Source organism: Lepidothrix coronata, unplaced genomic scaffold (genome assembly GCF_001604755.1).
Source record: "Lepidothrix coronata isolate B3197 unplaced genomic scaffold, Lepidothrix_coronata-1.0 Scaffold83, whole genome shotgun sequence".
NCBI classification, from domain to species: Eukaryota; Metazoa; Chordata; class Aves; order Passeriformes; family Pipridae; genus Lepidothrix; species Lepidothrix coronata.
In genome coordinates this window covers 2,993,444-3,065,532 of record NW_016690263.1, presented here as the reverse complement: position 1 = coordinate 3,065,532, position 72,089 = coordinate 2,993,444, and positions in this window count along the sequence as shown.

Sequence of the window (72,089 nt, the reverse complement as noted above, 5' to 3'; positions counted from 1 at the left end):
AGATTTTACTATGTGCCTGAAATTTGAAAACGGTGAGTCACCACCCTTCACAGATTTTTATAGCATAATTGCTCAGTGGCAAGTGTATGGAAAGAGTTCAAAGAACAGTGTTGAAGTATTACAGATTCTCTCAATTAGCACACAAGAAAACAAAGAAAAAAATTTCAAGTTACTTATACTTCGTTATTTTAAGGGGAAAGTTCAGAATGAACTCATGAATAAGTAGTCAATTCATAGAATTTTCAGTCCTCAGAGGAGGATGCTCTAATTTTGATTATGCAAAATTCTTCTGATATTTTGTTAAAAATGTTTTTCTTTCCTGAGATTCATGATGTTAGACTATGAAGTAGATGTCATACCCATAGTTGTTTTCAGGTCACTGAATAACACTAAGTTTCCAACTGGTAGTTACATGGGTACCAATTTACACTGGAAACATAACTATTAATTCAACCTTCCCTTTCCCTGATGTGAGCAGATACTGCTCTTATCTATAGGTAAATATTCAGCAGTTTTCACATTTCACCCAGTTTTGACTGAGAATTGCTGTGTTCATCTGGAGAAAAAAAGTATGTTTTGGATTCATAAAGAACGAATTGTACTTATTTGGTGTATTGATTGTTATCAATTTTGTTATTATTCCTTAATTTATAGTTTATGGATATTTTTGTTCCAAATGCCCTCTTTGGAAATCTCAAATGTATTGTGTTTAAAGAAAACAAGAAGCAAATGAACAAAGGAATCAATGGGCATTTTTGCAGATACTCTGTATCTTACTTTTCAAGTAGTCAAATAAATAAAAGATTCACCAATACATAAAAGAGAGTAACACCTTATATTAGTATGTTCTTCAAATTCAATGTAGATTTACCAAACAGGGTTTAGAAACATTACAGTGTAATTATAGTGAGTGGCATGATCTTGCTCAAAAGAGACAGAGATTCTTTTATTTTATTTAGGGAAGGCACAATGAAATTATAACCACGTTACATCATCATAAGCATCCTTAAAAGGGTATTTGAGTATTTCTGGCTACAGATTTCTCCTGGGAAGAACCAAGTTGGATGTCTTTACCACAACAATTAGACATGACAAAATGCAGTAATGACAAACTATACTTCAAATTCATGGGTTATAATTAGTCAGTTGTGACTCATAAGACTAAACTGTATCTACAAAATACAAGTCAGTCATTTTAGATGTTTTAACACCCAATAGTATCTGCAGCCCTGAAGGAGATTTTCGAGTTTCTATACAGAAAACTTACAGAATCCAACAATTTGAATACAGAATAATCTAAGATAGTCTTCAAGGACTTAGACCTTGGTCTGCTTAGAATCTCAGAGGACTCAGCCTGGCCTCACTTCTTAGGTGTGAAAACGGTCCTTAAGCGTGATCATCTATTTAGCACATAACAACAGAACAAAACTTGCTAGTACTGTATTTTACCCATTATCCAGTGGTTAGGATGACAGCTTGAAAAATGAGGCAGATAATTTTAAAGTCTCTCATCTACTTCCTGTTTGTAGGAGAGATTTTAACACAGGACTTCTACTCCCTAAAAAAAATGCTGTAAACACTAAAGCTTCATTTAATTTCTCCTTCGAGTGTGTGAGCATTTCACACTACGTTCAGTATTTTTAAACAGAGGCAGCTGAGATGTTTTTCCTACAGAATTCAACATTATACAATGGAAGAAAGTTTCCAGTACAAGACAGAAAAGACAAATTCCTTCTTGAGATCATAGCAATAAAGGATGCTATCAATTTCCTCAAGGAAATTTCCAATGTTAAATGAATGATTACAAAGGCACTCTTCTCTTCATATTAACTTTGCACTCTGGGAGGCAGAACACAACTTCAAAGTGCAAGGACCATATACAAGCAAATTATTTGCTTGACATCCAAAGAAACTTCTTAGAACTAGAATGGGAATATAGATTGTGAGAAACATTTAATGATGATACTTGGAGATATTTAACAGCAAGAAATGCATGCATCACTAGAATTAGGCTCCAGATGACAGAGGCGAGTCTCTATTGACTTCACAGTGTCAAAGTCAGAAATCAAACTAGGAGACAAAATTAAATCCACAAGTCCTCCTCAGTCTCAGATAATTTAACAGAATTTAACACTTCCATTTTACACATAAAAATTTATTAAACTATGCAGTCACCTTACCACTTAAAAAAAGTTACTAGTTATTGGCAGAGAAATAAGAGAAAATAGGAAATACAGTCCTCTTTGTTTCTATTCTTTTCCATGTTCTTATTTCTAATCTAACCAAAGTATGATCTCCACTTTTTAAAGTGTCGATGAGAAAGTGTTTGTGTCATCTCTCTCTGAAGGATCCGTGCTTGCTTTTTCGTGGATTTTGAGTAGACAAAATAACTGAAGTCTTTTTATTACACATCCCCAAGTAAACTATTGATTTTGGAAAGACTATATAATTTTTGTCTCCTGTCATTGGTTTCTAGAGCTGGCTGAAGATTAACTTAATAAAATATAGATTTTTTTTTTAAAAAAAGTATAACAAATAATTGCAAAATCTGTCAAGAAATAAAATATTTAATAAGATCTGTAAGAAAGATTTGGGAATAAAAATATTGTCAGTTTTACAGATTCTTTAAAATTATAACAAGAAAGGATTAAGGTCCAGGAGAGGGGCAAACCAAAACAAAGCTTTACCTTTAACAAGTATTGTATGTGAAAGTGTTATCTGAGTAAAATTTTATGCCTCAGACTGCAGCATATTGTGTTTTCTGGGTGGTAGGCATATGCAAATCATGTCTTCCTAAAGAAGGATATGTAGTAGTAGCAGTAAATTTAAATTCAAGGTTTTGAGAACAAATTAATTTGAATTTGTTCTCAAATTGTTATTCATAAAACAATATGACAGGGTATAATTAAAACAGAATCTAGGTACTGTAGAAAAGCCACTGCTTTTTTCAAGGGGTTGGCTTATTTTTTTTCTTTTAACATTTTGCATTCAAGGAATAATGGATTCAAGAGAGTTATAAATAATGAACAATTAAATTTTGAGTGTAAGAAATGTGATATTAACAAAACAAAAGCTACTCATTATAAAGAAAACTGTTAAATGCCAAAATCCCAATAAGATTGCAATCATTGTACTGACTAGACTTATAGAACAGTTGTGCTAAGCTGTCTTTTTTTTCCTAGTAACTCTTGCTTTAGCCTAAGCTAAGTCTATAGCAAGTAGGACTATTCAGGGTCTAGTGACTTTTTTCCCAGATGGAACTGTATAATAATCCTTCCCATATTTACAGATAATAATTTTTCTAAAAATTTAATTTATTAGAATGTGTTCTTTGCCTCTATCTGTTAAAATTCAAATGTATTAAGGCCAATCAAGGCTTTTCTGATTAATTTTCTGGTACTAGCTTATGAAGGAAGAAAATATTATTAAAATCTGTGTTTTCTAGGACAAATAAACCCATTTTAACCAAACTTTCACTGCTAGCCAAATCTCTGACCTATCTGAATTTCCTAATTTTAAACAAAAGAATTGCATAATATAAATAGCTGACAACTAAGTAGTATTTGCTTTTTCTAATAGAATATTGTGAATACTGATTTGTATACAGTGCTCCAAATGGGAAAAAGAGTATCATAAACACAACTTCTCATTAGGTCACTCAACTTTAATTGGCAAAATAGAAAAACAAAACTTTCATTCAGATTTTTCTTTGTATACCTGGCTGAGGTAATTATCTACCTTAACCCACTTGCTGTATTTCCTTTAAAACTTTATCAGCACCTTCTGTTTAAAAAGCAACAAACCAAAAAAGCTAACCAAAACAAGACTCCACCAGAATCCTGTGTTCACATTGCCTTGTCTCATTTTCTCACATACAAACTTATATGTAAATAAACATCAAAGTCACTGCTATGCCACCAGCTTTTTCTCGAAGCTCACATGGATGATTTGCTTTCACCAGACACTGCTCCCTGATTCAGGGCACTGGGAGCTGTTGAGTGGGGGGCTGTCATGGGGGCTACAAGGGAGGGCATTGCCCAGCAACCCCCCACGCATGGAGCATGGTGGGCTGGAGATCTGCCAGGACAGCCAGGAGGCAATGCTTACCAGGCAAGCTTATAGCCATGACATGCCTCCAGTGTCAAGCCAGGATCAGATACCTTCAACAATAAGTAAGTTCAGACTAAGTCCAGGACAAGTCCATAGTAATGCCACAGACCTGGGATGAAGGCAGTCTGAGGGACTGGAAAAAGGTCAGGGCACACTTGCCCAGCACTGTTGCAGCTACAATACTGCTGCAGTACAGCTTTAGTTGGAAGGCCAGGTGTGAGAACTCACTTCAAAAAGAATTACACTCAGAATCTTGTTAATGGGCAAGGGAAACATCACACACACACACATACACATATGTGTAAGCAGAACCAAGCACTTATTATTAGTGTAATGGAAAACTTAATCTAATTCAAAGGTCATCACTACTGTAGATCTAATTTTATGAATGAAACAAGCATTATTAAGGAAAAAAAAAGAATAATAATGCAGTTAGAATACTTGTATACAAGTTTAATTTTATTTTTTTCTATTGATGTAACACAAACACTTAGTTTCTAAGCCTTTTCCTCATGTTGCACTCATCCTTTCACTAATCCTCTGGATCCTAAGGTTGGTGTTTTCATTCTGGTCGTGGTTGTATCATACATAATATTGTAACGTTAGATACTATTACCTTGCTATTGTTGTTACTCATAAACCAGTTTTGAGGATTTTCAGGTCTTTTTTTTGTTTTTTTTTAAATTGACCAATAGTGAGCAGTTTATAGTTGTGGGTTCTCCCACAGCATTATCATCCCATACCTCTTCTCCTCAATGCCCAATTCCATGTCTCCATTTTTCAAGTCTCTGTTCAGCAATCTTTAGGGTTAGTTGGATGGCTTTCACTTCTGCAAAGTGGCTTGACTCACCTTTTCCTTCAGCAGCCTCAAAAACTCGTTGTGTGGGACTCCACGCAGCAGCTTTCCACTCCAACCATTTTCTACCACATGGCAAGATCCATCAGTAAATAAACTCATTATATGGTGGTACTTCTTGGGCCCGAGTCACCTCTTCAGACAGTGCTCCAAAATCTCTGCCTTTTGGCCAGTCCATAAGCTCTTCCAGAATTCCTGGGAAATTGGGTTTTCCCATTCAGGCTCATTGTATGATCAAGGTGCTACCTACTGACTCCATGTAGCACTGATTGTGTGATGTGTTGAGGGGGTGTTCCCTCTGAACATCCAGTGCAGAACAGGCAATTGCGGTGCCAAGAGGAGACACGCTTCTGTCCCAGCAACTTCTAAGGTGGTTCAGACCCCCTCATAGGCTGCTAATATCTCTTTTTCAGTAGAGGGCTTCTGGTCATCAATAGCCCAGGCTCAAAAACCCTAATGTCAACCTTGGGTTTCTCCTGGTGTTGTGTGCCAGAGGCTCCAGGTGAGACCATGCTCCCCACCTGTCATGTAGAGGATATTTTGCATGCCTGATCCTGTCTAGCAGGGCCCCATCCCTGGTAGGCTCACTTATCAGCTGTGTCAGGAAGTTATCTTCCACACAATCCAGGAACCTCTTGGACTGCCTCCTCTCTACTGCGCTGAATTTCCAGCACATATCCAGCAGTTAAAGCATCCCACAACAACAAGGGCTAGAGATCATAAAACATCAGCCAGCCACTTACGGAGTACTTCAATTGTCTCTTCATCCTGGTTGGGTGGTCTATAACAGACTCCCACCGGAATGTCTGCTTTATTAGCCTTTCCCTGGATTTTACCCATAGTCACTCAACCTTATCATCACTGTCCTTGAGCTCTATACCATCAAAACATTCCCTAATGCATAGGGAATATTTTGTATTTGAGAAAATACTTTGGCTTTTAAAAATTAAAATTGCTGTGGATTCAGGCAAAAACGTGAATTTTGGAAGATGTTGATACAAAAAAGTATTTCCAAAATGAGGTAATACATATTTGAGGAATAGTTCATTCTACTTAGCATTGGTAGGTCTCACCCAGACTATTTTGGGATGCTGCATTTTCAGAATTCATCGTAATGAAGAAAGTCAGAAGGAGAAGAACAGAGGGGAAGATGTTTGGAAAACATGAGCAATAAGACAATCAAATGCAAATTTTAGTAAGAAAATATAAGGTTTGTAATAATTAAAAGTCTATGGTAGGCTTTAGTTGCTTAAACATTGATCCCTAGGTCCAATTAAAACAGCCCATGTGTCCTGCTTATCTTCCAGTAGCTGTCTCAAGAGGACACACACCTCATGTACATCCAGGGTCATATCTGTTAACTTTGTAAGAAAATCCTAGATGCTTTAGAGGGCCTGAAATTACACAGATGTCTGTAATTTGTATATCTGAATGTCTCTCTGGTTGTTCCAAAAATTACATGAAGAATGAAAAAAAATTTGAAGTAGTTTGCAACCAGATAGACTTCGAAGACAAAGATAGCAAAAATAAACCTATGAAAACAGCTTAAAGCCAATACTTCTGGAATTCCATTTAACAGAGGGGTTTTTTATTTGTTACATTGGGGTTTGGTTTTGGGGTTTTGTGTGATTTTTTTTTAATTATTTTTTCTTCCCCCTAAAGATGCCTTTAGGCAAGCATCTTTGAGTGGTCCAAATACTTTTTTAGTTGTCCAAGTACTCTTAATCTTGCCCAGAATAGAACAAATTCAGTGATATATTGCAGCTTTTCTATTCATTCTAGTCTCTGATTTCCATCTGGAAATTAATTTTTTATAACTGACTGATTAAATTAAAGTTTAATATTATTTTCATTGTCATCTCATGACAATGACTGCTGAGCTTCCAGCAGCTCTGAGTTTAAAATTGGAGTAAAATATTTCCCAAAAAAAATTTTTTATAAAACTAAGTATGAAATAGCATGAAGTACACACCCAACAAGTATCCACTCAAAATGCTACCTCGCTGAGGAAAAAACAATAAATGTTTTAAAATATATACTCCTGATTGTTTAGCAAGAGTAGGATTTAAGTAGTACATTAAATCTAAGCTGTTTTACATATATGCCCAATTTTGCTGGGAATAGAAGGGACAGAGGTGTTCCATAAATAAAAGCACTTAAGGAGAGAGGAATATAAAGATGGAGGGGTGGCAGGGGTTGGGGGAGGCTGGGAAGCAAAACAAAATGAATGGACCTTCCTTGGGTTTCAGGTAATCATTCTTCTTCCTGTGCTTTTCATGATTCTTATCAGGGAGCATAGCCCTGAATCTCACTTCAGTAGCTTTTGTTCAGATGGTAGTCTCCATTTCAAATTAATGGCATGTGGGTGCAATAATTCTTCAGGCAAGTCTTCCTGAAATGTCTTGTAGCTTTTGTTTTAGCATTACTTGAAACACAAATTGAGGTATAGAGAGTGTGAGGTTGTTCATGTTTTTGTCAATTAAGACAAAATTAAATTTGAATTTCTGTCATTTCAGAGAATATGAAACTGCCCTAGCAGTGGAAACATCTAAGCTAAACTGATCTAAGAGATCAGGGGAAAATCTGATTGAAATGCTTCAATCTTCTGCTTGGTAGCAGTGAGTATAGTTTGCACTAACTATAGGTTAGGGAATGCTAGAATAAATCTGCCTTTAGCCTTCCAGTGAACCTAGTGAAATGTTGACTGAATTGACTGCCTACTCTCTCCTGAGGTCCTTTGTGGAAATGAGCACTGTACTTATATGTGGAGAGTTCTGTTGTTTGGAGTTTTTTTTACTGACTTTATCATGAAGAGTTATCACACAATATATTGGAAAATGCTTTGTCATTGATGTGTATTGCACATGTAATAATTCTGTGAAACTGTGTTGTTAATATATTAAATTATTAAGAGGCCTTGGGGAAAACACGTGTGTGTGCTCTGGGGAACATAGTTGTGATTCCCATCTCAACAATCTAGAGGAGAGTTTTTTCCAGCAGGCAGACTCTTATCGAGTACAAATACCTTGTGGAGAGTGACTTCAGAATACAGAGAAAACAAATGTTGAACTCACACTTTTTCTAAGTTATTTACTTGTTTTGGATACTAGAATCATTTAACAGTTATATGAAAATATATTAAGAGTTATCCTTTGTGGAGAAGAAAGCTTCCCAGAAACTAGTCTTCAGCCGCCCTCTTGACTTCAGAATTGTATTTGTCCTAAGAAACAAAATTTCTGAGATTAGGCACCAAATCAAACCTGACCATAAGTGAGCAGCATATGCAAATGTGTCATTACTTACAAACATTAAAATAACTGGCATGGAATTAAGAAATCACCATACACCAGCATAACCTTATGTAAAAAATGTGCTAAAGTTCTCTTAGTGGTGATTAGATTTTCACCTAATGCCTCAAAAAAAAAACCCTCAGTTACCTTCATCTCTGTCATTGCAGTATTTGTTCTCAAGAAAAAACTAAATTAAAAAATATCAAAACAAACAACCTTCAAAAAATTGGCCTGGAAAATAAAGTAACATCATCAGCTTTCCAAAATCATGAACTCTAGAGATAATAATTTCACGGATCACAGTAATTCATCTTGTCTTTCTCCTTTAATAGAATTTTGCTATCTACTATTTTCTTTCATCCAGTCCGATTAACTATCTTGCTGCATTCACAGCATTTGTTCTAAAACTTGTGCTTAGCTTTGAAGATTGCTTCTTCTTTTTCTCACCCCAGAAGAGCTTATGGGTACAAGCTATAGCAATTGATCTTAAAAGAGATACTATAACTTCCTAGAAGCTTTACCTTATTTATATCCTTACACTGTCACATCTGCAATCAATATAATTGACTTAACACCTAAGTTATGGTAACATTAAGTGAGTGATCATGTCTTTTTAATGCATTTAGTTAAAGTTTAAACACTATTTGTTTTTCTGATTATATCAATCTCCAGTAGTTCTAAAACACCTATTCCTGTTATATTAACTATATTAGTCAACATTTTTAATATAATAATCTTCTCTGAACCCTTTTCAGATAAAAAATTATTTTAAATAAATGATACATGAGAGATGGCAGTGATTTGCTCAAGTTTACCTAGAAATCCTCTGGACAAAAGCACAATGCAAGGCTCTGAAACCTTGATTATTCTTCTAACCTGCAGAAATATCCTTTTGCTCATTTATAAATGTGGATAAAAAGAGGGGGGAATCTTATATTCAATCTTATATTCAACAGACATGTTTTTCTAGTGTAGTAGATACTCTGAGTCAAACCTACAGCTCATTTTAAATTTTAAGTTACATCTAGATCTCACTTTACTTTAAAATAAGGTGGTACAATTGAATTACACCACAGGAATTTCTCAGGGATACTTGGTCATGATTCTTCTAGTAAAAATATTGAAATTAGATCATAGATTCAGTTTTGCTCAAAGGAGTTCAGTTGCTTTGGCTGACTTTGGGCCAAATTTGGGAAGTAATACATATGCAAATGATTCAACTGTGCTCCTGTACACATATGTGAAATTCCTTGCAAGTTCACATTTCTCAGCCAAAATTGAAAATCTTTTAAAATCTTAAACCACACCAATGAAATTTTCTTTTTTGAATATATATGAACTGCACTCATCTATGAGGAGTTTACCAATTAAATAATCACAGGAAGACATAAAAAACCTAGAAAACTAATGAATTTAGTTAAATAAGGAAGGCACAAAACAAAGAATTGCATTTTTCAAGTTGCAAATCCCAAATTTCAAGCAATGTTTCTGCAGAGAATTTATTCCAGAATTAACAACTACTCCAGAATTAATAATCTTTTGACAGGATGATAGCTGAGTCTTCTTTTTTTGAATCCTGCACTCTAGGTCCTTATTGGTTCATAGGTCTTGTTGGGCCTTGTAAATGTTCTCATTTTTCATTAACTGTGACTATATTGACAGCAAAATTATCCATCCTGACCAGATGATGACTATACAACAGTGTAAGAATAACACAAAGACAAGAAGTAAAAAAAACCAAACAAACAAGTGTCTGTGGGACATATCTCTGTATGCACTGTACAGCTCTGCAGTTTACAACAGCCCTATGAAAGTATCAGTTTTAAATAATAATTAATAGAAAATCCTATTTATGACCCTAAAGTAGATAGAAATTCTGAATCTGATTTTTTTTACTGATGTTATAGTCAGTTAATGAAATAAAGATGAAGATCTGAATTTGTTTCTTAGTTCAAGCCATAACATTTCTGAATTATTTGACTGAATGAGAAATAATAGACATCTGAGTTGTTGATTGAATTTTTATTTCCTTTTTTTAATACATGTTACATTACCTAGCCCTTTCTGTTTCAGTGTTTTGCAGTTCAGTGTCTGTTGCTTTTCATCGGACTAGTAAAGATATTATTAATAGTTTTAAAACAGCAGTGATTAAGTAATGTTGCCGAAACATGAAAGTCTTATAAATAATCCAGAAAAATCACAAAAATTGATTTATAGTCCTTCCTTTCGTCCTTCCATATCTCAGAACCCACTGCTGCAAACCTCTGGGCAGCTCATTACCTCTTCCCTAAACAGAAGCAAAGTCACTAAGCTAATGGCAATTTTTTTGTGCTTCGACATTTCTGAAAAAAAAAGTTGTCCAAAGACTGCTACTCAGAGAAGTTCTTCTCCTTATAAAGCATGGCTTAAGGGGATAAAATACCAGGCCTTAGTAGCTAGGATTTCTTTCAACAACTTGCAATTGTTTTCAGTAAAATTCTAACTTCTTTATTCCAGATAGTCAGTTATAGAACCTAATTTACAAAAACAGTTATGTTACTATATTAATTAGGCACAGAAAGGTGGTCTTTAAACAGCGAATTTGTACTGATTTTCCCCCCATCCTATGGTTTTGAACTCTATGTAGTGTGGTTAAAAAGAAAAAAACAAACCTGTAAAATTGTCTCCATTGCAATCAGCAAGATTTTGAACCAGGGCCACTTATGCAAATGATAAAAAACTGAGTGAGCCATTTGCAATGCAAAATTTAGCTAAAAATGTTAACCTCTCCTTCTGTTCAAGGCTTATCCACAAGCAGATCACACATTCCTTGAATTTATTTCTATTTAGACATACTTTCTGGGGAAAAAATACTCTGGTCGTTTTATAATCACAATTAATCATGAATATTTGGTAACATTTATTTATAGCTGTGTCTGGTAGTAGGTATAGATCTATTTATTATTTATATTTCTAATTCAAGTCATGGGGTTAAAAATATTTGCAGTAAAAATTCTGTAGCATTTTCTTTAAAGAGAGAGTAGGACCTTTTTGTCTTATTCTTAATATTCTTAATATTTTCAGAACAAGGTTGCAGATAGTTACTCTGTCTGACACCATAAAGAGTTTCCAGAAAGGGGATTTTTCAAATTGTCTATACTTTCAGCCTTTCTATTTTGACAATTGAAACATGTGGTCCAATTCTGTTTAAAATGGTATATCTGTCTTGCCTTTGTGGAAGGTCATACAGACAGAATTGTAAACACACTGCTGTATATGGGCCCTTTGCATGCAGAGGAAAACTTGCTGACCATGTTAGCACAGACCCTACTGGGAGCCCTTTGACCATGTTAGCACACTGAAAATGTTAACATCATAGAGCCTCTCTCTCTGCTTTGATTTCTAACAGACTGGGCAGCAGAGTGGTGAAACCTCCCATTGTTTGGTTTGTAAGACCTGGTGAGCTTGCATCTGTTTATGTCATGAAGAAAATGTAGCTCATCTGCAGAAAAGGTGCTGGTTATACTCTCTAGAAGCTGTTTATAACACAACAGACTGTTGTTTGGATAATAAGGTATGGGAGGAGCATTTTCATAGTTGTCTTCCATAAACTAGTTCAGTTGGTTAGAGCATGGTGCTAACAACACCAAGGTTGTAGTTTGATCCCCATATGGGCCATTCACTTTAAAGCTGGACTCAATGATCCTTGCGGGTCCCTTCCAACTCAGAATATACTGTGAAATTACTGTGAAATGCAGGAAACAGGAAGTGCAACCCAGTAGGTCGGACTCTGTCTTATTAGAACAGTAATACTTTCCTATTATAATAATAGCTGCAGAAGACTAAAGAGAAACAATTATTCTTAGTAAATTATAAACATATTCTGCCATAGAATGTTTTTAATTAGCTGATATCATGATTTTGAATAAGCAATGTCTTATATTTAGGAGTATTTTACTGCAAGGAAGAAGTGTAAATATTCTAATGTTTATTTGCATGAAAATTGCACTGCTAATAAAGCAAATATTTTATAAAAGAAATAGAACAGCAGAATAATAGAAACAGCACTTATAGCTAGATAATTATGTAGACTTCTCTTAATCAATGTCTATTATAATATTTATTTGTACAGTCATTATAATATAACCCCTTCCCCCCGTATTAAGTCTCGTGTGTTGTCTGGAAAACCCATCTCACACTGGGTTGAGATGTGGGAGGGGGGCTTGGACTTGAGAATTGGATTTTGGGGCTCTCAAACCATTGCAAAAGGTTACAAAGTATAAAAATTGTAGGCCTCACTTTCGGTTTTGTCATCATTTTATATATGATATATTCTTCCTATAAGGAATAATCCTTTCCCCTTGGGTAGGCACAGAGAATAATTTGATGGCACTGGGAATTTAGAGGAGTTTCATTTGGTAAACCATAGCAATGGTCTTCCTTTCAATGTTTGCATGAACTGTCAGAGAATCTAGTTTACCTCTAGAAAACATAGATGATCAATCGACTCTTACAGATTCAGGATTGCAGAATGCAGATTGAATGTGAATAAAAAGAAATGCAGGGGGAGCAGGGAGGGATCCTGTACACAGAGGTATTTTCAGGAAAAAAAGAATCTCCATTTGACCTGAGGACTGAATGTTCCAAATGAATTTGGATTTTCTATATTAGGACAAATTTAAAAGATTACTTCTACTGGGGATAAGGAACTGAACAAACTAATTCAGTTCCTGCAGTGAGACTTGTAAGAATTGACTGCATCCTGTATTAACTTAATGACTTGATTGCTGAATGTATTAATTGGATGGTCTGTGATTTAATTCAGTCCCACATCTGAGCTTGATTTTTTAATTATAATTTTTAATTTTTTGGCTTAATAATAGACATTGGTTTAAATTTATGGCAACTGCCTTGATTTTTTTGTTTATTTATTTGTTTTATTTTTTTTATAAAATCTTCAAAGATATAAATGCATATTAAATGAGAAAATAGTAACTTGTACTGTTAGTCTTAAAAAGTTACTTAAGTTCATACTTTTGCCTCATCAAGTAACTGATTCTCCCTCTGAAACTGATAAACTGATTTTCCAGCATAAAGATGGGGTGAAGAGAATGAAAGGGTTTTGCCAGGTTATCCGTGACTCTAGGCTGCGAATTTCTTTGTACTCATTATATGGTATCACTTTCACTTCCTGTGTAGGCTAGTGAATTTTGAAATGAGAATACCCTATGCATATATGAACTTTAGCACACTAGTCATAAAGGATGTGAAAACCAAAATCTCAATTCTCACAAACAGAAAATCCATGATTTTTAAACAGTGTAACTTATAAACACAAGAGCATTATAAACATAGTAGAAGCAATCTATAAATATCAGTTACTATTGTTTAAATTATTGTCCTGTTGCAACTTGTATGAAAATCATGTAAAAAGGAGAAACTAAATTATGAAAGCTGTCTGCTCGGTTAGAACACGTTATTAATATTTGAATAATGTATAAGTTTACCTTTGGGTTTTTCTAGAAATTCTTATTTTTACTGTAAAATCTTGTAAGGTAGTAAAAAATGTCAGAGCTAAAAACACAGGAAAAGCTTCATACTTGAATTGTCAACTTATTCTTTTATGCAGGGATTCAATATATGGGTCCATACTTTTAGTCAGTGATGTTGACAAAACTGACATATAAACGAAAAAACTTATAGCTGAAGTTCTTTGTGCTTTTGACAAGCTATAATGGAATTGTTTGCAAAGTTTTATTGAAATTTCTGCTTCTGTATATCTTTGTTAGCACAGCTACAGAAATCTGCGATATAATATTCGTTTATAAATTAAAATAACTATAACAGAATTAGACAAGAAGAGGAAAAGAGATTAGTGTATTTTATTCTTAAGTAAAGATGGTTTTGTAGGAAAATATTTATAGATTTTTGCTTTGATTTTTGTAACAATTGGATTGGTTCCATTTCTTTAACACAGCCTCAAATTTGCAAGAATCTCTAATCAAGGCTGTTGAATAATTTCCTTTCTCTCTCTTGTCAGGAGGGGAATTTCCAAACATTAGTAAACTTCAACCCAAATGTTTCTTCATAACAACTGACAGGGTAGATTATCAGTCCTAAATTTTTTTTCTCTTTTGTTATATGATGCCTGATCAAAAAGTTTAGAGCAGTCTAAACTGTATTTGCTGAACAAGGGATTAAGTTCTTATAAGATGGTAAACACTAATTCTCAATCCACCACAATGTTTAACTTATGCATAAAAGTAAACATGAAGTAGACCTCCAAAATCAGTTGAAACCAAATGTTTCCACCCATATGTTCCCACCAAAAAGCTAACTTGAAATTATCAGGAAAAAAAGTCTTACCTTGAATTCAATTATATATTCATATGCATATTTTATATCTGCTTTTATAAGAGTCCAAAAGTTCCCGTGACCTTGCAGCTAATGACCAACTTCAAAAATACCATAAAACAGAAAATTCATGACAATATTGACACAAACGTGTACGTAAAGCAAAAACAACCAAAAGGAGAAAACAAAAATGTTGGAAAATTATACGAATTTTCTAAGGAATAAGAAACAAATTGCTTCTGTTCATTTGAATTCTAACTGTAAGAATATTTACGTAGCTGCCTTTCCTAATGATGCAAACTAAATGATATAGGAAATCAAAATATCCAAAATATGCCAGTACATATTAAACTCTAAGTTCCCAATAAATCTAGAAAGTTAAGATAACTAGGGATAAAGAATACATTACAGAATTGAATTGAACATCTTTTTCAAGAGGGAACGACCTGAATCAGTTAAACTTTCCTAACCCATTACTAACTACTGTCCATTACCTTATACCTCCTTTTCTCCACATTTAAACCTCTGTATTCCTGAAGAAAATGACTCATGCTTTGACTCCAAAAATTAGACTGAAATATTTAATTAACTGGAAATAACTCATTTAAAATACATTTAATATTTAATTGTTTCATTATTTTTGTGAAAATTGACTTCTTTATGCTTACATGAAAATCATTCAATGGCGTGGGATATTCATCACTAGATCTTGTAATGTGGATAAGACCCTATTTAAATGGCAAGAAAATCATAAGATGAGCAAAACATAAGCAATATTCCAGAAAAAAACCCACAATGTTTTCTCAAGATGAATGTTTTAATGATCCATTTTACCCTGCTAATGTCAAACAAGATAAAAAATACCTATGTCAAAGAAAATCAAAATGTATATTGTATAAACCATACATTTTTAAAGCTCTATTCAACACTACATGAAAAACTAAACATATATGATTGTTTTGTAATACAGAAGAACAAATTATATTTTATTGATTAATTTTCAAACCATTCAACAAAATTTCTTTTAGATTAAGTCTGTCTGTTGATGTTAATAGAAGGTGTGTACTAAATCCTAAATCCTATCATCCTTTGTGGCTAGCTGACTTCATGCTTAATATTTTCCTTTAAGAATTTTCTAGTTCTCTTTCTATCCAGTCTTGCTTCACAACATTGTGCTTTATGAGAAAAGCTCCTTCTTAGAGAAAAAATACAACACCTTCAACAGAGGAGGCTACAGCATTTAAGAGGAAATAGAAAGAGGAAGATGTATGTCCTTTTATATAAAAGTTCTAAATTCAGAAGTTGTTCGCCTGAGTTTGAGAGGCCTACATTGGGTTGGGAAGGAAGTTTTGCCCCCTTTTTTTTTTTGCCTTTTGTTTTTTTTAATAAATTAGCATTTTACAACTATTTTTTAAATACTTTTGGACAATGAAGTGAAAATGAAAATACATAAACCTGAAAACAAAAATTTCAGGAAAAGTTTATAAACACAACACAAATACCAAAAAAAGGATATTAAAAAATATTTCGTCATTTGTCCACAATCATTCTAGTCCTGCAGTGTGTTTTGGCTACACCACTGGTAGTACAAAGAAGGATTTTAAGAAAGTAAGCACAGATTTTTATCCCTTTATCTTACTTTAAATACATCAGAACCAAAAATACATTTTCTTTTTCTGTCCTTTGATTTCCACAATTAATACTTTTTAAAGAAATGAATCAATATGAAATCATCACTGGAAAAGCTTCTGGAAACAGTACTAAAAATCCCCTGCAACTGAAACATTTGTTCTCCGTCACTCTCAGCACAGACCTGTCAGGTGCTAAAACAATCCTGGTTACTGGAAATCAAGCTCTTTGTAGTCAAAGGGAATTTTTCCACAGGCTTTGACAAGGCCAGAATTCCATCCTATAATTTAAGTCAAATATTTATGAAAGCCTTCACAAATCTCAACTCTTCCACTTGCTTTGGGGATCCTGAAAATCCCAGAATGTGCACAGCAGGTATTCAGCTCTCTTGAAAGAACTTGAATCTGTTTACTTTTACAAAATGCAAGATACACCTGAATTTTCTTTTAGGTATGTGTCTTCTGATTGCTGCTCTCTCCTGTTGTGTTATGCTTTTCTTCAGAAGACACTTACTAGTGAATAACTTTAGTATTTGAATATCACACACACAATATCAATATCTTATTTGAATAAGACACACTTTTTATAAAATTTATGTATGCACATCAAAACAGCAGTGTTCCAATGCAAGGGATCAGTCGTTATTATGTGCACAAAATAATGCTGAGGAAATGTATGAAAGATTTATCTGAGGGTTGATATATCCCTTTGGGAGTCTGGAGAAACCAAATTTCTCCTGCTGTGAGACACACAGCAGGGCAACTTTGACACTGTGATTTGAAATGCCTTGTTGTGCTGGTTGTCCACCCAGCTTGCCTGAACTTTTTGAGAGGTTGTACTGCTATGGATGCATTTCCTGCAGTCACAAAAATCAAGTGCTTCAGGTTTTGTACAGTGACGGGCCTGATACTTTAAACTGGTACACTTTCTCATGCCTCTTTACCCCCACTTAATACCCTAGTCTATCTCAGACTGCAACAACAACTACACTAACTAGTCCTTCCCCTCAAAGTTTGTTCACAATTATAAGTAGATATGAAAATGATTTAAAATTATTTTCAAGTTTCCCCTCAATGTCTGTATCAAATGATCCCTGACACAATCCAGACCTGTATTTCCTCTTCCAATACTTCTATTCAATAGAACGCAATGTAATGTAACATAAAGAAGGAATTTTTTGAACTCCATTTGTTACTGACATCAAAATTATGCTTCTAAAGATGATATCCACTATCTAGCCCATGTGTTGCAGAGCAATTTAAATTGGTAGTAGAATGGCTAAAGGCTTAGTAAGAGAGTAGGCCTAGAAAGCAACACTTTACAGTAGTGAGTTAAGCAACAACCTTGTTCGTAGGAATAGAATGTGCTGAAAAAGTAGGAACAATAATCAAAGGGTTTAGTCGAGCATGTATATAATGATTTGTTACCATGAACAGGTGTTTGGGGGGGGGGAGTTTTTGTTAAACAGTTTCTAAGGGTAGATGATTATCAATTGTTATTAGTATGAAATATGAGTTTGTGTGGAACTAAGTGTAACTGCTTTTGTGTAAGACTGCACGTAGTCCTGTTTGTGTAAAAGTATAAAAGCTTAACTGAAAATGAGGGTCTTCGGAATCCTGATTTTGGGGCGCTAGCCCACAGGTTCCCGGGCCCTGAATAAAGCACCGCATAAACCAGCACTCTGTTGGTTTGTGTCTTTGTTTACGGGCAACACATGCATCATTGTTTAAAATATTACTTTTGTTTCAACTCCCTGCAAATTGCCCACTATCATGTAGGAAAACAGATCCAACTCAATAAGAGTGGATTATTTTTCCTACTTGATTCAGCAGAAATAGGATTTTTATTCATTATACTTTTTGATAAACCCAGGTAGAGTATTCAAAAGCTGTCTTACAACACATTAATCCTTTTTACTTAAAGATCACTTAGAAACTGCCTTGCTAGTGTATATATAATTATATTATATGTTTACTTTTAAGTCCAATACTTGTTAATAAATTAAATATAGATTTTAATAAGTTAGTCATTCAAAGTTAAATTACATTTTTAGTAAGACTGTCTCTGTGGCAGTTACTGTGTCCTGATAAAAAAATAAAAGGCTACTTTGAGAAAAATGGTCCTAGTTTTTGTCTAGAGTTCATGTCCATTGTGTTTCTGAAGCTATTATCCTCAGAGTTATTTAAAATATTGGCTGCTGAATTTACAACTGATTATTTAACAAACTGTTACTTAAACCTTAGTCTTCCCCATTACCTAGAGCAATATTGAATCAATTTTTTTGTTCTTTTTTACAGGATTTTAGCTAACTAATGGAATTACATCATAACACCACTCTCATCTTTGGCAATACAGTAGGGAATCTAGTCTGACCGAGTAAATATTTATCCTTTAAACCCTGTGATTCCTATTATGTTGTTTTCATCGGCATAAGGCAAAAGGTGCCTCTGGGTACAACTAGTTCAAACAGTTGAGAATTTAGTTTTTGACAGTATTCTGTTTCAGTTTACATTCACCAATATAAATCATTTTGCAAGAGATATTACTTTCATGTTCCCCAAAATCTTTGACTAGATCATTGTCACCTTTACCAATACTGAAAGATGAATTTTAAAATGGTGTGCATGAAAGATTAAATAATTTTGCAGGATAATTTGTATTATTGTCTGAAGTATTAAACTTCAAAAAATTGAATAACATATTTAAGAGGGAAAATAAAGCAACTTCCTATTTTAGCTCTCCTTGAAGAGAGCTAAAATGGCACTCTACTTGAAGTTCCCATTAACCTTAACAATGCCATCAGACAACTTTTTGATTAGATGAAATATTCCTCTAACAGAAAGGGCTAGATTTGGGTATGATGTATCCCATGAGAAGTGTTAGCAGGTTCAAAAAGTCTGACAGGACTCATATATCAACAGATTCAGTACAGCAGAGAGAGTTCCTGATTGGCATACAAAATCCAGGGAGGCCTTTGTCAACATTATATCCTCTCCCAACATCATCTGTTACATTAACGTTTCCTCATCTCTCTCCAAAAATAGTTAAGGAGCCCATCATAAGCCCACTATAAAACCAAAAAACATCAAAATTCCTAATAAAAATTCCGTCAAAATCAGGCTTTTTTTTGAGTCTAGATACCTGTGATGTCAAGCAGACACCTTGAAGGGTACTGGGCTAGAAAGTTTCTATAGCTTTATCTGTAGACCGACACTTAGGCAATGAGGTACATTCTGATTTTGGTTATTGTTCTTAGCCTTCGGGAAATTGTTTCCTCATATATTGACTATTACTTATGTGGCTATTCTGAGACAGCATAAGTATGGAATGCCCTTCTGTGATATGACAACACATTTAATTTGTTGTGGTAATTATGAAGTAAAAGCCACCTCTAATACAGAATAAGCTCATACAGAAACAAGAAAATTGTTTGATTCGTTGTCATAGCTGAAATGGAACAACAAAAGAAAAGTCAAGGTTGGGCACTTGGGAAGCAGAAAAACAGCAGTCTCTTAACTGTTCAGAAATGATGAAGGTAATTTAGAAATCAAAAAACACATGGCAGACTGTCTTCAATGTGAACTGAACTCCAGTTTAGTAGCTTGAATTGATACCTTAGGAGGATGAACTTAGGAGGCTGGATCAAAGCTGAAATTACTCTTATTTCCAGGAGAAAAAAAAATTCATTAAGAATTAAAATGTCTTATTTGAATGCCATAGAATATAATTAAGACTTTATATTTAGTGTTGCATCAGTGGAGAATCAAATTATTTCTTTTCAATGAGCACTGACAATACCGAGGTATATTGTCTTAAAGACATATTTTCCTACTTGAAACTCAAGTTTTTTTCTATATAGATTTTCAGTAGTTAACAGACATATAGGGGTTATAGTCTGTTCTACATTATCTCTTAAGTGACATTGAAACTGTTCTCAGGCTTTTTTTTTAATCACAGGCAATGATAATTGTAATTCTACTGCACTTCTATAGATATTCTCTTTCAGTCAAATTACTTTTTCAGATTCAAAAAATATTTAAAAGCAAGCATCAGATATAAAGTTTTTTTTTCAAAGGTGGATCATCCACATTCTTGTGAGAGGAGTGATGAAAAATAAAAAAGTTAATATAATCATACTTTTCTCATAAGTTACTAGTGAAGAAGATCTTCCTAAGGGATGAGAATATTAAAGCACACAGTTACTTTTCAAGCTAGCTTTTATTTCTGTTTTTCTCCTATTATCTACATCATGTCCTATTCATCATAATGGCACTTAAAACCAAAGAAAGGTTATTCTTTTACTCCTTTTCTGCCACAGTAACGAAATAACATTAATTAATTTGGTATTTTGCAAATGTATATTGTTGGTACCATTTTGTCAAGTGTCAACGTACTGATTATTAGTAATACTTCTTTTTTAAGAATTTTTCTTAATTGCCTGAATTCTCAGCTGTTGCACGACTGCATATAATACAAGTCAAGATGTCAGAGACACTGACTGTTTATAATCTGATAGTGTGGAAAACAGTGATAAGGATCATTATTGAGGCCCTTAAACCTTTATCGAAAAAGAAATAACAAAAGGAAATTTGGGCCACTCAGAGAGAGATAACTGAAAAATTTAAAAGCTGTTTTATTAAGAGTTTATTTCCAAACACTTTTCCCTGCTAACTTTTCCTATCATTCCTCTGTAAAACGTTTTTGCTGTAACCTCATTTATTATGTTGGAGATCAAAAATCATGTAAATGAATGTATTTTGGTGCAAAAGGGCTGTGAAATCTAATTAGGTCCAACTGGTTTAGAAATGGATACAGAAATGTATGTGATGAAGACTGCCATAAGCAAACTTTCCTTTTATACTTTAAAGCACAGCTTCTCTGTTCTGTCCTCTTCTCTGTAACTTTATTTGATTAAGTAGTTCTATTCTCATCTTATACTAAAAATAACGAACAATTGAAATTTAGTCTGTGTTAGTGTGGGGCTTTCAGTCTGCTGTGGGGGAAATTCTGCTCAGTGTCAAGGGCATAAGTAAAGGCAGAGAATGGGCTCATTTTATGTTCCAGTTTCATGCAAAAATCAAAGTTGTTCAGTACTAAATATCTTTTCTACCCTAGTATCCTATTAATTAAAGAACTGTGCTCAACTCTTTTCCTCCAGGACCCTAAACCTCATAAATTTTGGTTCTTTGGGTTCAAAGTGATCTCAAATTCATTTCTCCCTATTTGTTTAGTTCATTAAGCAACTTTAACCAGCTTATGTAACAGCTTTTATGTTAAATAAATTATAATAAAGAATCAATAGTAAAGCTAGCCTGATCAGGAAGATGATCAAAGCTTTATACACAGATTATTGGCTGAATGTCCTTGGAGTGTGATCCCTATAAAATTAACATCAGATGCTCAATAGTCAACTAGGTAACTTTTATATTACAAGTACAACAGATACATTACCAGTCTTGTGTGCCTATGGGTTTTCAAACAGATGCAAGTACAGGTGAAAACTCAAATATATGCATGTGTTCTTCACACTTCAAGCTAATTAAATCCTATTTCTTGGTATGTTCAAAAAATTAATGAATCTGTAAATAGTAGCATAAACAAAACACTTCTAAACTTTTTTCTAAAATAGCTCTTTTTTAATGTTACATCACCTTTCACATCAGTCTTTCCTTCACCATTTACATTCATTACTTATCATGTGGTTAAGTAATATCAAGTTTCTAATTTTCCAGTAGTACATAAAATAGGGGTTTATTTTCTGGGAAATTAAGTAATGTTCAAATTGCTCTCTAATGTTTAATGGATGATACAAATGTGCAGATTCACCACTTTTTGTATGCAAGCAGTGGGGAAAAAACAGGAGGAAAAAAATTGAAGTTTTTCTGTTGAAAAATAGTCACCCAGAACATGAAGAATCCTTGCTTAAAGTTCTATTCTCCTCTAGAGTGCCACATTGAGGGGTATAAGAAGATCAAGAAGGCAAGGTTTGGTTTGGTTTGATTTTATTTTTCTTGAGTTTCTTAATTCTGACTCAGGTATCACCAGTAATAAACTTTCTGTAACTTGAATTTGACTTCTAAATTGATTGATGAATTGGGAGGCAGAATAGAATGAACCCTTCTTTTCTTCCATAGTCTTCTTTACAGTAAATAAATCTATGGAAAGCTTTTTTACTAAAAGCAACAGATAGATTCTGAATGCCTAGGGGTAAATATCTTCAGAGGGGACCTGACCCTAGAGAGTTGCAAGAAATGTTCGACCCTCACAGCTCCCAGCCTTAGTCATCCTTGCTTCTTTGCAGCACTTGATATTATTTCTGTCTGTTCTCAGAATGAGAAAATAGCTCATGGGAATTGTTTCTTTGCTGCACCCAAGTAATCAAGCTTCAGAAACAAATAAATACAACAGAACAAGTGGAAACAGAACAGCTCCCTTTTTCTGTAAGTTTATATTTTATTGTTCTTTCACGTCAAACACGTGTCTCATCACCTTCTATTTTCAATCGTCTGGTAGAGAAAGGGCACTTCCTGTTCACGCTGTCTGGTATACACAGGGATTGGAGCATAGCTGATACTCTGCTTTCCTGCTGTTATAAAAGCTTCCCTTATAATGGTTATAATTTTCATTCAGAGTCCATGTTTGACTGCTTTAAACTGAAATTCTTAAATGTTTAATCATTTTTTTCGCATGGTTCCGAGGTTGGCAGTTTTAACTTTAGAATTATAAGATTAGGTACTTCTCTCTTAATTGGGCACTGTGGCTAGCCATCTTGAGTTTTATATCCAGCACCTTCTGTGTTTCTCTAAGCTGTTGGTCCACTATATAGATACTGAGCAGTGAAAGCTATGTTTACAGATCTGTGCTGTTCAAAGCCTCTGTCCAAAGACTGTTCATTACTACGATATACAGAAAGGCTTTGCTGCATGCATGATGCCAGGAAATCAGGCAAGAGATTTTCAAATACCATGATAAAGATGAGGCTGTTTCCAAGTGACTAATCTGTCATGTCCAGATCAACACTATTCAATTTCTAAATTATCATCTATGCCATAATAACAGTCAGCCCTGAGGCTGATCCACAATCTTAATTAAGCTGTTGTGAAGTCAGTTCACAATAATGAATTAATTATCTGTGGTAGTGTCCCTAAATTTTAGAGAAAGAGATCCACTTCACAATTGGCATGGACCCAGCAGATGTTATCATGGCCGAGCTGATAGCCAAATAATTTAAATGCTGCATTTACTCAGTTGGGTCCAGTTGCTGCTGCTCTGAATCCAATCATGCCAGAATGTTATTCTCTCTCTGAACTGAGTTTATGAAGATTCAGAGAGCAGGTGTTCATAGGTCTTTTAAAAAGTTCTCAACAATGTCACTTTGTACAGAAGATTCACATTGGAACTCAGCAAGATTTTAGACCTTCTCCATATCCTTACAAAGCAAGCGTGTATGCGTGTTACGTTTGGAGACTTTGAAATTTATTTCTACTTTGTTTTTTAGAGTTTTATTGTACTGAGTAAATCTGGGTAATGGCAGAAAAATACTGTCTAATTCTAATATGTACTACTGTGTGAATATCAGTTTTCAGATCAACATCTGGAGAGAGACAGAAATGGTTGACAGATACGATACTATCTTCGCGCACATATAACTCAGCAAGAAACAAAACTTTTTGATTTACAGTTAATTAGAAATATAGGTCATAAGAATATTTCCTAAATACTGCCACCAGTCTAATGTGCTATGTATCAACGCTTCTCTTTTCAAGTTTATAGCTTCTTCTTCCACTTAGCCTCAGTCTCAAAAGTTGTTGCACAACAAAAATGTATACAGTTTCATAAGGGAAATAGAACAAAATAAATATTGCAGGTTTTTTTGTCCTGGTTTGAGTTTTATTATCTTCTCCCTGGACAGATAGCAAAATCAAGCCCTGTGAACCTGTGAGATAGAACCTTCCTTTACAGAGCCATCCCACTCATTGCTTTGTCCAGTCTTCATTTTACACTTTTCAGTTTTCTTTGCCTTGGGACTTAATGTTTTTGAGAGGAACTATATCCTTTTATTGACTTCAAGCCTTCTACCATTTAATTATCTCTTTGTTTTTATACCACAGAACCAGGATAAGAAATTTGTTTATTTTTTTTCATCTATGCTTTTTTGATCATTCATTATTTAATATACATTTCTGATTTCTTTTTTCCTTTCAGAAAAAAAATTCCAGTCTTTTCACATTCTCATTAGTTCTTTCATGCCCTAGAGCATTCTTATTTTGCCTGAATTCCCTGTATTTCTCCTTTTATTTATTTGTTACAGTGATTAGCAAATTCATTTTACATTTTACAAATTATTTAAAAGTATTTGGCTGCCTCTATATTCCCAACTGTAAAGTTTCTTCAATTTTGTTTTAATACACTGAGCAGATTATTTTTCTGAAACTGCATAACTGATTTATTAATCATTTATATTTGGATATTTGTCATTAGAGTCCTTGTAAAACTGCCATCAAACATCTGAAGAGCAGATCTCCTGTGTGAATGGATAAAATATGAATACATCAAATATATCCTATGAATAATATTATAGCCAAATGGTTAGTTTAAATAGGATAAACTACTCATTGATGCAGACATTTTGAAAGTAATTTAAAAGTTTATCAAAATTAAGATTTTTAAATTCTTAGATTATAAAGAAGAATAAATCTCTTCAGCAACGTATTACAATACATTCAATAGCTGAATTAATTCTATGTGAATAGTTTCAATGCAGAATGAAAGGAACACATTGAACAGTATATTCATAAAGGACAAACTTTAACATTAGATGCTTATACCAGACTTCTTAATGTTTGTTGGATATCAAGTGCAGAGGGAGGAAACTCAAAAAACTTACATGGACATTTAAGCTATTTCCAGAAATGTTACACAATGCCCAAAAGGCAACTAGTGTCTTACAAGTTCAAAGTGCTACCTAAGTCCTTTAACCATCTTCAAAAATTTTACCCTTAAAGGAATGACCTGTTATACAAAGACGTAGCTCTTTCTATTGTAACCAAAACAATGGGCTCAAGATTGTAGTTTTAAGTAGCAATTTAAAAGATGAAATATTGAACAATAATAATTCAACCAGTTTTAGCCACAAAATAACCTTTCTGACCTCTTCTTTCCTTTTCATTTTTGTTCCTCTAGTATTTCCCCATAAAACTGTAAGTCTCTTCAAAAAAATTAAATGGGTAAGTAGATATTCAAAGGTATTATTAACGTTCCTGTCACAGTAGTTTCTTGTTGACTGGGAAATTGCTCATTTATGGTGAACCAGACCTTGACTATAGATGGAGCTTTGCAAGATGAAAATATTTCCCTTCTAAAGAAAAAAGAAAGAATTTTGAAATAATACATTAAAAATGTCATTGAGGGCACTGTAGATGACTAATGAGTGACTTGAAAAGAATGAGTGCAATGTTTAGTCTTATAAGATTATTTACTGACTGGACTTTTCTTACCATATCTATTTTTTGATTGACCTTTTCTGAAATATAAGAATTACTTTGTGTCTCTCACCATATTTATGAGGTTTTGATGCTAGTAATTAATGACTGAAGAAAGTAGATACACCACTAAAGATTTGTTCTCTTTTCTTATTATATTTTAAAGGGGAAATAAGTCACTGCTACCAACACTACATCTATGAAAATAACAGTCTGCAAGACTTCCAGTTACTTGCAGGAATCCGTTTTCCTTGTTTTTTTCACAAACTTGGTACCTATGGATTTGTTTTTAGACAGGAAACCCAACTGTTTCTATGAAGAATAACTTGTGCTTAAAATGCACATTTTATTATTATATTGGTTAAATGTTTAGCCCAATTTAATTTAGACAATGATGTCACTTATTTAGCAAAACAATTCATAAAACCCTTCATAGGAAAGAAACAAAATTAGGATAGTTAGAAACTGCCTGAAGAATTGAGAGGTGAAACAATACAAAACCACAACTTTGATTTCTTCTCTTGATACAAGTAAGGAAAGGTAGTTTCAATGTTTACTGTGATATCCGGGGAATAAAACATCTTTGATATCTCAGTAGCAGACAAAAATTGATATTTAAGTGAGAATAGATGAAATTGAGCAGCAATTGGTATGATTATGAGTCATAACTAATGAAACAGTTTAATGCCCATGAAACAAAATTGATGACAAACATAAGAATGCAACTGGCAAGACCAAAGAGACAGTGGAGGAGGATATCCATCTATACACACATTAGCCCGGTTGCATCCCGGATTGTATCAGAAAAAGTGTGGCCAGCAGAACCAGGACAGTGATTGCCCCCTGTACTGGGCACTGGTGAGGCCACACCTCGAATCCTGTGTTCAGCTATGGGCCTCTTACTACGAGAAAGACATCGAGGTGCAAGAGCATGTCCAGAGAGGGGCAACAGAGCTCGTGAAGGGTCTGGACAAGAAATTTTATGGAGAGAAGCTGACAGAGCTGGGGATGTTTAGCCTGAGAAAAAATGGCTCAAGGGAGACCTTATCACTTTCTACAACTACATGAAAGGAAGTTGCAGCAAGTTGCGGGTCGGCCTCTTCTCCCAGGCATCTGCTGACAAGAGGAAATGGCCTCATGTTGAGACAGAGGAAGTTTAGGTTGGATCTTAGGAAAAATTTCTTCACTGAAAGGATGCTCAGGCATTGGAATAGACTGCCCAGGGCAGTGGTGGAATCACCATCCCTGGAAGTATTCAAAAGACGTGTAGATGTGGCAATTGAAGACATGATTTAGTGGTGAACATGGCAGTCCCAGGCTAGTGGTTGGACTCAATGATTTAAGAGGTCTTTTCCAATCTTAATGATTCCACAACTCCATGTGGTTTAGAGAAAGAAAAGGAAAAAAAAAAGAAAAAAAAACCTTTTTAATGTTTTTGCAGAAGAAAATGTCTCTAATTACTTATTGGACATATCTGCTTACCATGTATGAAATGCTAGGAGAAACCTAGCGAAATGAGTAAACGAAGACAGAAATTTTCATATCTAATGTGGAGGAATAAAATCTCAGGTAAAATCAGTTACATTTTACAAATACTGAGTTGGTAAGAAGTCAGAAATTAAAAACGTACTTTTTTTAATGAGATTATCCAACTTTCACCCCCTGGAATTCTGTGCCACTTTTCCTTTTTTTTGTTTAATTTAGTATTTTTCACATGTCTACAAGTACTGTCCCTCTGCTTCCAGAAGCCATGATTTTATATTTGACTTTTTTCTCAATTATTTGGTTCTCGATGGCGGGTAGCTTCCTTCTTCCCTTCCCTCTGCATCTCTCTCTTCCTCATCATTTTCATCTTCTCTCCTCCTCTTTCCTCTCTTGTCAGTGTGTGGGATTTTGCTTTTGCAAAATTGCAATAATTTGATTTTGTGACATCTGCAATGAAAGAGAATTCACATGAACAGTTAGAGTGTCTCAGCTGACATAGAATGGCTTTTTAAATTTCAGCAACTTTTTTGTGTGTCTAAGTCTTTTTATGTCTTTCTAAGTTTTTTTTGAACCTTTTAAAAATCTAGTGGAGTTCATATGTTGTATTCTGTCTCTTATTCGAGGTACCTAACCACACATTTAAGTTTATTCCTTAGTAATCTCACTGAAACTATCAGGACAGTTTACATTCCTTTTTGAAAAAAGAGCTTTATAAATCTTATTTCAGAATGGCATAGATACCACATTACTTTGCAATCTCTGAACTGCCTTTCAGCAACCACATTGCTCTCTGTTTGCCTCAGCTTCCATGCTGTCTCATCTGTCCTCCTTTCTTAGGGGACATCTACAAGGCTACATAGCTGTCATAACTGCTGCTAGACCTTGTGAAACATTCAAAATATGATTTACAGGATAGGCAACTCTCTCCCCTCTTGATAGGAGGGCTGATTGCGTTTGTCTGCCCAAAACACAGCTGAGTTGTGCAGCTGCCTGCATGTCACCATGGAACTTCTATGTGTGCAATTAGCAACCAATTCTAACATTGCAGGAATCTGAGCCCTGGTCTCCATGGTCCCCCAAACTCTAATTGGTCTTCAAAGGTGAAGGTTGTTCAGAGATAGAGATGTCCTTATATTAGTATGAGAAAGAGGAGAAAAAAAGACTGACTCTTCAAGGTTGCTCTTCAAGGCACTTCTCAGGGATATGCAACATAGGGATTCATGGAGATTCTAGTCCCAGAAAATTTGAGAGAGTTATGCAGAAGTGATACAATTTTTAGTGGAGTAACTGGAAAAAAAATCTCTCAAATTGCTCCGTGACATCTGGATTTTTCATATACACAGGGAAATTAAATGCAAGTTCTGGCTACAAATCCCTTCCATGTGAGAAGTAAATGCTGTTCTTATGAGTGATGCAGTCGGGGGTTACTCTTATTTTTAATGGATAGAGGGAGACTGTGAAAATGTCTTAATGTAATAAAATTCAAACATTAAATAGATGGATCTTTGTAGCAGACAGGAAGGTATCCACCTCTGCTTAAAACAGACGTTTAGGAACCTGGGTCATACTCTTTTTCTTTTTCTGTTTTATACCCAGAATATCTGTGAATCTTTGCACAGCCTCTTAGCTCTTACCATGAGATCTTCTTCTGTGTGAGAGGTTTGGTTTACCAAATGTACCATTAAATTAGGATATGCGGTGCTGATTTTTCCCTGCCTTAATATTTTTTTTTAGGAAATACTTAAATGAAACATAGATTAACAAAGCTTGAGGTACAATACGTCAGAAGAACCACTAGCCTGTTCATCCATGCTCCTCTAGTGCTCAGTAATGTGATGTCATTACCCATAGCTAGGTTAGAAAGTAAAGAAGAGTAAGTACTGTTCTACACCTGATTTTGGCCATAAGGCGCTCCTAGGGACAGTCACCATGGCTCAGCTGATACACAGTTATTGAACTGTAAGAATTGCATTGTGTCCAAACACCTTAAATGATCCCTAAATCTCTCAGAAAGATCCTGGGAGAATAATACGTGTCAATACATCTGTACTACTTTTCTGCCTCCACAGTACTTCTACAATTATAAACAGATTTCTTCTTTAGTTCAGTACTGCCTTTATCATTCTCCTTCCCTTCCATAGCTACAAGAAATGATCTGGATTCTCCTCCTGTTGTAAAACATGTCAGAGGATCTGCCTGTCTGATTAACAATATCAGGCTTGTGTCTTATCTTTCTGCAATTGGACATACTCCATTGTGAGGATGTAAGGGAATTGAGTTAGAGATGTCCTCTATAACCCTGTGAAGATTGATGTACACTGCTGAATCTCTGACTACAGGAGTTCCCACTGGATGACAGGATGGGAACAGTAGGATATTTTGTTATCTATGGCCGTGACATTATGTCCTAGTTTCACACACTGCAATACAAAGCAGTTATTCTACTCAGAGAAGTTACTTACAGAGATGATGTAAATGGAACAGCAGAAGGGTAAAAGTTATTTCATCAAAATGAAGCATCCCAAGACTCTTCCTAAGAAAGGATGTTGTTTGGCAATTACATTAGACAACTTCATGGAGACTACCATCTTGCAGATATGTGCTGCTCTGCATGATTCTGAATGTCGGGTGCTTTCAGTAGTTCTCACCTCCACCTAGTTTCCAGATCATCTATAAAATTCTCAATACGGTTGTGCAATATATTTTTGCTGGGATTCCTGACATTTTTTGTGATCAGACATAGAATTGGATTAAAAAGCAGTAAATACAACGCTGGTTGTATTGTTTCTCTTAGATGCCAGACTGCATTCTTCACACCCTCTTACCTCCCATTTTCTTTCTGTGGTGAAAGAAAATGGCTCTACTTTGCTCTTCGGCTTTACTGTCATAAGATTCCTTAACATGGTTTTAGACTCTCATTTCCATAACTAGAGTCGACAGAGGAGGTTTCTTCCTGAAGTTATTTTAATGATAAAGCAATGTCTTCTTAGCAATTCAAGGATATCTCAGAAAAGCATCAGAAATTAAAAAATTATGACCTGCTGAACAGGCTGCATCGGATTTTAGATCCACTCCTGCCAGATTTCACCTGTCAGATACTGGGAGAGGGGTGCATTGATTTAGTTTTAAGTAGAATTTAAATATTATAGAATAAAAGCGTTTTCTGTGATAAGAAAGATTTGTGAAGCTAATGCATGAGGCAGAGTACAAGATGAATAGGGAGGATTTTGTTTCCACAAAAGCCTTAAAAGTCAATTTTTATGTGGTTGCACACTCAAAAAAAACCAAAAAAACCAACCAACCAACCAAACAAACAAAAAAACCCAAATCTTGGATGCAGTGCAGATAGCTTCAGAATCTCTATCACAGTACCAATACTGAGCTGTCAGAAAGCTGCTCAATTGCATTTTCTTTTTTTTCTCTCTGTGACACTTTTTAGCTTCCTACAAAACGGGATTAAAGGGGAAGCAGCTCCTGCTAGCCTTGGAAAAGCTATTTAGCTTGCGTATTGTGGAAATGTCTTCCCCAGCTAGTTACTGACGTTTTATAACACTGCAGCATATTGGATCAAAGACTAGAACTGCCACCTCCTGTTTACAATGGGCTGGAGCAGCCATAGAAGTGTCAGGGCTACTTTCTGCCTCCGTGTGATTGGGAATAAGACTGACAACAGTAGGTTGCTACCAACAGGTTAATTTTTTTTAAATTAATTCTTGGCTTTCACCTGCAATGTCAATGCAAGTAAAGCTAAAATTTTCAACGCAGAAGGGAAAGTGTCTTTTTGCATCCTTTCAAATACTCTTGAATACACCTGCAAAAAGAGTCACAAATATGCATGCAGTACTGTTGTTTCAGAGATAATTTCAAAGGCATAGAGAGATAGAAAATTAAAACTAGATTTTTCATGTATCTTATACTGAGACAAGAACTGCTGTTAGACTGCATAAACACTATATCCCAAGGCTTAACACTTAGAGAGGATACTTTTACAGCTCTGCCAGTACCAAATTTGTGTGAGTCGTCAGTGATTTCCATTTTGCAGTGACAATATGGTGTTTAAAAATATCAATTGACTGATAGGAATGTTTCCTTTTAAAAGTGAAGTTACGTTCCAAGTATCCAGAGGGTGTCATTTTGGAGCTCTGGTAGGATAATCAACAATTAGGAGCCAAATTTCTAGTTTATGTTTCTGAATTATCTTTCCAGCTTTGAGAAAGTGACTTAGCTGATTATTTTCAACAAATAGGGATGCAGAGCAGAGAGACAACAGACTGCAGCTTTCTCACTGGACTCAAATACAAACTCTAAGATTCCCATCACTGACTCTGCCTGTTAATACAAGTATCTTAGCAAGAAGATGTGCATGCACTTTTAAAGGTGGCTTTTCAAGAGACAACAAAACCACAAAAAAGAAACACAGGTACTCACCATGTTCTTATAACACTAGCTAAGGTGGGAGACCTGTGCTTTTCTTTTGTGTCATTTCCATATATACCTTAAACAAGCAATGTCATTCCTTTTCCTGTATGTGCCTTGAATTACCTAGAGGTTACATCATTGCTCACGTTAGTGATAACTTAGGGATTTTTGTGTAGAGACTTCTAACATTTTTTGCAGTCTGTACAGGTGCATTTTTCCTTCATGATCTTCTACATCCAGCTAGAACTGCTTATATTTTTAGTTCTGGAAGTTTCTGATTCAATGATGATGGCGATTGTGCATCCATTTCTACCCTAGGACCTGTATACTAGGTGTGTAATATTTAAAGGGATTAAACTTTGATAAGACTGCTTCATTGGGTATCACAAAACTGTATGTAAAATAAAGGAGTGTGAAATGTTTGGTACCTTGAAAAGGAAATTATTTTTGATGCGCTGATATATACAGTTTCTGTAGAAATTTTACAAAGTGCATAGAAAGAAGTTTTTCCTTCTTTAAAGCAAGGCCCTGAGCCATAAAAGCAGTGCAATTTGTGCAGTTTCTAGCACTTAGATACTACCAACAAATTCATATGAAGGCTAAAAGTAATTTTAAAGCTTAAAATTATGCTAGATCAAAAGTTGCATTTGAATCTCCCTTCCTTATTTTTGTGCTTTTGTGTAAGAAAGTATGTCTTATATTTCTGAAAAATATTTGAGACTGAAAAGTACACATATTTTTTCTTAAATATTTTTCTCTTTCTGCATTGAGAGATCAGTAAGTTACTGAAATCTCTTCAGTATTTTTTCTAAATTCCTCTTCAAAAATTAAGAGACACAAGACTTTGCATTTTAGGTCTGTTAATGCAATCAAGAAATTGAGTCAGTAGAAACTAATTCAAGAAAAAATCTGGTACTTGGTAGCTCAGAACATAAATAGGACTTTAAAATGCACCTCACACTGAAGTCCTAGAGTTTCCAGTCTGCTTCAGTTAGACTATTATAACAAAGCTGAGTGATTATAATAACTACTACCCAGTTATAAACGTATATTTTAATTAATTACCTTTTCTCTCAGACAACCATGTTGACACATTTGTTCTTTAAGATTCTGGCTATGTTTTTAATATTCTTTTTTAAACCTTGGTGTCCTTGTGTGTATTTGCTCAAAAGAGAAACCAAGAGGAACCATTTACTTTCCCTAAATTTACCAAAATTTATTTAGTCAGTAGTACAAAGAGCAGTTGCTTCAAACCCTGCACATCAGGCCCACTTCAAAGAGTATTTATCTGGAAAAATCATTTCTCTTATTAGTGACTCAACTTTCTTTAAATTTTGAGAACATTTCACTGTGGAACTATAAAGAACTACTTTCCAAGGAAAGCAACTGTACGTGTGTTCTTGCTGTGTAGTGGATAGGTGATTACACTCAGCCATTTCTTTTCTTTTCTTCTAGTTGTAGTCTGCAAATCCTGTTTTAATAGTGTTATCCCAAAGAAGAGGAAAAAAAAATCACTGAAATGTTTGTTATATGAAAGGCATTCTTTAAATATATATATATATTAATTTGAATTCTGTTGCTTAGGTAATGTCAGAGATTCAGCATAGTTTATCACTGAGTAAGAAGGAAAATGGCTGCAGGAACATGTAAATGTAGTTCATGTAATTTCTTTATATTCTTGTAAAGTAACCATTTAATCTCAGACCACCTGGTCAGGCACTCTCTTGCTTTTGCACTTAAATAGTCGGTTTCACATCTAGTACAGTTGAAAAAAGAAGAAAAAATTGTCTAGCTGGGTTACTTTCCCTCTTGACAAATATGGGTAGAAGAAGTTTCTTAACTGTTTCACCTGTAATTTGGATTTTATTTTTCATCTCAGAGAACAGAGTTGTTGGGACTTTAAAATCCCTTGCCTTTGTTGATATTTATAAGCCACAGAGAGTGGAGGTTAAGCTCTAGCTCTGTTTTCAAAGGCTTTTCTCGTCAGCCAAGGTTAGGAGCTGAGCTCCTGAGGGACCTTGGGTTCATAGTTATAGTACCAATGAGTAATGCCCTTGAAACTGCATCTGGTTCTGCTGCACATCAGATGTTTATGTGGTGCTGTTTTTAGTATCTTGATTAAGACTTAGTAGTAAACATAAAGTAACTCTTCTTGTCACTATATATTTTCACAGTCTTACTATTTTTTCACCACTCCTCTTTATGATCAGAGTAATAAATGCACCTCTATAGGTTTTCCCTGACATTTTATGCGTCTGACTCCACGAATAAAATCTGCTGCAGCAACATTAAAAAAATGTCTCAAACAGTTAAATAAGCTGAATGACCTTATTAAATAGATATTTTGCAATATTTGAAAGTAAGATATATATTTTAGATAAAATATGCAGCAGATCAGTTTGTGGTTCACATTGCTTTTTTATTTTTATTTTGATTCAGTGAAAGATAATCCAGATTTGCTCACCTTCACCTGCAGATAAATGTGGAATGAAGCAGCCTGGGCAAATTTACGCTTACAGAATGTAATTATGATTATAATTACACATAAATTTATCTAAGATTATCCCTATTCATTCTTGGCATTTTCCTAAAGATTTGTGGAACTGTTAGCTTTTCCCCCTTTTTTTTTCTTGGTAGTGTAAAGTGATGATCAGGTTCAGTGTCTAATGAGGCAGCCATTCTGAACACGTAGAGACAAAGAAGAGGTTTCCCAGGCAACGAAAACCATGCCAAAGCACTCAGAACAGTTATTTCCCCTGTATTCAGGTTCCTTTTTTATTTAGGATGCCTGTTAGTGTGAGTTCACTGGCAATGCCTGGCAGGTTTTCCAGAGATTACAGCTCCTTAATATACATAACAAAATACGGCTAAGGCTATGATTTATGAGTAAACTGAAAAGTGGTGAGCTGACATATATTTTTTCAGTTTTATATTTTTCCTTATAGAAGCTTAAAACAATGGTTACTACAAGATCACTACATATGTCTAAGGCTATTAAATATACTGCCTTTTTCTCTTCAGAACTTAACTGTTCTTAGCAAAATCCGTGTGAGTTCATTGAATTCTCAGCCATATTTATGCTATCACTCGAATAAGCACTGATGGAGGTTTTAATTTTGAAACACTCATGATTTTAAGCATATTTAGATTCAGACTAAAGATTCAGAACCATATATAATATAACTTGAGTTTAAATCTCAGTTTAAATGTAGAGAAAGATTGCAATAATAAAGTATGGAAATTTCAGACAACTTTTACTATTTCAAAGTAAAATGTAATTACAATGAAATTTAGTGTTTTATTTAGTTCAAATCTTTTCTTACTAGCAACATTTGAAATCTATGATTTTTTTATGATAAAAAATTGTAAAATCAGATTAAGAGATGAGCTCTTCTACATCCTTATAACTTCTTGATGGAATGGAGAAGATTACTACATCACCCAGCCCTAAAATTGGTCAGTATCCTGAAATTGTTCATACAGTTTTCCAACTCAGATCAGAGCTTTATCCTGGAAAATGTTCTCAAAGTGTACCTGTTCATATGTATTAAACATATCATTGTGATTTCCACTTCATGTAGAATAAAAACAGTAATCGCATGTCCAAGATATCCACTGGAGATATTGAATAGAACAGTCCCAGTTGGAAGGGACCTACAAAGATCACCTAGACCAACTGCTAAAAATATATATTTAATTCCACCTTCTTCAAGAAAATTCAAACTAACTACCTTTCTTTCTTTGTCCCTCCCTTCCTTCCCTCTTCCTACCTTTTTCCCTTCTGTTCTCTTGCCCTAATAAACACAGCCTTGTAACTACATCATTGTGTGAAGGAATGGACAGCAAATGTATGAATATTTTGAGGCAGTAAAAAGGACTGTTTCTAGACAAGTACTGCAATCAGAAGACTTTTGCTGCAGTCATCGTTTCATCTGTCAGTAGCTGAACTTTTAAATTCAGCTTTAATCAGCTGAATTAATCCAGATCATTTTTTTAAAAAAAAAAAAAAAAGAAGATCCTGAGCACTTTAAAGCTCTTCAAGGGAAAATTCAAGAATTAGGATCCCAAGAGGAAAAAACCTCCCTACAGCCTTGAGTAAAGAATCTAAAAGGCAGAATTTAATATCTCTCTCTTCCTTATTCACTATTGATGATCTGTAGGAAGCTACATAAAGCGTGGCTATGCATACAGAGTTGAGTCCTGCATATTTAGACAGGACCCTAGGCAGGTGCTTCCACTGGGATCTTAAACAGATGGCAATTAACACCCCTGTCTGTGAGACATGAAGTTTTTCTGACTGCACTGGAACAATTAGGAGCCTTAAAAACAGGCAAAGTTTGTTAGGTCTGGTTCTCATACTCTACACTAAATCACTCGTCACAAGTTTATGTGGGATTGATAGGGCTGGTAAGATATTGCTTGGCTCTTCTTTACATCCCATCTCAAATTCAATTCCATTATTATGTGTAAAGTCAAGTTAGTTGCTACATAGTAGGAAACTAAGGAAGAAAATTAAAAATGAGAAATAAGAGTAAAAATAAATTAAAAAGTGGAATCTTGCTTTGAACTACTACGGATGATACTCTCTCTTTTTTTTTTCTCCTGTGAAGATTGCAAAGGAAACTCATTTCAGCTTTGTAAGACCACAATGATTGCTTCAGATATAAAATGAATCAGGCCTCTTGTTGGATTATGTGGATGGTATTTCCACTCTTCCCTAGTGGGATAATTCACAGCCTGCAGCTGTGACAAGAAAACTCAAATATTTTTCTCTTTCTATTTGGCTTTAAAAGTAGGACTTGCATTCATTTGCTGTTTTTAAGAACAAGGAAAAAAAATTGAAGGCCCAATAAAGATGAGTAGTTTGAAACAGAGCAGTCATAAAACAAAACAGCATAAACAAAGAAGGAATTAATTTGCATCTTTTTAAATAGTAATAGCCTAGTATTTGAAAATGAATGAGAAGATATGTACTTGCTCAGGTGTATAAATAACAAGATAATGGTTGTAAAAACCCCCTTTGTACTGTTAAGAATCATAACTCTTTACTTACCTGCTCTTAAAGAATTACATTTTCTTTTTATACAGCAAAATTGTTTTGTATTATTAATACCTATTAAAAAAAAATCTTAGGTTCTGTGTGTGCAATTCAAACAAATCTGGTAATACATAAACCATAAACTTACATTCTATGCCATTAAAAACCCCTTGCAAATTCCCAGTTATACTTCACTTCCAAGTACACTTAGTCTAAGCATCTCTCCTACCAGGGAAAGACAACAACCAAACAAACACACAAACAAAAACTAAAAAAAAGCCACAGACAAACAAGAAACACCCCTTACAACAAAATAAACAAAAACCAAACAAACCCACAAACAAAAAAGCATAAACAAGTAAAACTTGAATTCAATGTTTCCTTGCTTGCTAGTACAAGATAAAGTTGATCTTCCATGGCATGTTTCTTAACAGTTGCTCTGAAGTTTTTTCATATCCTGTAAATTATTTTCTTTCCCTAATGGCTTGCTGTATTTTTTGCCAGTACAATGACTAGGAAAGCACTATTAAAACTTAAGATAATTAAGGTTTTCAGAAAACACTGGTTACGTTGTTCTCATTAAAGACTAAAAAAAATGCTAAGATATATGAAAAATAAGATTGCTTTTAAATCTCAAGAAATGAATGTAAGTGTTCATATTCTGGTACATTAACAGTTTGTTCCAGTACGTTGATATTTTATGTGGAAATCCTACTCTGCAATTAATATGCCTGATGCAAATTGAAAAACCAATAATCCATCCTTCTCTGTTGTAATGTAAGAGTATATTATTATTGAGAAGCTACAGGATACCAGAACCATTTTTTAAAGTTGAATGCTCATTACCTTAAATCTGCATATAAAATGGTTTGCTTTCAGAGTAGGTAATATATAACCAAATGTATCATGATGCACATGAAAATGTGACAAATAATAATAACAATAATAATAACAATAATAATTAGTCCAGTGTGTTTCACCTCCACAGAGATATTTACATTTTCTAGCATTAGTAATTAAAATAGTTTAAAATTAAACACAAAGTGGTAATGAAATACCTGACTGTTCTAAACAACATGAAATATCTGCATGGTCACTTTTATTAAACTGGAAAATAGTGAGGTCATTATTATCTTCTTAGGAATTTCCCAAATCTACTGAAGACAAAAAGTTATATTTTTGTATATATGATGTTAGTTAATAATTGTGTAAATGTAAATAAAATATGTCACTACCACTTAATGTCTTGGAGGCATTTTTTAGCTGAGATGATTGTTAATGATTAATACTGAGATGTGCTTTCCTGATCAGACATGAAACATATATTGAGAAGGAGCAGGGTTGGCCCTGGCTGGATGCCAAGTGCTCAAAAAGCCATTTTGTCACTCCCCTCCTCAGCCGGACAGAGGGAGAGGAAATATAAGGAAAGGCTCATGGAATGAGGTAAGGACAGAAAGGGATCACTCACCAATTACTGTCACAGGTAAAACACTTTCAATGTGAGGAAATTGATTTTATTGATTGCAAATGAAGTCAGAGAAAGATAAAGAGAAATAAAAACAAATCTTAAAAAACATCTCCTCCCAACTCCTCCTTTCTTTCTGGGCTCAACTTCCCTCCTGAGTTCTCTACCTCCTTCTCAACAGTGGTGCAGGAGAATGGGGAATGATGGTTGCGGTCAGTCCAACACACATTGTCTCTACCTTTCCTTCCTCCTCAGAGGAAGGACTCCTCCTTACCCTGCTCCAGGGTGGGGTTCCTCCCACAGGGCAATGTCCTCCAGGAGCTTCTCCAACATGAGTCCTTCCCACAGGCTGCAATTCTTCACAAATTTCTCCAGCGTGAGTCCCTTTCACAGGATGCAGCCCTTCAGGAACAAGGTGCTCCAGCAGTATGTTTCTCACAGGGTCACAAGTCCTGCCAGTAAACCTGCTCCAGTATGGGCCACTGACTCCATGGGGCCACAGGCCATGCCAGGAACTTGCTCCAGAGTGGTTTCTTACAGAATCACAGCCTCCTTGGAGGCATCCACCTGCTGTGACACGGGGTCCTCCATGGGCGGCAGATGGATCTCTGCTTCACCACGGAAATTCATGGGCTGCAGGGGGATAGCCTATCTCACCATGGTCTTCTCGATGGGCTGCAGGGGAATCTCTACTCTGGCAGCTGGAACATCTCCTCCCTCTCCTTCTCCACTGACTTTGACGTTTACAGAGTTGTTTCTCTCACATATTCACTCTCCTCTCTCTGGTTGGAGTTGCCCATACACAGTTCACCACCCACCGTCTTCTTAACTATGTTATCCCAGTGGTACTACCACTGCCACTGCTGCCTTGACCAGTGGTGGGTCTCTCTTGGGCCCCAATGGCATAGGCTCTATAAAATGTAGGGGAAGCTTCTGGCAGTCTCTCAGAGAAGCCCCTCCTGTAGCTCCCCACTACCAAAACTTAGCCACACAAACACTATATGTTCCACCCCTTGCCTCTGTGAATCTCATATTTACAAATTATCATTCAAGTCCACATTCATCACACAATCTTCACAAACTTCACTCACATCACTGACATCAGCAAAAAAAAATTCCCTACCTCAGAATGAAAACAACAGCACTACAACACAGAAGAAGTAGCTGCTCTAGCAATTTTCTCACTAACAATCATGACATCTCATTGTAACTCTTTCCGAATATTACTCCTTCGTATAGCTTACCACAAGCTAAACTCAGAATGAATAAAATCAACAAACCAGGTTCTGCAAAGATTACAGCAAGATTGATTCCAAAGGGTGATTAAAAACCTAGCTTTGTTCTTGCTGATGGGTTATTATTTTTCTTAACATATAATGTGTAGTGGAACCAATTCCCCAAACCCCAAACCAAAAGGACAAATACGAATGTGTGATTGATGGTTTTGTTGGTATGGTATTATAGTTAAAAACTTGCATTTAAACAGGTCTTCAAGGCTTTCTTGGCTTCACAAAGCATGTTCTCTTGAGTCTTTGTCAGGAAAAAAAATCCATTAAATTTTGTACCAAGAAGAAACAAATCCAGAGCCAAATATCCACTTTTGTCACTCAGCAATGCCAGTTCACGACTCATGTCAACTTTTCTATTCATGTTTTCATCTCTCTAGTATTTACTCTTTCACTCTTATGAATCTGGACATTGCTGATGAATTTGAATTCATCTCTAAACTCTCATCTTTCCTTTCTTTCATGGGTTTATTAAGTATTCCCTTCAGTCAAGAAGAGTAAAGTTGCGTTAACAGAAACACTTCATCCTGTTACAGTTAAACAGGAGCTAATGGTTTGTAATGTGTGCAAAAACAAAAAAAGAAAAATAACACATAGAAAATCCCATTTACTTATTTCCATTAACATTGACAGGAAAATTTCCTAAGAAGAAAACTATTTTGTTTTCTTAATTGTCATAGTGTCATCAAATTACTACTCCTTCATGTCTTCGGTTCTCTGTAGGAGCAACAAGAGAATAAATCATCTCTGCTGCTTCACCATCTCTGCTGTTTTCCCCTTGTATGTTTCCTATTTCCTTGTTCAAGCTACAGAAGTATTCACTGCTGAGGCAAGCGAAGGGACAAAGCTTTATGGACTTAGGACATGGTCTAATGATTTACATCAGTGCTTTTCACGTACATATTTCCATGAAATACACACTGCAGCTGAATGAGATAATATACTCCTGCTTTTTTCTTGATATTGCAGCAGCAAGTTTACACGATACATTAAACAAAGACTTCATCAGTCCATTGCATTGATCCCTTGATCCTGGTCTCTATACAGAATGTGCAAAACACTGCTCCAGCACTTCCCTGGCAACAAAAAGTTCATCCTTCCCGTCTTGGTTTCTTCATGCCGTGGAATCAAGGTTTCTTATAAGCATGTGCAATAATAACATAATCTTGCAGGAACAACTAACAATAATGAATCAGCAGGCTGGCTTTGGCTGGGGTAGAGTTAACTTTCTTCACAGCGGCTAGTGTGGGGCTGTGTTTTGCATTTGTGCTGAACACAGGGTTGATAATGAGATGTTTTTGTTATTGCTGAGCAGAGCTTACACAGAGCCAATATATTTTCTACTCTGTATTTCCATACTGGCAAGGAAGTTGCAGGTGCATGGGAGGCTGGGAGGAGACATAGCAGGTACAGATGACCCTAACTGACCAAAGAGATATTCCAGACCATATGACAATATGCTCAGTATATAAAGTCGGAGGAAGAGGGAGGAAGTAGGGTGATATTTGAAGTGATGGCATTTGTCTTCCCAAGTAACCTTTGTGAGTGATGGGGCCCTGCTCTCCTGGATGAACACCTGCCTACCCATGAGAAGCACTGAATTAATTCCTTGTGTTGCTGTGATAGTTTTGGTCTAGGCCTTCCTGGAGACCAGCTTGTAACCAGGGAAGTAGCCTGTGTTCCCAGTATTCCATGCTATCCTTTACGTAAATAGAGGTATAAATGAGAAAGGAAGAGAAGCCTTAGCTCTCTTCTCTTCCAGTAAGGTTTGGGAACAGTAGGTCCCTGCGTTGGTCTTGCTTATCTGGAGCTGAGGTCTGTAGCGACTGCTGTTGTCTGCCATGCGGAAGGTGGAGAGTGCTGGCCAGGTCTGACTATCCTGGTTTTCTCAAGGGAAGTGGTGAGATTTCATTTTGCTAGTTCTTTATTTTTCTAGTTCCTGTTTTTTTCAGTTGTGCATATCTGTTTTGTTTTGTCCCTTTTTTCCCTTTTCCCTTCCCCTCTTCCTCTTTTTGGGACCTGTTTGGGGTTTCTGTGTTCATATGTACATAGTATCTTAATTGTATATCTGTGATATATGTGAAATATATATATTTTTGATATAGCTTTTGCTATTCCAGTTTTTTTTTCTTTTCTTCTGGGAGGTTTTCGCTGCAGTCTGTGGGGTTTGGCAGGAAGCCAACTACAACTGGCTACAGTTGCTTTGCTTTTATGCACAGCTTTTGCTTTCCCTAGTAAACTGTCTTTATCTCAACCCATGAGTTTTCTAGCTTTTACCCTTCTGATTCTCCCCACTCCTACTGGAGGTTGGGGGCAGGGAGTGAGCAAGGGGCTGCATAGCGCTTGGTTGCTGGCTGGGGCTAAACCTCGACAATCAGTCAAAAGGAGACTTCGAAAGAACAAAACCCCTTTAAGGTGATAATGAGTGGGAGGTGCAATTAAAGGCTTTGAGGGATACTCTTGCAGTAACCAAGTAGGAGGTTCTAAAATTCTGTGTAAATTGTCAAATGCCATAACTTTTTAAGAAAACACTTTAAAACTCAGAATAATTACTTCTATAACAATTAGTTTCTTATTCTATGGGAGTTGTCACCGCATCCAATGGTGACATACATCCATCCTGTATGTGTGAATGAAGATGTACAGGTGGAGATGGTTCATTACAACCTATTCCTGTTTTTCAAGCTATGCAGATGTGTAAGAACATTGTTTTAATAGCTAATGCCAATCTAACCCAAATTTTCTCTTTACTCTGATTACAACCTCCTGCTGCTGTTCATCTAGCACTACTTTTCTGTGATTTCTCCTTGCACATGAGTCCTATTGGAAAGCATTACCATCCTGAGCATACAACAGAAATCTTTAACTCCAGCATCCTCATGACTGAGCAATGTCTAACAGAAAGAGCTTTCCCTTGATTTGGATTAAATTTAGGAAAATTTAAATCAAAATGGGAAGAAATTTTAGGTTTTAAGTTCTTTATTCCCATCCCCTGAATGACTTTATTGAATAGCACATTCCTGTAGGGCTCTATAATTTGATGTAGCATGGAATACTATGCCATTGCTTATTATCCAGCAGAAACTGCAAACCCCAGAGAGACAGCAGCCTGTCGTGGACAGAGCAGCTGGAGAAAGGAAGCGATCTGCACACTCTAAGGCAGACAACTGCACTGGTGACAACAGGCTGATAATGTTTAGAGTGACTATGGCAGCTGACAGAAGAGCACCAATGAAATTTTCTTCATACTTAAATGATAAATGCACAAAAAAAATGAGCCTTAAAACTAGCAGTACTTAAAGCAAAAGTAAGAATAAAATTTGTAAAAATGAGACATAATTTTAAATTAGATTATTATATGCTGAGTGGTTTTCTTCAAGAATAATTGCATTCTACTTGTATTCTACTTTTCTTCTCCACTCTTCAGTCCCTAACAGGCTGCTGAGAATTTTCTCTCTTTTTTTTTTTTTTTTAAAGTCCTTCACTCTCACACAGCACTTGTTCCACTTTGTTCCTCTTTCACCATCGCACTTCAAAGACTTCCAGGAGTCAGACAAAGTTCTTTCAACAAGGAAGCACTTGCCTTCACAGAAGGGTAAAATTCTTCTCTGTATAAGGAAGAAGCAGTAGGAGAAGTCTAGGTATCCTCACAAACCTTTTTTTTTTTTAGCATATCCTATAGCCATTACTGCTGGAAAAGTCTGAGACAAATACAGTGAGCCATAGTTGTTAAGGGAGACCATGTGTTTTATTTATTCTCCTCACATCACAAAGAGACTCTCAGTCCCAGACTGAAATAGAATCCAGATCTCCCTGTCTAATACAGGCATTTATATCAGCGTTCCCAAATTAAATCCTCTGTTTAAATGTAACGAAAATGCCTTGCATGAGAAAATAGTTTTTCAGATTATTTATTTTAATAATTCAATATTTTTAAACCCCAATGTAAATTCAGATTGCTTTTTGCAGAGAGGAGCATGAGATTTTTATTTAACTCCCACCTTAGACTCTCTGACTTCTGAATTTATATGATTTCTTTTTAATTATTCAATTTGAGTATTTGTTCACTGTTGTTCTTTGTGGATTTTTTTTTCATATATGTAGACTCTAAGATCTGCAAAAATTAGTAAAAGACAGGACATGATGCCAGATATTTCAATTGTACAGTGCTTAACTATCTATAAGGATGTTGTGACACAAAAATGATAATGATGGTGGTCTCAGAGCCAAACTGTGGAAACCACTGATGTTTTCTTGTTTATATGGAGGCTTTAAAAAACCTACCAAGCTATTGACATATAGTTCCTGAGGACATTTGGTTCACCTAATGGGCTGAGTATATTTTATTTGTAAAAAGACAATGTCATTAAGGATCAGTTTTTGTTTAGCTTTATTATTATTATTATTTTAGTAGGTGCTTTATGCTTTTAGAAACTTAGATAAAGCTAGTAAGTTACATAACAGATAGCTCTGAATATATACACCTTGAAAAGTCAAACGATGACACTCTCAGTAGGAAATTACAATTGTAGGATACAGTAAAGATACTTGACAGATACTGGTTTTTTCAATAAATAAATGTTTATGATTGGGTTTGGGTGGCAAGGTCTTATTTGTGGGGGAGCTACAGTGGTGGCTTCTGTGAGAAGCTGCCAGAAGCTTCCCCTGTGTCCAACAGAGCCAATGCCAGATGAACCTGACACTGGCCAAGTCTGAGTCCATCAAGGATGATGGTAATGGCTCTGGGATAACAGAGCTAAGAAGGGGATGGGGATGTGTTACAACCCATCCCTCAGGCAGGGTAACTAAGTTTCTTGTTAATAGATCCCTTTGGGCAGATTAAAGTGAAACTGAGTTACCAGTATATATGTATATATATACGTATATGTATATATATGGCTGTATATATATACATATACACAAGCCAGGTTTATTTTAGAACAATTTGGTTGCAATGGAAAGGAGGTATGTAGCCATTTTGGTTATTATCTACAGAAATATAAAAATATAATGGTATAAACATATCACTTAAGAAAATACATAAGAAAAAGAAGGAAAGAAAAAGTAAGGGTAAGAGTGGATAGTGGAGAGGACAGATATCTTCACCCATGGATCCCGCTATGAGACTTGATTGTTGCAATTTAGATATTCGTTGGTTGAAGTGATGGCTGCAGTCTGGATCTGTCAGGGGTGGTGGAAGGCCACACAACATAAACTTCAATTAAGATTCAGGGAATGTCCAGATACCTCCCTGGAGGGAGAGTTTTACTCTGTCTGATGCAACACTGTGGATTACGCACAGTTGTCTATTAGAAGGCTCCAGAAATGAGTCTGGGGGCACTTCAGGGGTCTTCAATGATTTATGACCCCTTCTAAGACATGACCATTATTTCTCACACCTGCGTAGTTGAACCAGTTACTTCCCATCAGAAAGGACAGATACCTTCAAGTCTCCGTGTAAATGTCCCAACACCTCTCCCGGGGGATGGGGGGTTTTACAGCTGATCCTCATCAGGAGGGAGGACATTGGTGTGATAAAACGTATTGTCACACCTCTCAGGATCTATTTCTTATATGTTTTTTCCCTTATCTGGCTCAGAACCCAGCTTGTTGCTAAGCAAAGCTCAGTTTGTCATGGTCATCCTCTGGTGATGGGTGTTCAACCCCTCTGCACCTGGGTTGTTCTTATGCGGATCAGAAGTTTTGCCATCCACATCCAAAGTTTCTCCTCCTCCCCTTCATTTGGGGGGTGCAAACCTGGCCTCAGCAAAGCACCTGCTGCTTTTGCAAATGGCCAATTGTTTGAGTCATTAACCATTAACATTTCAGTCTCTCACAGGGTGGACGGTGAACTGTGTATGGGCAATTTCAGCTAGAGAGAGGAGTGAGAATATGTGAGAGAAACAGCTCTGCAAACAGCAGGGTCAGTGAAGAAGGAAGGGAAGGAGGTGTTCCAGCTGCCAGAGCAGAGATTTCTCTGCAGCCCATGGAGAAGACCACGGTGAGACAGCTGAGCCGATGTAGGTCCACGGGGGAGCAGAAATCCACCTGCCAGGACCCTATGTCAGAACAGGTTAGCTGGATGCCCGAAGGAGGTTGTGACCCAGTGGGAAGCAGACTCCTGGCAGGACCTGTGGCCCCACGGAGAGAGAAATGCATGCTGGAACAGGGGAAGAATGTGAGGAGTCCTCCCCCTGAGGAGAAAGGAGCAACGGATACAATGTGTGATGAACTGACCACAGACCCCATTCCCCATCCCTGTTGTGCCAGTCTGGGAGAGGATGTAAAGAAAATTTGGAGTGAAGTTGAGTCTTGGAAGAAGGGAGGGATTTTTTTAATTTCTCACTGTCCTACTCTTGCAATAATTTAAACTAATGTCCCTGAGTCGAGACTGTTTTGAATGTAACCTTAATGGTGACTGATTTCCTGATCTTATTTCAACCTGCTAGCCTTTGGTTGTGTATTCTTTACCTTGTCCAGTCGAAGAGTGGAGTAACAGAGCAGCTTTATTGAGTATCTGGTGTCCACCTAGGGTCGACTCACTACAAAGTTACAGCTGTCATTAGTAGAGTATTTTAAAAACTGGTAGGACAATAGTGATTTTTTTTAAAAAAAAGAAACAAAAAGTTATTCTAAGAGAAATATAAATACTGCTAGTCTAAAGCAAGAACTGTTACACATATACTCACAGATTTGCAGTAGGTAACTATTAGTTTCTCCCATCTTTCTGACAACACACATTTTCTCCTCCCTTCAGATTAATTTTGCAGCACATTACAGTGCCTGACTCCCTGAGGACTGGAGCTAACTAAAAAAGAACTGCTGAAGCACTGTCTACAAGTACTTTTCACTACTGATACAAACATCTCAGAGACATTTTCCAATTATTTCAGTTAGTGTCATGTGTTCTTTATTTTGGAGATTGGTCTGAACCCCACTTTAACCCAAACACTCTTTAAACTGGTGCTGTGCAAAATCTACCAGTTTGATATGTTTACAAATGGATTATCTTTGTTGGCCATATTCTTTTGTTTCCTATCTAAACTAATTAGACCACTGTAATGTAATCCCAGTAATCTAAAATGTTGGTTTTATTCTGCTCCTTTTGGATTTTTTTGTGAGTTTTTTGGCCAGTGTACTTAAGGATTTTCTGTTAGTTTACTTTATATGTAAGACCATCTCGATCCTCCTCTCATTTTGCAGTCTCCCACAGGTAACACATAAAGGGACTATGACTGTGAAAGATTCACTGGACCAAAATAAGCATAGTCCTCTGATCAAACAAAGCTGAGGGGAGATAGCTTCTCAGGTATTTGCTAGAATCTGGGATTCTAGTAAGTGCTGACCAGCTCTGAGGCACACACTCAATGTGCTGGAAGTCTTCATAATGGATGAGGTTATTCTTTCAGCTATTTTTTCATGCTACCATACCCCTGACAACTAGGAACTTCTCTCTTTTACGTGGATTAAGTTTGTGCCAGCTGCTGTTTTTTCTCAGATTCCCATTACATAAACACTGTCTTATTAATGAGACTATATTACTCACAATCGTTAAAAAAAGAAAGGTAAAATATTCTATTATGTAGTTAATTATGATTGTTTTTATATTGATGATATCAAATCCTTATTCATCTTGATTTTATAGAGTTTTGTATATTTGCTTGCTAACAGCATAGTCATTTCAATGAACAAAGATAAAGCCACATACATATACAGCCTCTGTGTTTGACTTATTTACATTAGGCACACAGTAAACACACTTCATAATTCACAGACGGATAAGCCAAAGTCATCAATATGGGTGAACAAACCCATGCTTTGAAGCCTATGCTCTGTCTGATACTCTAAGGTGGATATGCACAAAATCATTATGTATTCTTCACCACAGGTCAGTTGCTTAGCTACGAGAGAAGTAGAGAACTACTAATTGAAAGTATTCAGTATTGCTGGCAGCATCTGTTGCAGGACACTGGTCTTGGAAACAGTCAAATATAAGTGTTGCAGAAGGAAGAATGAAAGAAAAATCCATTTTGCTGAAAATTACGGATGCCTTTCTTCAGTATTCTAATATGTGGATTATCATCAGTGAAATGATATTGATTCTGATGACCATCATCCAAAGATCCTGTGATGAATTTAGTCGTTGTAGAGATTAGTTATTCCGAACAACTATATATACCATGGTAATACTTTAGATGCAATTGTAATTGCAAATAGTGGAGTAATTTCTTATTTATAAAGTTCCAGAACATTTCCAAGTGCTAAATTACATTCAGGGATCTCTAGATAATAGTGAAGTCATTAAAATAAAAAATTAAAAAAATAAAATTAGCAATTGGCCAGAATATCATTCTCTTATGAAATCCCTAATTGTCAAAATTCTTGCATTTAGTTCACGTGTAAACCTGAAAATTTTTAGTGCAACAAACATTCCTTTACTTTAGCTCAGAGAAGAATTCAACAATATATTATCAACTTTTCACAGTATTCTCCAGTGTAGGTGTTTTTTGTTGTGTTTTTTTTTCCATTCAATGTTTTATAACTTCATTTTCTGCCAGTGTTAATGTGTGGAATATAAAAGTTAAGGCCATTCTGCTGGGATAAATAAGTGACTCTCTTTAATCTATTGTCCTCACATTAGACTTTTCAAATAAGACAGTTTCAAACTTTACCTTTCAACTGCCAGGTTAAAAAAAAATAGACTTGGTCCAGAATTACATTCTACTGTAGTCTTTGCACCTAAAGCATTGGGAAATCATTCCTTGAAACAAAGTCTCAGGAGTTTTATTGAGAAACTTCAGTTAAATTTCTTCCATAGAGAAGTGTCGCACAGATAACTTCACACAAATTCAATAAATCTATATTTCCATAAATAGATAGTTTTTAAAGTTAGGATGGTCCATAACAATGACTTTGTTTATGTACCATTTTGTAGATTTGACAGGCTGTAATTGAATGAAAGATACAAGTTTGTCATATTTATCTGATTTCAAGAGACTTTAAACCCAAAAACAAAGTTTCATAGTTTCTGGACCTACTTAAAATAAATTATTTTGTTATTATAGACCAGATAATGCTATTATGGTTTAAAAAAAAGTAATTAAAAAACCCCTGCACTGCACTACAAAATCTCTTGTCTCAAGATTATCTGTTCACATAATAGGGTTTATATTCTCTTACCTGGGAGGAGAATCCAGAACTTGAGTAAATAAAAGAGGTTTAACTAACAGATTGCCCCATGTTAATTTAGCACATTTTTATCTTGTGTTAATGAATCAAGTGTGTCATTGCAGTCATGTAACTTGCAACTCAGTAAATTCTTTTTTTCTAATTTAGTCATTCATTGTGAATCTGAAAAAAAACCCCATCCTACTTTTTGCTAAAGTTGTATAGTTGTCTATTGTAGAATGTGCCTAGAACTGTCCCTTGGATTCCTTTATAAAAATGTCCCTAATATGAATCACCGAGGAAGGTAACAAGTGCAGCTTGTTGCAGGCAACTTCAGCTCACACAATTGCACGTTCTAAATAAGACATCCATTTGAATATCCATATGTTTATAACTGCATCATCTTGTAGTCAGGGAAAGGTCAGCAAAGTAGCTGACATTGCCCTCCATAGAATTAGTGTATGATCCACAGAGAACACTGCAAAACATCACCTGAAGTGCAGAGATATGTTTAATATACCAAAGCCTCCTTAATGAGTTCAACCAAAATTTCAGTTTCCTCAGACAAATGAATTTTTCTCCTTCTGTAAAACAGTTATAGTTCTACAAACACTAAAGCATCACTCAGTAGTCTCAGCTAACTCTCTGATGTCCCAAACCCTAGGGAATACCGCCAATGTCACAGCTTCCTTGCCGACACATGGATCTTGCCAGAGATGATTCTACTGTGTTTAAGCTCTTCACTTCTTCGCTTCTCTTGATTTTCTTTTCTATAACTTTATCTTTGAAAACTAAATTTTCTTTTACATGGAGAAAGTAGATTTAACTTCATAATTTAACACAATTTTAAGCAAGCAGCTGCTTGGTGCTTAGATGCCAGCTGGGCTTAAATCATGACACTCTGACAAGTGCTTTTTGTCCCTTGTTATCTTTCTGAAATGCCCTGAAATAGACACAGAACATTCAGGGACAAATGAATCTTTGGTCACTTCTTAGGTATTCCTATTTGATGTAAATAATAAAACTGCTAACATAGAAGACTGAAGTGTTTCAGTAAATACTATTTGAAGTTTAAGAAATAAGTAAGTGGTGATTGAAGGAAAAATATATTTCATCTGATCAGATATTAAACAGAATTTAAATAAGAACTAATAAAGTTGCACCTTTCAAATCACAAGGTATGGATAATTTACAAAAAATAATTGGAGAAGGCTCAGCTAATGAAGTCCATTTATATTCAGTTTTCATAACACTGAAGATCCCAAAAGACTGGTAAGAAACTGTCATTGTGTATCTGGTTTAATAAGGTAAAAATAATAGTCAAAATATATATATATTTTTCACTCTGACCATTTTCCCAGATTAAGTAGCATAAACATTGATGGAAGACTCAGTAGAGAGAAAAGTAATTAATGATGATTAAATAGAGCTGTCTTTGCATGTTTGGAGTATGAATAAGGACAGACTGAATGGGGCAAGGGAGGTTATATAGTACCTGTGTATGGGACTGGACTACTGTGTCTTCTTCTGTATTTCCCAATTCAACCCATACAATAACAAATTTGAAGGGAAAAACAAACATATAAATATCCCTCAACTGATAAAACTGTTTGGTAAGGTTCCAGATGGGTGAAAAGAAGTTGGTAAAAATATAATAGTTGTGTCCAAAGGTTGGTTGTGGAATTTAGAAATCTGAATAATAAATAAAGTATATATTTTAAATATCAGTACTGTGTTGTTATATTTTAAAATCAAGAATGAGACCAGAGTACTTGATCAGGACCTAGATTTACAGTCTACAAAACTAAGTCTGTGCCTTTGATTCTCACAAATTAATCTGCAACAAGGGCCAGCAATGCACCCTTATAGCTAAGAAGTTCAACAGGAAAATAAAACACAAAAAATTCCATTTAAACACACAGAAAGGTGTAATTGCTGTAAAAGGTTTGAGTTGGAAGGGATCTTTGAAAGATCTAGTCAAACTCTCTGCCCTAGACAGGAACATCTTTTACTGGATCAGGTTGCTCAAAACTGTAAGGTGGTTGAACACAGGAATACGTTGCCTAGAGAGACTGTAGAGTCTCAATCCCTGGAGACAGTCAGTGCCCAACTGGACATGTTCCTGAGCAATCTGCTCTAGCTGGTCTTACTTTGAGCAGTGGGATTGGGCAAGATGACCTCTGGACGTCCCTTCTAACCTTAGTGACTCTGTGACTCTGTGGTGAAAAAAAAGAGGCAACTGATTGCTGATGTATATGATGTATATGATGTTTGAAACAGAAATTTCCACAAAACTTTGTTATTAGGTACTGAAGTAGTTCAGATATTAAAATTTATCTATGAATTGTTAAAATAAGATATGTACACTTACCTTATGAACTTTCCCTTTCTTACTTCTCAGTACACACAGATGCATACAAATAAATTTTATTTTCTCTTTTATCAACCAAGCCTGTCATACAATCACTGAAAATTTCGAGACACTTCTAAAGTCACTGTGAGTTTTAGTAATCTTTTTTGGTTTCAGTTTTCATGAACCCCTGTTTCTGTCAAATAGACAGAACTGTGAGATGTTGAAATGCTATGCACTAAACCATAGGCCTCAAGATTTCAGTTTCTGACATGTGTGAGATCTAGGAGGCATTCATCCAAATAAAAAATTTGAAGTTCTCCAACAAAAAATATGCTAGCATTGTAAAATAAATCATTTTCAGCATTTTTCTTTTGAGGATTTTTCTGACTTTCTGTGTCTATTCTGTTTCTTCCTCTACCAATTTTCAGACTTTTCTAAGGAAAATAAAATTCTCACAAGGTCTATTATCAAATAGTTCCTTCATATCAATTTTTTATCAGGAAATAAAACCAAAAGCAAACACATATGCAACAACTGTTAAATTCTTTCCTCTAAGAGTTTTTCCTATTAAAAGTATGCAGGAAAAAACCAAAACCAAAACCAAACTAAACCAAACCAAATGAAACCAAACAAAATGAAGACCAAAAAGTAGAAAAGTAGTGTTCAGAATAAAGAAAAGTTGACTTAGAGTCCCAATATTGCATGCTTCTTAACCCAGCATCTAATTTCTTCTTCAGTCATATATCACTGATGTTGACATAGAGAATTATATAGTTTTGTCCTGTGAAACTGGTACCTTATACAAAGGAATAGTTTCCCACTCATTTTCTGACTCTAAGCTAGTCTTTGAAAATGTAATTCTAGATAATTACTTCCCATACAAAAGCAAATTCAATACCTGTTTATACCCAAGTTTATCCATCCCTTTCATGGTTTGTGCAGCAACTGGGTACTTAGGCTGAGCTTGCAATAAGTCAAGCATGTTGCTTTCTAAAATTTACTGTTATTAGGTTGCTTTTGACTTGCTGATGTAGTTACCAAACGTGTAAACTGAATTACTCTACACAGTCTCATTGATGGTGGTAGGAGTTAAGTCAGCTGCAGTCATCACTGTTCTGGAGATAATAGTAAGCACTTCCCACCTTATTCTCATTCCTTGCTCTTCATACTAGGAGAAAGAAGCTAGTAGGAATAGTCTACATTAAGAACAATATTACAACAATCTATTAAAACGTACCAATTAATCTTCTATTAGTCTGTCATCTCCCCTGTTTCATTCCTTTAGCATCCTGGGAAACTGGAAAGAAAAAAGAGGAAGCATCCTCAAACTTTTCTTGGTGTTTCATACTCACAGGGAAGTTATATTCAACTCTCAGAATTTGTACTGCAAATATATCTCTTGATCATACAGCCAATAAGACATGCGTGCCCGATGTTGTCACTAAAATGAATAAAAAGAAAAATTAACTTTTATTTGAGTATAGTGAATTCTTGTATTACATATTCCAGCCTTATTGGGTTTTTCCCTATTGTTTCATTCCTCATACTCTCACTGTGTTTTTCTGATGCCATACCAAGAGTTCTGATGCTCTTTTTTTTTCTCCACTCCAAATTATAAATGCACTCTTCCTTCTTCAATCCAGTAAATACCTTGCTAATCAAAAGCTAAAAATGTTTCTTTTAAACCCATTCCCCCATCTCTTCAACATGCTTTCTGGACCACTCTGCTTTAGATTCCCTGTCCTTTGGGAATCATGAGCTGAAGCAATGGAGGAGCTTTGCTAACTGGTGGGTTTATGTCTGGTAAGGTTTTAAAACAGTAGAATCATAGAAGTAGAAATCCAGAAAAACAATAATCTTCTAAATTCCTACCTGTACTAATGTTATTTTAAGTCACTCAGGACATCAACCTATTGAATTTTGACTTACATTCCAATGTGTATTCTTTAGTTCAAAAATATACGAAGTGCTCTTTTTTTTTTCCATATAGATTCAGCTTATGCTGTTTGTATGCAAAGCAAATAATTTGCTCATACTTGTAAAGGATATGCATTATCAGAACAGAACACCTGCAGGACAAAAAAGAGGTTAATTTCATTGTTGCTACGAAGGAAAGCAGATCATTATAGAGCCTGCAGTAACCAAGCTCTGTGTATTGGCTGCATTAGTCATTAACTTTCCAGCACTAAATTTCATATCAGACTCAATTAACTACTACATAGCTTTTAATGACAATATTTTTCAGATGCAGCTTTTGTTTACTAATAAGATTTTCCATCACCAACCATCTTTGCCATTACTTTGGTGGTGTTAATATTCAAGCCTTTTGTTTCTCTGAAGAAAATGGGGCTATGAAAATCACATTTGTTGAAAGTACTCCTTGAATTATTCTTCTAAATTTTAAAGTATTTAGGTTGTGCTTTCACACTAAAAGGCAATAATAGTGTAGAAGAATGTCATCTTTGCTTTATATCCACAGAACAATCTGGAGTTGTCATAGAATTTCCATGTATTTGACCAGGACATCTCTGTTGTTTGAGATTTCCATGCTCAAAGCCCTTTAAATTAGAATTGTCCTTCAAGTTTGTTATTTTCTTATCATACTGAAAGTCAAAGCTTAGAATAAAAGCAGTCACAAAGCTAATATAACCAGGAAATAATTTACATTGGTAATTAGCACAGCATGCATGTATTAAGACCAGCTGGATTAAGAGATCGGATCACCCACAACCTACAGCAGTGGTGTACACTCATAATTTTTAGCCTTTTTGGAGAGGTGGGAGACATCCTTAGGTTCAGATAGCACCAGCTATACCTTCACCTTATTTCTTTATCTGTTTTGAAGACTTTGAGTCACTTAATATGTTAGTTCTGAGTTTGGTGGTTTGGGGGTGTTCTCTGTGCTATGGGAGGAATACAAGTGCTTAATTTTAATTTTGAAAAATACCCAGGTACACACAGGCAACCTGTGAGAAAACCTAGTTTTGAAAACAATTGTGAAAGCACTGGCCTCTAACTTGGAAATAACTGCCAATGGTACACTTGTCATTTATATTCATTGTTGGGTTGTGTTTGTTTTTATAGCCCCAGAAAGCCTAAGTAACATGGCTATGCTATAAAGAAAGAACTATCAACCATCACAAAGACACATGGGTATATTGTTCAAAAATAGATGATGGTAAATAGTTTTAAAATTTATTAGGAAAGCCCATGCTTATTCTAATGTTAAAAAGTGTTCTAGCCCTGTGGGTTTTTTCTAGTTTCTATGATTTTTCCTTCTCCAGCCTTCTCACTTTTGTTTTTTGCATCTTTCAGTCATTGCCATATATTATTATTCTCTTTTGAATGTGGTTGGTACTATAGCAAAGAGTAATAAGTGAGCAAGTTTTATGCTATTTTCACTTTTATTTTTTTAATAAGGAAGGAATATTTAACCTAGGGAAAGCCATCAGATAAGACTATCAGAAAACTTTCATTTAACTCTCTGGGACATGTCAGTCACAAGGCATTAGTACTGACCACCATCAGTAGCTTTTGTATTATTTATAGCAACCATGGTTATAATGCTCGAGTAGAATCTGTTCACGACATCTCACAGATTGTCTATCGGGCAATCCCTCCATTTTCCTTGTGCTGACATCAGCTGGGATTACTGCCTGGAATTACACCACTTGGTGTTCCCTTCAGGCTATACTCACAGCCAGTGTTATCCAACCTGTCCTTGAATAGAAAAACTAAAGGAGCAATATCTAAATGGTGTGGAAGGCCCAAAGAAGGACCTATCTCTTCTTGTGCACATAAAAGAATCCTAATAAATGGCAGCAGAAACTCACTTCATGTCTTCTTCCAATGGTGTAGCAGAATAAGACTTCTCGGGTAGACTTAATTAACAAAACTAACTAAAGAGCTCCTTAACTCACATTCCACCCTGTTTTCACAGTATTTTTTGCATTATAATAGTGTAGGGTATTTCATAGAATCATAGAGTCATAGAATGTTAAGGGGTTGAAATGGACCTTAAAGATCATCTAGTCCAAACCGCCACCCCCACCCCCACCATTTCTCACATTTCAAGTGGGAGAATCCTTTATTCACTATAGGGAACAACCTGTACTTATAAGAAAAAAAGTTTTCATGTTTGGAAGCTTTGTTGTCTTGTCCAAACATTTTGCAAGCTTGTTGAGCTCATAGAAGGAAATCTCTAAGGTTATACAATTTTAATAACGATTCAAAACATAATTTGATATTGGTTACTTCTCAAAGTTTACACAGTTTTAATTTGAAGTGTGGCCTCAGGGGTGAAAGGCCATTAAATAGCCTAGTGATCCATGAAAACAATTTCAAAATGTACAGTGGGTAAAATAATATGAGCTTGTTTCTGTATTTGCATGTTTAATTTGTTGCTGTTAAAGAGCATTATTAAAGATCTTCCTCTTTGATAAAGAGTTTTTCTCTTTAATAAACCAGTTGAACTTTTTAGGACTGGCAATAACAGATTCACCTTGAGCCCTGCCCTCATCCTAAGGAATCATTTAATAAAGAGCTCTCAGGATGTTTCTGTGGGTTTTTTATCTTTTACTCATGTCCCATAAGATAGATGTAAAAGTAGAAAGGAGTTAGCTTCTTTTTTCATCCCCTCAAAAAAATGTAGGGAATCATACACTGGTTTTGTGCATACCTGTAGTAAAAAATATTACTTCCTTCTGAATATCTCACCTAGCTTTTCTCTTCTTTCAGTAAAATTGCTTAAGGTAAATTAACTGAAATCATCTCAATAATAAGAGGATGCAATATCTAAAGAAGAAATCATAAACCTATTTGTGCATGACATGATGAATTTGATGGCTGGTAAATATCCTAAGGGATATTCTTGATCCTTTACAGCATTAAATGGATGACTGACGAAGTTAAGTCCAAATGGAAAAATTACATTTACCAGAAAGAAACTACCCTTATAGATTTTTATTTTAATATTTTTAGAAGTATAAGTTGTGTTCCCTTACTGTTTTTTAAATTACAGAGTCACTGAAAAATCTAGATTATCTGGTCTAATATGATTTTGAAAGCAAGGCCTCTGATAATTTTCTCTGGTCAAATCTCGAATATTTCCAGTGAAGGGGAGTCCACCACTTCTATGGGGAACCCATTTCAATGCTGACTTACTCACAGGGTAAATAATTTTGTTAAAAGATTGCACTGCTGACCGATGTTCAGCTTGTTGTCCACCAGGACCTCTAGGTCCTTCCAAGTAGAACTATAGGACAGTCAGGCCTCAGGATGACTTGCTACTTGGGATTATTTTGTCCCATTTGAATAATTTCATGTGGTCTGCTCTCAAGGGATTAATGAAATACTGTCATGTGGAAGATTAGAAAGTTTTCTGGTTTGCCTTTTGTTACTATTAAAGGTTCTAAATTATTTGCTGGTGGAATTTGAGACTATAGAAAGGATTAGACAACAAAATGACAGAGCTACCAGAGTAAGAAATTGAGAATTTTTTTTAAGTTTTCCTTATACGCTGACTAAAATATCTGGACTATGGAATATGGATATTGCTTATACTGAGATCTTTCCTGGAATGAAGTATTGTCCAACATTTAGAATTGTTTGAGAAATAATCAGCCTTAAAATGACGAAACAACCCTATGATCCATCTCCAGTTTAGTATTACAAGGATAAAATATTTGGTGATATCATTATTCTTTTCATAGTACTGCCCTGAGGTACATTGTATCTTTCTGTGTTGGTACTGACTTTATTACTGCCTGTTGGGAATTCATCTGTAACATGGATATATACAGTAGCATAAAGCAGGATATAAAATAGCACAGTGTACAAAGGTATGCAGGATATCACTTCATGCTTTCCAGTGACCGTGAAGGATGGACTCAGTGACTCTAAGATATATAATTCATCTGCATTATACGCCAAAGTAGTTCTAAGATAAATATTGGTCTATGTCAGCATTCAAAATTTTTAGCTATTATATGAATTTCAGCACCTCAAGTTGCTCCTCTTTCTTTATTTGGTGTGAATATGACTCACTCTAATTTTAATTCTCTTTTTCAACTTTGCATAGGAAAATCTTTCATCCTAAAAATTACTTATGTTGCTTTTGGGTATATTGTAACAATTTTTTAATTGAGGTTAAGCAAATAATAGTCATTCTTCCGTTGCTGTTTTAACAACAGATATGTAAATAGGGTCATATGTATGAAAAAAAAATCTTCTGAATAATTGTGAGAATGGAAAGCTATTTACAGAAATTATAAATAAAAGAGTTGTTGATATGATCCCGCAGAAGTTCCACTCCAATTTCATGCAAATGTCTACGAACATCACCATCAGAAAATTTTCCTGGCTTTCAGCTGAATGGAAGATGACTGTTGGAGCATTGCAAAGGGCCACACTTCTGCAGTGGAAATAGCTAAACAGCAGGTGCAATACAGCAGGTGAGGAATAATATCAAAGAGAAAAATATAACTAAAGAAAGGAGATTGGAAGAGACATGGAAAAATGAAAGCAAATCATACTATTTAGAAAGAAGAAATGCTTATTCATATCAGTATAACACTTTCTCTTATTAGCCACAGATCAGAGAGAAATTTGTAGAAAAGCAGAACAAAAATTTAACTTTTCCACACCCAAAATTAGGAAATAAAAAAAAGTAACAATCAAAATATTTTTCATATTAATTTTCCAAATTTCTGTTTTATTTAAATCAGCCCAGTGATTCATTTATACATAGTCAAAAACGAGTGGAAGTTAAAATAATACAGACATTTTTAGGATGTAGTTCACACTGCAAGATAGTTAGAGAAACAGCAGTTACATTTTATTTCTAAGAAATAATATTCAATTCAATGTCAGAATTTTGATGATTTAGCAGAGAAACAAATTTTGTTTACTCGTTGGTCTAAAAATATTTTTGTTATTATAACAAACATATTGATTACATGTAAACATTAAATCAGATTGAATAAAATAAAATCCAGAGAAACTCAATGGAAGTTTTATGCAAAACACAACAGCTGCAATGTGATGATTTGTTTGGTTTTTAAACTTCCTCAAAGAAATGAGAGTCAGGCTTTTCTGTAAAAATAGTCGGAGTGGTTTTGTGAGCATAACCAGTACACACTAAGGCAAAAAGTGAGAACACTAAATCGGTTTAATTGTGCTGTAAGTTGGCAACAGACTGTGATCAAATCCATGTCCCTGGTTCTAAGCACCTGGAATGCTAACCCCCGATTGGTTTCATGCTCCATTTAAAAACAAACTAAACAGTGAAATACACTGTCCTCATCTAAAACATTTTTGATAAAAAATTAAAGTTTTTGTGTTGTATAAAGTGAATCTATAAAGTCAGACATAAACCAGAAGAATATCACACTTTATTTGTACCAGAAAGGCATATTAAGACTGATACTGGGCATGTGCTGAATCCATTTATGATGTTTCCATTATATATTTTTCATTTTGTATTCACAAATTTTCTATCTTCATTTTTCACCTCCATGTGACCTCCATTTCACCTTCATGATCCCTTTTACATTTCTACTGTAATTTATTTCCCTAACTTTCCTCTATTTCACCATTCCTAGATCCCCAATATTTTTAAATATCTACTGCCTCATGAGTCTTGTGTATTTTATAGAGTTACCACATTCCTATCTTCCTCCTTCTGTATATAATCCTATTGTATATAATCTTATTTTACACAGTAGTCTTTTGGAAACAGTACTATTTATTTACACATAGATATATTACTGTAACATATATATTACTGCTCTTCTGTACCTCTGTATATGTGGATGTATATATTTAGTCACAGACGATCAACATCTTCTAGTAACTCAGACCTAGATTTGCCCTTGTTGAATTCAGGATACTTGTTTAGACATGGAAGGGTGTGTTTGAGAGATTAAATAATGTCTTTGGCCTAAAAAGAAGATCAAACCATAGTTATTTTCATCTCAGTACTATATTCAAAGTGGTAAAACTCATTATCAGCTGTCATCAGTCAAGTACACAGGATGCAAGCTGAATTTGAGAACTTTATTATTTTAATGAGATGGACATAATATTTTATAATTCTTTTAATTATTATCATTTATTATTATTATGTATCATAATTCAGTAGTCAGTTTTTATGTATGACCATCATAAGCCATACCTTTGTAAATGTTAAGGGTCCAGACAAGGTCATGAAGACTTTCTTGACCTCTCAGTCAGGAGAAACTTGACTTATATTAATGTAATTACACCAAAAAGGAGAGGGGAAAAGGCTTTCTATGCAGTAAGAAGGGCTGAATATTTTTTGCTTTCATGAGTTATGCATACTCCTACTTTTTATAACATCAGCTGTGGTTTGTCATGACATAAGTTATTTTATGATGACTTTATCATGGCAAACTTTGCCTAATACCTCTCTTTTCTCCAGTATCTACACTATCTCACATTCTTGACAAAACACTTCTCCAGAGAGTTCTTAAAGAAACTTTCAGGCCTTTAATCACTGCTGTTTCCATTCTTAAACAACTCAGCAGTTCAAATCTTGCTTGATGCACAGGGTTAAAAAATGGATTCAGCTGAGGAAACATATCAAGGCTAAGCCACATGGTAGGATTGCCTTTCTTATCTTACAGCTGTACTCACTTGTAGACATACTAGTATGAAAGATACTTTTTAAAAATTACACCTTTTCATTTTGTCATGTGCTACAGTCTTTTGAAGAAAACTTAGTTTGGTAGATCTTTGAAGTCTAAGAACTTTTCCTTCCAGTGAAAGACAGTCTTAAAAATATAAAACCAAATAAAAACAGTGGTTTATTAGGGCTGAACTTACCAGCTATAGAAAACTTCAAATGGCTAGACCAAAGAAAACATAAAAAAATAAAGTATGGAATCTTTGCAAGGCAGATTTGCATTCCAGACCCTGCAATCTATGAAATACTTCAGAATATTCAGCTCACCACCAGGGTAAGCAAAATCTCAAGCTCTTTCCAGGGAATTTCATCTAGTGCAATTAGTCTCCCAAAAAGACCAAAATTTACAGCTAAGGCAACACAATTTTTTTAAATTCTATCCATGGAAAAGTCAGCCAGTCAAAGCAAGAAGAAAAGGAGATTCATGGGCAAAGAAGTCTCTGGAGTAACTCTTACTTTCTATTATCTTCATTAATTTAAATTTTTTTTTGTAAAAAATAAGGTATTTTCCTGATCGTACTGGTAGATACACCAAGAACAGGTACTATATAAAGTGCTCTCTACATTACCAGAACCTGTCTGGCAGGCACTTGGAAAGCAAGGTTGCAGTAACACTTCAGCTGTTCCTGTTTCAGTCTGCAAACAGTAATATTTCCAGGCCTGGACTCTTAGCTTGTAATTTCATAAGTTATATCCAAAAGATCAGAAAGTTCATAAAGTTAAGAATGAACACAATAAGTTTAGTAATGTCAACAGTGACCTTTTTCCTTTACTTTTTAAAGGTAAAAATTGCATCTCTTTAAAGGCAAAAGAAGAAAAATATGTTATTCCTGCATTTTGTTGTACAATATCAGAAAAGAGCAACTTTAGCTATTACTGGCCATATTATTGCACCTGAAAATTGTTGGTTTGTACCCTTACAATAGAACAACAGAAGTTAAATCTCACCATTTGCTCTCAAAATTCCTTATATACCTTGCAATTTGTAGTCATGCCATCTGAGCTTCTCATTTCAAAACAAATTAGCCCCCTATTCATTCACCCACACCTGTATTATTTTAGATCCTTTTCTAGTTTCTGCTGCTTTTTCCCTTTGGAATTTTGAATAGAAATAGGCAAAAATTCTGTTGTAGACATATGTCATTTTGCCCTCATCTATTCGTCAACAATTTCTCCAGTAATTCTTCTATGACTTCCAAGTATTCTGTTGGATTAATCTAGTAAAGCAGGAAATTCACAGGTCTGATTTTGCACCCTGGAAGAGTATTTAAGGTATCAGTGAACAGCATGTAAACAGTAATGTACCAGATTGCATTCAAAACCAAAGAGATCCTTTCCCCTAATTGCAGCATTCAGATTAGTACACAAAATTAAAGCACACACCACTTTTATTACTGCTCCTTTGGACAAGAAAATCAGACAGTTAGGAGAATAAAAATCTATATTAGACATTTGGTTTCTTTTTAATCTTATAATAGCAGTCACCTGTGAATAGGATTTATAGAATCATTTTATATGTCAGTTCAAAGGTCAGTATTACCCTGAGAAAGGTGCTCACAATATGCAGACAATAACTGATATTGGGGTGACTGCTTGTTGTCTTACTTTCTGCTACGTGAGAAACGGCATCAATGCTAAGTTTTGAAAGAATAAGCCTGAATATTTGCCTTTAGGGCTTTTAAATTTTGATGTTTGTTTTGTTTTTTTTTTATTTTAAAGAAAATGAAATTAGGATAAATCAGGCTGGCAGAGGGGTTAGACAGATTTATTCTTTTATTAGAAATAAAAAAAATCAAAAATTTTCACCTCCCCATTATATTTGATGATCCTTAACTGCTGCCTTTACTACTGGCTGAAATATTTAATACTATTTATAATAAATACTATTTAATATTGACTGAAATACAAATATTAACCTGCCCAGAGAAACCTTACAGTTATATTCCTATCCTAACTAATAGAAAAGAGATTGAAAGTGTCTCATGAGTTTACTCTCCTAATAGTGACTATTTACAAAATATTTCATGCTTCCAAAATGATCTTGTACTTTTATACCTGCTTAATAATATTTGTTGTGAACAAGTATGGCCTCAAGACCCTCTGTAATGGAGAGGTTATCTTCCGTCGGTCCACATCTTGGTTTCTGCACAGTCACTAGACATTGAAACAATTGAACAAAGAAGCAATTTAATTACTATTGCCCTTCTGAGACTCTAGTTTTCCACTGAAGTAACCATATAACTCATAACAACCTCTCAAGTGGTAAAAACCTCCTAATAATGTCTCATCTATATTAACTCAGAAATGTCATTGATACATAAGTTCCAGAGTTCAGAAACCACTTTTTCCTGTCAACTGTGTTAATACAAATGAATATCTGAAGGCCTGCACAAACTTTAGAGGATAACCTGAAATAATCTCATAAAATCCACCACATTAATATCAATACATATGAGGAAAACACTTTAAACTGAGGAAACTGGGAAGAACTCTCACAGTCTTACCAAAAAATATTCCTACAGATGGACCTGGGCAAACTTGAAGACTACTAAAGAGGAATGGAAGCTCAAAGAAAAATAGTGATACATTCCACTTATTGAAAAGACAGATTCATACTGTGTCAGTACACCTCATCTTCAGATTAATAATCTTAAAGATTGAAAAGTAAAAATGTACAAACGCTGAATAGCAGCATCTACAATAATAGTTCTTAACTAATCTGAATTTTAATCTCGCTTGAGTTTTCAAAAAGGCACCTTATTTATGTCATCAGATGGTAGTCATCCTCTAGCAATTCTTTTGAGAAGTATTAGACTGTAGTTCCTCGTAACAAACACACTGTGATCACCTAACTGCCAGTTGCCAAACTTCCATCAGATTTCCACTGTCTTTCTCATCTCTCACATTTTTAAAGTTAATATTAGACTCAATGTAAGTCCTGTGGTCTTTCTCGTATTCACTCTGATAAGAAAGAGTTTTCTTATAGTTAACTAACTTGTACTTACCTCACTTTTGACTTATTAGGACAACAGCTTTAGGGTGTAAGGAGGGGAATCCCCAAAAGTGATATGGGAAAGAGAAGTAAATTCAGGCATTGAAATATTCATGTGTCCAGCTTTTCTCACTGTTTATACAAAATAAGTCAGATCTTCCTAGTTATTCTGGTGGACAGTAGCATCTTCTGAACATCTGTCCAATATTACAAAGTAGAAGTGGTTTCTTAAATCTGGGACAAATAAGAACTATTGAAAACAAAAGTCTATTTGAAAGATCCCATCAAAGTTCATAATGAAAGGGATAGATTACCAAGAACATTTTAAATATGAACTATTTTCGTCTCTGAGTTTCAAAGGAAAGGTATTTGAGACACACTTGAATTCAATACATTGAACTGAATTTTAAAGCAAATTCATGTGGTATTTTGTTGTTTTGGGGGTTTGGTTCTGTGTTTGTTTGTTGTTTGTTGAGTTTTTTCAAGTTGGTTTCAAGAATTGGAAAGTTTAGCTGACCCCTTACATGGGCAGCTCTGTTTATAAATTTTTTTGCCCAGAGAACCTACACCCTTCAAGAAAAAATGCCATACGGAAGCTACCCTACTTTTTCACTCAAGATCATTTACAAATGCCTCGGAAAAAAAAAAAAAAACAACCGAGTTTGAAAATCAGTTCCAGCCTGTTCTTAAATAAAAAATTCAACAGATATCTTAATCATAGTTAGGTCCAAATCGTACCTTAACAGAAGCAGAAGACTATTACACCCTCAGCTCTAAACCAGATAATTTTTTGCAGAATGAATAGTAATGTACATTTCAAGACCAATTCACCAAAATGCTGCAAATATACTTCCACCTATTACTGTTATGACCTGTGGTGGGTTAACTTCTGCTGGTTGCCAGTTGCCTACTAAATTATACTTTTACTCCCTGTGCGGGGCACAGGGACAAAATAAGATGAACAAGCTCATGGATTAAGGTAAAGACATGAAGGTCAATTCACATCATGGGCACAGACAACTTTAGAAAGATTAGTTTAATTTATTGCCAATAAAAAGTAGAATAGGACAGTGAGAAACAAAAACATAACTAAAAACATCTTCCTCCTCTGCATCTCCACTTCTTCCCAAGTTCAATTTGACTCCTTCATTCATGAATGTTCTACCTCCTCCCAACCCCAAACATGACAAAAGTGATGGGAATGGATGAGGGTTATGGTAATTTCAGAACATTCATCCCTGCCACTCCTTCCACCTTACACTTTTCCCCTGTTCCATCATGGGTCCACCATAGGCTAAGAAACAGACTGCTCTATCGTGGGTTCCCCATTCCTCCCAAAAAGCCTCCTACTGCATGATCTCCTTTCAGTGTCCTTTAGCTTCCTTCAGGCATATACCTTTGCTCCAGCTGAAGTCTTCTACTGGTTGCACTGTGGTCCTTGATGGGCTGCAGGTGAACAACATGCTTTGCCATGGTCTTCTCTGCAGGCTAAATGGGATTCTCTACTCCTCAAACTTCCTCACTGACCTTGGTTTCTGTGAGGTTTGTTTCTCTCACATTTGCCTCTCACAACTTCTGCACAGACTTTTTACCCTGTCCTAAATGTGTTATCACAGAGGCACAGCTGATTGGGCTCAGCTTTGGCCAGTGATGGGGACAGTCACTTCTCACAGAGGCCACCTCTAAAGCCCCCCTGCTACCAAAAGCTTACCACATAAACCAGATACACTATTTGAAAAAACTTCAAGTTGCTTAAAAGTCTCAAAGAATACTGATATCTCAGCTTTAAATGCTTCCTAGGCTTTTCTGTCAGACAATGTTAGCGATTTCTGCAAAGACATGTTCAAATCCAAGCTATAGTTCTCATTTTTAATGCAAAGAGTATTTTCAGGCATAGAGCCAGAAGGCAACTTCCATCAGAGCCGACAGGTTCCTTAGCAAATCTGCAAAAAGTGCTGAGGAAAAAAAAAGTTTTTAAAATGGAGTTCCTGAAGGGTCTGAGAGGAACTTTTTATAAAGTACTTGCTGATGTTGTAAGATTGAACATCTTTTCCCTGTGTACTATAGTATATCTTTACTGTGAATAACAGTTTGTGGTGGGAGCTGGGGAGGTTCACTGGTTGTTCTGGAAAAAAAACCCTTAGCTAATCAATAGTTAAATCAAAAAGTTAAGCTTGAACAGAAGGTTTCAAATTTCTGTGCATGTTAACAAGAATGAGGCAAATTCCTGATGAATCTGGAACCGCAGTTTAAGATAGTACTTATGCTTCATGAATTCACATTTTACCTTTCCTTTCTCACAGGCCAGCAACCTTTTCCTCCTCATGACATCCTGTGGTGAACCAAATTGAGAATCTGATCTAAGTTAAAATTAATCTGAAAAAAAAAGCAGTTTTACCTCTGATTGGTTCCCTGATCTAGTTCAATGAGCAGCAGTACAAACATTTCTGCTAGCCCAAGGGACGAAGCAAAGCAGGGTGAGAATAAGCTGTCAGGTAGAGAAGGAGGTCAGAACTGCTGCTTGAGGCAGCAGTGCTCGCTGACAGCGTACTTGAAATTGCAGCTTGAGGTGTTTCATATTAGCATTTTTTTCATCAAAACCAAATCTTCATGTTCTGCTCTTGATTAATTCTGATGTTGCCTGAGAAAGGACTACAGTATGAATCTTTACTTATAAACATTTCAAAAGTATCAGCCAGTTCTGCTTTCTTGAAATGAACAACAAGGTTTATTAATGATAACAAAGGTGAGGTCACTATTTACAACAGTGGGGCAATAAAAAAAGAAGCTGAGACCAATAGAAAAATAAGCTAAATTAGATGCGGGTGCTCTATTAGTTCAGACCAACACTCTTTATAGCCTCGCTTCTAGCTTTTAGCAACTCCTGTCTTTGAATGTTGTGGAAAATTACCTCTCCTGAAGTGCTCTATTTTTAAAGGTATTACCGTGATATTTGGATAGTTTTGCAGGCCACTGCACATATGTAGCTGTCTGACATAAAAACTAACTGTGTGGGAGTGAATCAGTATTCTGATCTGCACTGGTTATAGCTTTTAAAGCAGTGATGCTTCCACATAAGACTAAGATTCAATTTATGTACCTATAAACATGGAAGACTCAAACAAACCAGCCTTATGTTGGAAAACCATTCAGTGAAATTTACAGCCTTGTATTCATAGAATGACTGCTGCACAGCAGATTGCATTAATTTAGGGATGAAAATCACCCGATAAACAGCAACTATTGCATCTCATTTATACAATCACTGACTGGAAATGAGGTAAGGATGCAGCAACACATCGTCTAGCAGTATTTGCTACCCTATGACAAAAGATCACTTACATGGCAAAGAAATCACCTACTTTTTCACACATTTGTGGATCACAGACTCCAATTAAATACAAAGATCTTCAAATATCTGTCAGGTAAGCAAACTTCATAGGTATTGCTTAAGAAAGCAAATTGAGGAAAACAATTGTAGGTGACCAACTGATCTTATTGTTTTGAGTGACAGTATTAAATAGAAATAGCATTTGCTTGACTATGCAATGACAGAGAGCATTTCAGCATCCTGGGCTCACAATACAGCAAGATGTGATGCTTTGTTATAGCTGTCAAAAATTTGCTGCATTGCAGGCTAATGGTAGTGGTTTAGGACAGCAGTCTTGTACTAATGTTCAGAGACTCAGTCATTAACCATCACACTCAGATTTTAAAATAAGATATTAATTGAAGATACAGGAGTTTTAAAATGTAAATAATACTGTCTGTTAATTTTGAACAGTAGTAGATTTCTGCTAGATCTTTAACTCCACAATCGCAGCAACATAAAAAAAATGGAAGTAGGCTTTTCATACAGCAACCTCGTCAGAGAATTACTTAGGCAGTCGGACAGATGAATGCGACAATGGAATGGCAGATATCTATTTCTGCTCTCTCTTTTTTGCACATGTATATAGAAACACTCATACAAAACCACACATATGCTTTTTTTTTAATAACCTAAAATACCCTGGTGGATGATATCTACTTGTAGCTTCTTTTTAATATTTCACATCTGCATCATTAGAATAGATTAGGAAAAAAAATCATAAATTATAATAAAATAGATGTTGCAAAATTCCATAAAAAGTTATAAATAACTGATTTGGTTTCTTAACTGAAAATATCAATTTTTTTTTCTGCTAAACACTGATATTCAGCAACACATTTTCTCCTTCCCATCTCTGATTTTTGATAGTTATCCAGTGAATAAAAATTTCAAGAACAAACACACAACCATAGAAAATCACAGCATCATTTTATATGACTAAGGCAAAAAAGAATCCTGTTCAAAAGGCATTTTCATATGGATACCGTATGGATTTCCTTCAAATTGTTTTTGTCATTGGGATTTTATGTGAACCAAAATTATCCTTGGGAATTAAGTGTTTCCAAAATTCATCAAAGTTTCCATAAACCCAACAAGTCCTTTTAAAACCTGTAGTCTTATATGATCCCAAAGTGCATACTAAATGGTCCCATCAGTAAAATTAATCACTCAGTTTTCCACAACTAGCACACAATGCCTATTTCCTTCAGGACACAAACTTGAAAATGCCATTCTTATAAAGTTTTTGTCTCTAGATCACTACATGAACATTCAAAAGTGTGATAGGAAGGCTCATGTACAGAAAGGTTGAAAAAAAAGCCTTGTAGCCAGTCAGTTGCTAAATAGTTTGTTGGCTTAAAGGAACATACTGTCATCACTGAACCAGAGGTACCATCCTGCAGCATTAAATCGAACCCTGACTATCAGAGGTACCATATAACTTGTCGGCATGCTGCTACCATCTGTTTTTGTCAAGATGATTATTATACAGGAGAAAATGTGTCTTGCCAATTCACATATATAACTTAAAAGAATTAATAGTATATAGGTCATTGCAGAGTATGATGCTATTTTTCTTCCTGGGTGATTAAACAGGAAGATAACATTAACTAGAAGGTTGATAAAAGATTTTGGTTTTCTTTTGTTTAAATCCTGAAAATAAAGTCAAGATATTACAGTACAATGTTATCTGTGATATCTGGATATTTTTTTCTTGGATTGTTCTGGTAGAAAGCAGAGTTTGGGAGTGAAGAAACTGCACCAGGGATTGGTGGAAGAGCCTAGAGGCTCTGATGCTGAGATGATGGCTTATTTGAAAAGGATAGTCTATGACTGGGATGGTATAGTACTAAAAGGACTATTTAGTGGTGGGGGTATGAGAAGAATTAGAGATGAGAGTAATACCTCTACTTTTTTTTTTCATATTGAAATTTCCTATACCATTAAAGATGCCAGATGTTTGCAATGGATGTAGGCCAACACCCAGGGAAATCTTGGCTTTCAAATATAAGGAAAGATTTTTATTTGCTTTTCCAAACTGGCTAAATGAAACAGCATTAGGCAGCCTGAGCATCTCTCTCTAAACCCTTGAGCAAACCAGAAGAGAAGAGGATCATTTCTTCCTATACATTACCAAAAAGCAAGGGATAGGGTCCACATGGGTGACACAAGAAATGTCTTCTCCCCACCTGTTCTTTGATCTGGAACTGGAAACAACCTGTTCTAGGTATTTTTACTCCAAATTGTGCCAGAACTGAGTAACAGACCTTTTGATAGCCTTTTTCTGAGCTGATATTTCAGGAATTCCTGATTCTCCAGCAGAGATTATAATCTCTGGATTATAATTTACTAATGAATTTTTTAAAAGGAAAAATAAAATACTGATGTCTAAATCATGTCTATAATTTCTTTTCTTGAGGTTCCAACTCCACAGCAATGTCACTTCCAAACATTCAAAACGTAATTATTACCCCTATTATGACAATCCTAGCAAATAATAAAATAAAACTATGAGCCATAGAGCAGCTTTTCTGTAAGCAATACCTTTCTTATAAATCTGTATGCAAACTACAATTATCAAAATAGACATCAAATTCTAGAAGTAGCACTTCTATGTCCTTTTGCAAAAGAACGACTGCAACAATAAAGGAAAAAAGGAAGAAACCTCAGAGCATTGAAGTAGGAAGTAGCATGGCATGGCAGATAAACCTTCAATCTAGCTCTTCAAGCAGTGATAAGCACAACTTGGGTATTACATACTCACCTTTTATCCTTGCAGATAACTCAACATTCAGAGAAAATGACAAGCTAAGCAGAAGAGAGGGTATTTCTCACTTTCTCTAAGGAAGGCAGTCAGTACAATGAAAATTTACTCTTGGATTAGTCAGGAAGTCTGCTCCAAATTTGTATTGTTATTGCTGTGCTCAAGTTGAATCAAGTCAGCGTGCTCACAGGTAAATCAACTCAATAGCACAGGTTAGACATGAAGAAAAGAAAAAAAAAGATGAGTTTCTTTCAAGGTAATTTTTCAAGATTATTTCTTTCAGAATTAGTTCTTTCAAGGTTACTCAAGAATTGAAAGAAGGAAATTGACAGTGCTTCATATATCTTAGTCTTTCTACTTACTGCACACTACCTTATGTCCTGCTTCTTTGGGGAGAAGCAATGTAACATAGGGACAATTTCATATTTTGCTCATGTAAGGAAAAATACCAACTGACTCTAGTCTCATACTTATTGCATCCCTCTCCCATGTTTGAGTTGTTGGGGGTTTTTTACGCTAAAAAAGAAAAGATTAACATTAACGTATTTGATGAGCTCATAATCATGAACATCAAGGAGGATGGCTCAGAAAGGCAACAAGGAGGTTAGTGTTTACTGGATTATTGTGCATTCACTCACATGTGTATAGAAATAGCTCCTTGGGAAAAATACAGTGGAAGGATTTTATAGTTAGTTAACCCAACAACGCAACTTCTGAGGTGTGCCATAAATTACCACTACTACAAGACACACTGTAAAGAATCAAACTTCAGAACCAATAAAGGCTATCACCATGATTTGCCATTTGTTACCCTGAACACACATTTTCTTTCTAATTGCGTTTTTTTCCCCAAGCCTTGCTCTCTTCCTGAATTTTATAATAGTGCTTAGTGAAGGCAATTTTAAGATTAAATCTTATCTATGATGTAATATGTTTTTGCTTGTATTCCCAAATTACTTATCCAAAGTAAAAAAAGAAATAAAAAAGATAAATTCAAATCAGCATACGTGTTTTAATTCAAAACTCATGCCATTAGTGCTGATAGAGATTTTCAGTACAGTCTTTACCCTGAAGGCATTCTTAGCCCTTCTACCCTCCTCTGAAGCAAAAGGAGAGCATACATATGGTACAAGGCACCAGTGCCTGTTTCTGTCTGCAGGTGAATATGCTGTAAAAGTGTGATTTTCTGGATCTTGTTGTTTTTTAAGAAAGCCATTGTCTAGAAAGACATTGAAAGTTAAAGAAATGCATTGTTTTCCCTCATCGCTAGGCCTGATCTTTTTGTTAAATTCCTCTTGAGCTATAGCCTTAGGGATGCTGCTGTAAAGTAACTCCATGAGCCTTCCCTAAACCACATTTCAGATTTTTAATCCTCAATGTCATTGCAGAAGTTGGCACATACTGGGACAACTGGTGCTAAATGTTAGGAGATGAATTTCTCAATCAGGTCTGGAAGTTAACATGGACAATATACATTTCTGACTAAGACCTCAAAGGGAAAAGGAAAGCTTTCATCATACTTTTGATAATTTGTGGAGTGCAACCCCATGTCTTTAGCTGAGTATGATATTGCTATCATCTGGAAAAAGTCTAAGGAAATCTGTTTCTTGTGAGGTTACAGCTGAGTCAAAGTCTTAAACTTTGAATTTGATGAAATAAACGTAACATCATAAATATGTGTGAATAAAATACTATCAAAATGATTCTGTAGATTCACAGTAGACATTTCACAAAGTAAAACAAGGGAAGAAGTATGTTAGTGTCAGAAATAAATAGGCATATTTGAATACTGGTATCGTAAGCCCTAATTCAAAAGTCCTTAATGAACTTGTACAATTAACAGCAAGACTAAAAATGAAAGACACAAAGAAAGAAATTAAATTTGGAGAAAAATCTAGTTTGATCAAATAATTTTTTTTTTGCTTTAAACATGTAAAATCTGTGAAAATGTCAGTTATTATTAAACTTCCTATTTCATTTAAGAACTCTACAGTCAAGTTGATAAAGGGTATGGGGACTTAATTTGTCCAGTGAGGAACTATCTTCACTCAGCAGGGAGGAGCAAAGGTTCAGGGACACTTTTCCTGGTCCAGTTTTTCCAGCCTAGCTGGTGTCAAGGGAACAAAAATCTTCCACAAATGCTTGAAGGTGTATGGATATCCAAACTGGTCCTCTGCCTCTCTATTCACAATCTCAGTACAGGGGACGTTTCAAGGATGGGGGAGATTAGGAGCAGAGGAAAAGCCAGATGACATGCTTCAGTGATACTTCAATGATGTATGTTCCCTGGTGGGTGGAAAGGATTCAAATGGAAGTTTATTTCAATTTGTTAAAAATTGACCTTCGAAACTGAAACAAATTACAGAACATTTCCCATTAGACTTACTTCTTCAACTTCTTATTTTTAATTATTATGCATTTCAATAGCATTGTCTACATTTAATGCTCATGACCCCACTACATAAAGGAAAGTGTTTGCCCTTTTACTATAGATGGTGTGCCTGTAAATTCTGCTAGTTAATTCTCATGAATATGAATGTGATGAATTTCAGGAGAACTTGACCTAAAATGATTGAGGGACTCCATGTTTTTTCTCCAAAATAAATGGGTTATACCTAGGTTAACAGAAACACATATGGATGTGAAAATGAAGCAACAAAAATTAATAGCTTACTTTCTTGTTCCTTTAACAAGTTGTTTTGTTTAACTTGCTATTAAAAAAATATTTTTTCTTAATTACATACATGTCAATTTTGAAAACAGAAGGTATTTCATATTTATGTGCAAACAAGATATTTACAGATCAGCTGAATTTGGCCACAGGAAACTCTTTAAAATGTATTACAGTCTTAAAACCCATTCAAGCTATTCCTTAAGTCTGTGATTAGATTCTGATATGATCTTTAATGCATAATTCCAGATTTCTTGGGAAAAAATCAAGTATACAATGTTTACCATCATAAACTTAATTCAGAATTTAAAGTCTTCACATCAGCCACCAGATATAAAACTACACAGTGTCTACCTGTGAGAGAGCTAAGAATATTCCCAATTTTAAAATACTGATAGGGCCTCATATAACAGCTATTCCCCCTTACTTAATACAGCAGGTAATGCTCAGGGATTTGGGGATTTTTTTAAGACTTGAAATCAAGCACAAACATTGTTTATGGAAATATCATTACAATAACATAGACTGTGAGATCGAGTGCACCCTCAGCAGGTTTGCAGACAACACGAAACTGAGCAGTGAAATTAACACAACAGAAAGAAGAAATGACATCTAGAGAGACCTGGACAAACTTGAGAAATGGGCCCATGACAACCTCATGAAGATCAACTAGC